This window comes from Phascolarctos cinereus, unplaced genomic scaffold, assembly GCF_003287225.1.
Source record: "Phascolarctos cinereus isolate Bilbo 61053 unplaced genomic scaffold, phaCin_HiC Scaffold_1;HRSCAF=81, whole genome shotgun sequence".
Lineage (NCBI taxonomy): Eukaryota > Metazoa > Chordata > Mammalia > Diprotodontia > Phascolarctidae > Phascolarctos > Phascolarctos cinereus.
This window is the reverse complement of record NW_027555514.1, coordinates 52,490,057-52,549,055: the sequence shown is the minus strand read 5'-3', so window position 1 is coordinate 52,549,055 and position 58,999 is coordinate 52,490,057. Positions and strand designations below refer to the sequence as shown.

Below are 58,999 nucleotides of genomic sequence, written 5' to 3'. Positions count from 1 at the left end.
TCTTTGCATTGTGGAGAAGGGTTAAGTCAATCAAAATTAGTCATTGCACAATGTGGCTGTTACTGTGTACAAAGTTCTCCTGGTTCTGCTCACTTCACTCAGCATCAGTCCCTACAAGTCTTTCTAGGTTTTTCTGAAGTCCACCTGCTCATCATTTTTTTTTTGTTTTTTTAGGCAGTTGGGGTTAAGTGACTTGCCCAGGGTCACACAGCTAGTAAGTGTCAAGTGTTTGGTCTGAGGCTGGATTTGAACTCAGGTCCTCCTGACTTCAGGGCCAGTGCTCTATCCACTCACCTGCTCATCATTTCTTAGGGTATGATAGTATTCTATGATATTCATTTACCACAGCCTATTCAGCCATTCCACAAGTGATGGGCATGCCCTCAGTTTCCAACTCTTGGCCACCAAAAAAGAGCTGCTATAAATATTTCTGTACATGTGGGTCCATTTCCCTTTTTTATGATCTCTTTGGAATATAGCCCTAGAAGTGCTATTGCTGGGTCAAAGGGTATGCACAGTTTTATAGCCCTTTGGGCATAGTTCCAAATTGCTTTCCAAAATGGTTGGATCAATTCACAACTCCACCAATAATGCATTAGTGTTCCAATTTTCCCAAATCTTTCCCAACATTTATCATTTTTTTGTTTTGTCATGTTAGCTAATCTGATAGGTGTGATGTGGTACCTCAGAGTTGTTTTGATTTTCATTTCTCTAATCAATAGTGATTTAGAGCATTTTTTCATATGACTATAGATGTCTTTAATTTCTTCATCTGAAAACTGCCTGTTTCTATCCTTTGACTATTTATCAATTAGAGAATGACTTGTATTCTCATAAATTTGACTTAGTTCTCTATATATTTTGGAAATGAGGCCCTTATCAGAGATACTGGTTGTAAAAATTCTTTCCCAGTTTTCTGCTTCCCTCCTAATCTTGGTTGCATTGGCTTTATGCAAAAACTTCAATTTGATATAATCAAAATTAGCCATTTTACATTTCATAATGTTCTCTATCTCCTGTTTTGTCATAAATTCTTCTGTTCTCCTTAAATCTGACATGTAAACTATTCCTTGCTCTCCTTTGGAGAGTGGCCAAGCATAGCCATTTTTCAGAGATGGTATAGAAGGAATTCCTATATTGGATGGAGCTTGTACTAAATGACCCTGAAAGTTCCTTACTACTCCAGGAGTCTACTTTTTAAGCTTTTCAACAAAAAAATTAAAAACCTTTATACAAGGATGATTATTAAAAGTCTTTGGACTAGTTCTAAGGCTAACGACATTTAAGAAATGGATCACTTTCTTTTTTTAGAATATCTTGAAAGAAGGGGGAAGGGTAATATTTTTTTTTGTCCCACATCTCAATTAAACCTCAAAGTTTAGATATTTTATAAAAATTAATTTATTCACTTATGTAGAATGGTCCTAGGAAAATTGCAGGCTGCCAAGGAGATATTTGTTAATTTGATTATGGGAAATTTTACTGGTTTAGGACATTATAATAATTTCCCCACTTACAACACTTAAAGTTTTGTACTCAGAGTAACCTCATTATTTACAAAGAGTAGCTGATTGTATTGAGGGGCTACAACTTTGTATTGAATGGTCTTCCCTTTTTTTGGTTTCTTGCTTTTAAGACTGCAGCAAAGAGAATTCAAACATTTCTTAGTGTTCTTTTAATAAAACAAACTTTCAAATGAGGGCACCAGAATTTACTTTCAAGAAGATAATAGGACATAGAAGATAAGAGTGAACAATCAGTGCTAAATAAATATGGATCTAATGAAAATAATTTCATTCTATCTCTGTCTTTGTGAAAGAATATATTGTACCAATAACGTATATCTAACTCATAAGCTTGTAAGAGATACCTAAATTCCTTTTGTAAAGGAAATAAGGAAGGGAAAAATTATCTGGGCAATAATTATATATTATATAATATAATAAATGATAAAATAGTAAATTATACTCTAATAATTAAATAGTTATTATCATTTATGTGTGCTTTAAGATTTGCAAAATGCTTTCCTCATAATAACCCTGAATTGCAAGTATTATTATTCTTTTACAGATGAGGAAATGAAGGCTCAGAGAAGATACATGTCTTAGTCAAATAATTAGCCAACTAGTTACTTTTAGAGTCAGGATTCAAGATCAAGTCTCTCCCAATTCCCAGTCAGTCCATTGTTCTTTCCACAACAGACAGAAAGACAGAAAGAGCATTTATTAAGTTCTTACTATGTGCCAGGAATGGTGCACAGTTCTGTTTATGCACAATACAAAGTGCTAGGGATATGAAGACAAGGAAACAAGCTAGGTCCTATCTTCACTCACATTCTAATGGGAGAAGACAACACAGAAAGGGAAGCTAGGAAAAGGAGAGGAAAAGGCTGCTGTTGAGGAGGTAGACAACCGTGCAAGACAGTTGACTCCAAAGTGGAGGGGGGAATGGGAAAGAGGGGTGAAGAAAGGAAGAAGAAGACCAATGCCTATAACTAGGTTTCCTTGAAGGTTACACTTTTTCTTAATTTGGCCCAGCCCTTAGCAGCAGAGGGGCTTAGTATCACTTATCTATTCATTTTTCTGTTTCTATAAGGAATAATAATAATATGCTTTATATGGCACCATAAGGTTTGCAAAGCAGATAGAATCAGTTACATAATTAAGTAGAAATTAGATAAAATATTTCCTTACATTGATACATTAGAGTTTAATTAAAGAGCCAGTTAAGTGTTTGGATCCATTTTCCTCGAGTCCAATGTCTCCTCATAACTCCTTGGCAGTAGGCTCAAGCAAATGATGCCATGCTCTCTGCCTAGAGGGAGAGAATGTACCACTATGTGACTTTCTTCCCCCTCCCTTTTCAGAATGACTTTCATAATGCTGCTGAAGATGTTAGGAAACTAAAAACCAGGCCAAATGATGAAGAGCTCAAAGAACTCTACGGTCTCTACAAACAATCGATTGTTGGAGACATTGACATCGGTATGGTACCTACACATTTCTTTATTGGGAAGTGTTTGAGATTTTAAACAACAGTTATAATGCCATTTAATAAAAATGTAAATTTAAACAAATCTGTGTTTCTTTTGGTAGAGTGTCCAGGAATGCTAGACTTAAAGGGCAAAGCCAAGTGGGAAGCATGGAACCTCCAAAAAGGTGTTTAATTATTAAACTGGATAACACACTTTGTTTGGTATACCAGAAGATTAGCAAAGGTAATCTGTTTTTTTTCCTTTTCAGGTCTGTCAAAGGAAGATGCCATGAGTGCCTATATTTCTAAAGCAAAAGAGCTGATGGAAAAATATGGGATCTAGAACAATGTTTGCTGGAGTTCTTTTTCATTATGAAACTGTCTTATGATGTAAAATAAATTAACACTTAAAGGAAAAGGTAATATTAACTCTTTATGTTTAACCTCACTCCTTAATATGAGTTGAAATATTGAATTGTAGTATGCAGAAGAAACTTAAATTTTTACCTTCTTTAACTATACAGAAATTTGTGGCTTTTTTTAAAGAAAAAATAAAAGATTGGTTTGTTGAATGAGAACATAGCTTCATGCTTATCTGGTCTGAAAACATGACACTGATACTTATATACTCTTATTTTAAAGTAAATCCAGGTGGTGCTTCCACAATAAAAATAATTCATAATAAGACAGTTCTACTAATAAGCAGATGAAATGAAATTTAAGGCTGCAAGTGGAAGAAGGAGCTTTCAGAATAAAGAGGTGATAGTTCCACTGTATTGCACCCCAATTAGATGATATCTGTTCAATTCTGTAAAAGGACATTCAGAAGTGGGGGGTAGCTAAAAAAAGGCAACCAGGGATGGCAAAGGGCCTTGAGTCAGTGACACATGAGGATCTCTTGAAGGAACTGGGAACATTTAGTCTAGAGAGGAAATAATTTGGGGTGGATGCAGAATTACAGATTTAGAGCTACAAGGGGTGATCTTATAAGCCACAAAGCCCAACTTTCTTACTGAGGAAATGAGAACAAGGACAAGAAATGAGGACTAGAAAGATGACATTGTCTCCCCAGGGTCACACAACTACTTAGTGTCTGGGGTGGAATTTCAACCCAGGTATTCCTGACTTTGAGTCTAGTAAATATTTGAATGTCTGCCATAGGGAAAAGGATTAAACTTTTTCTAGTTGGCTCCAGAGGATGGAACTAGCAGCAATGGATAGAAGTTGGAAAAAGAAAAATTTAGACATAATGTGAGAAAATTTTCCTTACAATTAAAGTGATCTAAAAGTAGAAAGGCCAGACTTAGGAGGTTAGAGGTTTACCCTCACTGAAAGTCTTCACACAAAAGTGTTGGATCTATTGTGGGGATTATTTTTTGGGCGGGCATAGGTTGGACTAGATGACTGCTGTTCTGAAATTCTATGATCAGCAATGACCAGGCCTCCCAGGATCCTCTATGACAATAAACTTGGCTTAAATACACACACAAACACACACATATAATTTGTATTGCATTTTGTGTGCTGAATGTTGATATAATTAGTTTCCTTTGCATTATTACATATTTTATTTTATGCATTTAAATGCATTGCTCCGAGGCTTCACCGAACTGTCAAAGGACTCTATAGTATAAAAAAAGATTAAGAACTCTTGCTCTAGGCTGATTTCAGAAAAACTGGGAAAGACTTGTATGAACTGAGGCAAAGTGAAATGAGCAGAACCAGAACAATGTACATGGTAACAGCAATTTTGTATGATAATCAATTGGGAATGACTTAGCTATTTTCAGCAATACAATTATCCAAGACAATTCAAAAAGTCTCAGGATGAAAAATGCTCTCCACCTCTAGAGAAAGAAATGATGGAGTCTGAATGTAGATTAAAGCATGCTATTTTTCACTTTATGTATTTTTTCATGTTTTTTCCCCTCTTTAGGGTCTCTGTCTTCTTTCACAACATGACTAAAATGGTAATACGTTTTGCATGATTGAATATGTATAACATATTAAATTGCTTCCTGTCTCAGGGAGGGGAGAGGTAAAGGAAAGAGAGAAAACTTGGAACTCAAAAACATTTTTAATGAGTGTTAAAAATTGTCTTTACATGTAATTGGTGGGAAAATAAAATATTATTAAAAAAAAGAAGAACAAGAAGAAGAACCCTTGCTCTAGGCCTACCTGTCTAATATCCTTGGAAGGACTGAGATTCAATGAAAAAAGAGTTTGTTTGATCAAGAGGAAGACAGGGTCCATCAAAGAACTTTCTTCATGATATCTGCTACATTGTATTATGGCATGTACTGACTGCAAGATATTAGGCAAAAGATGTTTATCTTTGTTTGGGCTCTATTATTGAGGGAAGTTCTCCAACAACATCAATTTTAATAACACACACTTGAAATTCCACATAATTTGTAGTTTATTTTAGCCCATAGTACCAAAATTCAAAACCAAGCTCAGACTCAAAGCCAAAAAGCATTACAATGAGTTTTGTAACATAGTTGTATAGTATTTGGAAATAGAAATAAAAATCTGACTCATTTTATTTGTATTTTCATTAGTTTTAAGTTAATCCCAGTGAATGTAATAGCAATTCTTTTCAAACAAAAACATCTGATTAAACTACTATAAATCCTCCTCTAATAAGCAAATCAACATTTCAACCTAATTTAATAAATAATTTTCATAATCTCTATGCTGAACAGTGTTCTATAGGCTACATTATACTTAAGTAAGACACTTGAATGTAAATATATTTTCCTTCTTCTCACTTTTACCCTGCTCCACTGTAAAAGAAGGAGAGGGCTATAGAAAAGTTGATCCTGAATATGTTAATGGTTGAAAAGTAGCCTGGTGTGGTATAGATAGTGTTGGACTTCAAGGTAAGAAGACCTGGGTTTTCATTTCACCTCTGACACTAGCCATGTGACCATAGGCAAGTCACTTAACACTATGTGCTTCAGAAAAGCCCCTGGGCCTTAGACATGAACTGTTTTTATCTGTTTGTGGAGAACGTTCTCATACCAAGAATTCCTCGTAGGGATGAAATCATAGATGCTTTGTGAATTTGTGTGTTGATGGAAATATGGATAATTTCTTTTTATTTCTTCAACATTATTTCCACAGCTAAAATAATGGGGAAAGTATGCATATGCTTTATCAATGAAAAACTGAATGATCCTAATATAAACAACACAATTTGACTGTCTAGTACATTATTCACTTGTTTGGAAGGGTCCAGGTTTATTATGGCATATGGCAAGAAGGATATTTAGATTTAACAAGTCACCCTGATAGGTTTTTTTAAGCATAGCTTTTAATCTTTTCATAAGACTAAAATGAACTAAAAATATACAATCACTTTGACTGCCTTAGATTACTATGGAAAGGATATGTAATTTACCCACAACCAACAATCAAAACTCTGAGCCTTAGGCAAAGCATGACATTTCAAGGCATTTGGTTATGTAGTTTATGATGAAAGTCTCATTAGAAGGGTTAGTGAGATAAAAGCGATTTCCAGGAAACTTGTGATTTTCAACACTCCCACTGGTTAGGTCCTTCCAGCCTAAGAAATAAATAAAACAATACAGACTTTTAGCAATACCCCAAAAGGCATTTCTTACTCCCATATATTATTACCCTAAGATCTCTCTGGACAGCCTTGAGTGCTCTTCTGGTATACTTGCAAAGTTGGGGTAATGCAAGGAACCCCACACTCCCTCAGAACATCAGGTAGATGATATGGCAAATTTATTTGAGGACATGCACCAGTGTCCGGGCAGGAGCACATGGACCAAAATGACCTGCATCATTGGAGGGAATGTCCACATAATGAACCGACAGACCTACTGAAGTAAAAGATTCCTCGCTATGGGGTAGGCTTACACGAATTATCTCTTGTTACATGTATCTTGTCCCTTTACCTACTTGAAGACCTATTGATACAATAGGCTCATTTTGCAGGCACCTTGAATCCTCACTATTTAAATTGAACAATATCTGGTTGACTTCTGTCCATGGGCAGATCTGTGAGGCAACATTTAGCTAAATACAAAAGAAGCCATCAAGAATACTTCACCTTCTGTTTTTTTTGCTGTATCTTCAGTCCCAGAAAAACATGTAATATCACAAGAAAGAAGAGTCTTTGATGTTTTTACATAGCTGTGAACAGAAAAAACAGTTTCATTTTCCCTAAATATTCAAGATTTCATAATCTCTCTTTGTTGTTAGAGTCATGATGCTCAAATGAGTTGCCTCCTTTCTTCTCTCCTGCTACATTCTTCCTGTGAAATTAGCAAATATCAATCAACATTTATTAAGTGCCTACTATGTGCCAGGCACTGTGCTAAGTACTTAATGAAAATGTTTTCACTGGGTAGAGGATGAGATTTTACTCATGATAGATTTAGGTAGTACTAGTTTAAAGAGTTCCAGACCCTTGACTGACTATGAATCCACCTTGGTCTTGGTTCTGGGCCTCTTTCATGAATCTGGAAGCTGCAGTAAGGTAACTGTAGTCTGTCCATAAAGTATACAATTCAGAGGTTGGAGGTCAAATGTGAAACTTTCATGGCTGTGACATGCCTCTTTTTTTTATTTTGTTAGAAAGAGGGTTTTTATTAATAGTCTTTTAACAGATTAAAAAACAAATGCAACAATGCAACAAGCCTCCTTCCAATGCTCTTTCTACAGAATCAGGTACCACCATTTGGGGTTACTGGTAGGTACAATTCGAATCAATTGCCATCCGATCCTGAGTTCAGGTAGCACAGTGCACGCTGAACTAAGCTATTCCACAATCTAAGGCACAAGCTCATGAGCACAAGTAGTAAATGCAACACATATTAAGAAACAAAAAATCAGATACAAAAATTCATGCAAACCCATCTACAGATAATGAGTATGATCCAGTTTCCAGAGGTACATGACATGCCTCTTTTTATTAGTCATTGCCACACTGATGTCTCCATATCACCTGCATCCAAAAGAGGTCAGCAGTAGTCCTGAGCCAAAGCTAGATTTAGCTCAACCTGTCTCATTGGCTCTTTGGGGTCCAATCAGTTCAATTCATGACAAGCTTAGTAGATGCTGAGAGGATATAAGTAGTAGATGCTATGGGGGATATAAGAGGAACATAAGGCATCCCCACCTTCAGAGAGCTTAAACTCTTCATTAGGGAGAGAAAAATTCACCCCAACCTGGGAAAAATTACATTATTATGATGATTAAATACCAAAATGTGTTGTTTACACACAACAAACTATAGGAAGTCAGAATAGGGGCTGCCTATTTTAATCGAGGAAGCTTCATGAAGTAGGTGGGACTTCAGTTCACTTAGAAAATAAACATAAAGAATGCTTATTAAGGATATTTTGCAGGACAAATAAATGGCAAGATGCCACTAAGCTATGAGGCAGGTATGTGGGCAAAACACAAAAAGGAGATGAAATCACACTCTCTTGCTGTGGAGAATTTTGCTGTTGGTAACCAGATTAGATAAACATATCCTACTATACCTTGTTACATTTATTTTTTAAAATTTCTTTTTAATGACAAATTTTGTTTTAACACATCATGTAAAAACTCCGAGTATTCACCACTATATCCCTCCCACCAAATAATCTTTGATGCCAGTTCGGTAACACTACCTATGAGTGATTACAACTGATGGTACAGGTAATCAACCCTACACTTTGGTTGTCGACTGTTAAAAGAGTCAGTGTGGTGTAACTGATAGAAGGCCAATCCTGGGCAAGAAAACCTGGCATCAAGCCTGCCTCTGACACATATTAGTGGTGTGACCCTGGGACTGTGAGTTTACCAAGATGATTTACCAAGATGAAATCTAGGGATCTAGGGGAATGAGAAGTCTAGGGGAACAAGAGAAAGCATGCATATGTGCTTTATAAGCACCTACTATGTGCCAGGCACAGAAGAAGCAAATGAAGCAATCCTTGCTCTTGAGAAGCTTTTATTATCCGATTTGATGAGTTTTCTTACTATTCAAAATGGTTTTCATTTATATAGCTTTAATAATTATTTTTTATAAAGAAATGTGCATATGTGTTGTTCTTTTGGCTCTGTTCTATTCACTTACCCTGTTCCATTCGAAGGATAATGGAAAATGGTAGAAACTGAAGTAGCCACATGTTAATTAGGGTAGGCCCAGAACATATTAATTGGAGCTCCTGATTCTCTCTTGGGCAATTGGTTGGAAATAGTAGAGGCTGCATAGGGTAATGGGAAGAAGCTCTGAACTGGAATCCAAAAGGTCTGGTTCTACTCTTACATTTGGTATTGCCTTTGGGAATGTTCCTTAACCTCTGTGCCTCACTTTCCTTGTTTGTAAAAATAAAGGGTTTGGAAGAGATAGTTTTTAAGATGCCTTTTACCAATCAAAGTTTAAGGTAAGCAATGCTAGCTCTTTGTTCTGTGGCTCTTCCTAGGTTCAGGTCTATCAGATAATAGCAGAGTGAGATCCTGATGTCCAAAATGCTGGTCAGCAGAAATCTGGCCCTCCTAAAGCCACCATAGATATACCTTACATACCTCCTAGTTGATAGGATGGATAAACCCTCTCTCTCTCTCTCTCTCTCTTCTCTCTCTCTCTCTCTCTCTCTCTCTCTCCCTCCCTCCCTCCCTCCCTCTTCTTTTTTCTTTTACTTACGTGAAATTGAACATCATGTGAATATCTGCTTTTAAAATAGGAAGAAACATTTCCAAAAGTTCTTTGTTTTCAAGAATGTCTTTGGGAATGCCACCCATAGTCATGATAATATTAAACACTTGCTCTTCTGACATCCCAGAATGATATGGAGCATCCAAACAGATTTCCTTAAAATATTAAACAAAGTTATTATAATATGTCATATAGGTGATTTCATTTCAGAGCTCTAATTATCTACGGAAAAAAATAATTTAATTATATGGGATTCTTTTAACTATAGAGTTTTAGCTCAGCAAGGATTGCTGCAGATCACTGTAAAAAGAGCCAATCTCAGATGACTGTTCTGGGATCAGACGCCACTCCATCCTAGCTCCTCCAGGAGACTGACTCCTTGATAATCCCTATACCAACATCACCCCTATCCTCTAGAAAAAAAAACAAATGCAGTCAAATGACATAATGAAGGGATGGAACAGAGATGGACATCCAGAGGACTCCATTGGTAGCCATATAATATGAAAGGACCTAGGGGAAAGTCTTCAGGGTTGTTGAGTAGGTACATGAAGCAATTGGGAGAGGAGATGGTCAAGCACAGCACAAGATGAGAAAGAGAAGATGGGCTGAAAGCAGTATCTTTGAGAAGAAAGTATCCACATGGAAGAGATTACAGATCCATCAAAGTATAAATATCATACCTCCCCCCCATCTCTGCCCCAACCTTCACTAAAATAAATCACATTACTCACATGTGGAGGATTTGCACTTGACACAAAAAAATGCATTGGCTGTAACTTGTAATTTTCTTTTAAGTGTAGAGCTGTCAGGAAAGCAACATATGATCCCATGCCAAAGTGTGGAAAAGAGAAAAAACGGCCAAATGAATGATGATCTATTCCAACTCAACTTAGAACAAACATACTTTTAATGTACCATAAATGTAGTTTTTCCAAGCTAGGAAAATAATAAGAAGAAATTAGGCTTATCTTATTTCAGCAGGAGACTTAGCAAAGGATTTGGCATCTCATCAACAGAGAGACTCTCTGTGTGGAAATTCCCATAGGTAATTGCAAGGCAAATCCTGGGGAGTTGTTTGAGGCATTTAGAGGTTGAATGACTTGTCCAAAGTCACATACCTAGTAAATATCAGAGAGGAGATGGGGGCCTTGGCATCCTCCTGACTCCAAACCCAGCAAGCTGTCCTTCATGCCATATTCACTGTTCCTACCAGTTACTTTTATAATACAGTTTTACTTTTTGCATAAAAAGGCTATCTGCGATGTTTGTGAAAGGCAGCATAGGAAGGAGTTATGTGGGGGGAAACACCAGCAAGCAATTTAAGGATACTGATTTTGAGAGCTTCTAGAAAGCACTTGAAATCTCCTCTTCTTCCTTAAGAATACATAACAGAACACCATCGACAGTCAATTCTGCTAATCCCTTATTCACTTGCCAAGTCTGGTACCCTGTTCTTCTTGATAGAAAATGAATAGACCAATGCTTGTAGAACACTTTCAAGTCATTATGACAAAATCAATATCAGATAGCTTGGGTATGCCTGATTTTGCCTATTCACAGGGACAAGAGTCACAAGATCACAGGATTCTAGGAGAGCCCTCAGCAGCCATCTAGTCTAATCTACATGTAAAGAATCTTTTTGCTCTAAAACTGCCAACAGGTGATTGGCTGTATTAGAACGGGAGCCAGGAAACTGTCACTCTACTCCTATTTGTCACTGGCTAGTCATGGGACCTAAGGAAAGTCACTTTTCCTCTCTGGCTTCAGTTTCCCCATCTGTAAAATGGGGGGATTGGAGCACATGGTCACTAAGTTACCCCTCTAGATTTAAATCCTGGGATTACTTGCATGGATCTCTAAGGCAGTGGCCCACCTGTCTCACCTACCTGGCAGAAGTGACATGAGGAGAGCACTTTGTAAACTGTTGAGTCATTATTTGGGTCTCTGGATGAATTTTAATGGGGTCAAGCCATTGCATGATCAGCTAAGTAATGGTGCAGCTTAATTGATTGCTCTGAGCATGGCACCACAGGGATAGCATACAAGACAGCTAAATCTAGATGGGGGTAAAAAGTCAGGTAAAGTGAGAGGCAACAATATGAAGGACTGTGTGAAAATATACTGTTAAAAAGAGGGCTAGAAGGACATGGAAAGAAAATGGTCTCTCAACAAGTTTTTCCCACAAGGATGTACCTGATTCTTTACCCTATATTTAGAGAGTACTGCCCTCTGCAAAAACAAGGCTAGCAAGGAGCCACACAGAGAAGGATCAGCATAAAATGTGTAATGTTTATATTTTTGCTGAGTCTAAATGATTTCCATCTATACTGGTCTTCCTCCTAAAAGTGAAGGTAAAGAGGGTCTAGGAACACTTCTCCAGCCTTCAGGAGCAAGAATAGGAAAAATGAATTGTTTCTTTAAAAAAAGATGGGAGTCAATGTGGAGAGAAAGAAGGAAAAAGGAATCTGAAAAAGTATAGTGGGATTTTTATTTATGTAATGAGATTGGAGGATGAAAGAATGACCCACAGAGGATAAAGAGAAGAACCCAAACAAATATGAGGTTCTTCTCAAAGAGAAGAGAGTGAGATGCCCTGAAGAGCAAGTAGCTACACTGGGGACATCAGATGAGAGATTATCCAGTAAGAATCCGAGGAACAAGAAGCAGTCCCGGCGGCTAGTGTTTCCCCGCTGATGGAGTACTGAGGTAGGCATTGGTCAGCTAGAAGACAATAGGAAAATCTACTGTCTTTTGGGGGCGTGTATCCAAGCCAGGAATTGTTAAATCAGAACATCATTGTATGTGTCAATCTTATTTTATGTAGGCATAAATGTTACTGCCAAAAGATATTTTTCATATAATATTTTATTCTCCCCCCCGACTCCTGCCAATTACATGTTTAAACAATTGTCAAAAGGATTCTAAAGAACTCTGGCACCAATTATGAAATCTTGGATCAAAAACTGAAGACCTTAGAAACGTAAGTGGTAATCACTGTTGCCCATTTAAATCAAGGGATTCAGAAGCGAAAGGAAAATTTGAGAAGTGAATAACTAGTTAAAAATATGGTATCTCAGGTCCACTAGGTGGTACAGTGGATAGAGCACCTGCTCTGGAATCAGGAGGACCTAAGTTCAAATCCAGCCTTAGATACTTGACACTTCCTGACTATGTGACTCAGGGCAAGTCACTTAACTCTGCCTCACCAAAATAAATTTTTTAAAAAATGGAAGACGTGGTGGCTCAGAGCTCCTGCCTTGGAATCAGGAGGACCTGAATTGAAATCTGGCCTCAGACACTTGACACTTACTAGCTGTATGACCCTGAGCAAGTCACTTAACCCCAATTGCCTCACAAAAAAAAATAGCAAAGAAAAAAAACATGGAACTTGGGAATACAATTAGGATTTCTGGACCCTTACCTTCCAGGTGTCCAGATGAACAGGCAGTTTGGTACAATGGAAAGAGCACTGGTCCTACTCAGGGGACCTAAGTTCAAATTCCACCTGTGGCATTATCTTTGTGACCTTGGGCAATTCATTTTACCTCCCTGGGCCTCATCTGTAAAGGAAGAGATGGTCTACATGGTCTCTGAGGTTCTTTCCAGCTCTTTATCTACAATCCCTACAAGGTAAAGAGCATGCCATGCTCTTTAGTCCCCATTGGTCTTACAGGGCAAAACCCTTGATGTAACAAAGACCATTTTTTCTTTTCTTTCTTTACCTGTGACCAAAATTGCAAAAGGAATATCCTGGAGTATTGGCAGTAAAGCATTAGAAATTTCAGCAGCTACATGACCCAAGTTTGTTGCAACTGGCTCATTAGATCGACTTTCTCTTCCAGGAAGCCTTATAGAGGAAACTGGAAATTGAGAGAGACAGACCGATACATAGTAATGTTAAATAATGTGTGTCATAAAAAACAACAACAAAAGCAAAAAAAAAATAATAATGTATACTATTATAATAGAGACTCTTACCATTCATTCACTCAACAACCATTTTAATATAGAATCACATGAAAACAATTGCAATGATAATAATCAATTCTGCTCAGAAAAGTCCATATATTTGTCAATAAAATAATAGTGAAATAAATTTCTACATAGTGACTAATTCACATTACCTGCAACACCTACCACATATGGTTATTGTGAGGACCAGATGAGATATGGTCCCCACTTTTGCTCTCTGTGCTGTCTTACTTAACCCCTCAACTTTTCTCCACCCTGACAGAGGTGGGTTTTCCACAAAGGGATCATAACAAGTTTTTCAGGGTCCTATGGATAAACCTGATGTGGGAGGGGGTAAATTTTGACACCACTCATCCCTGTATCTCCTAATCCCCCACCAGTATGCTTTCGGTTTACACAAAAATCAGTCATCACGGGGGCAGAGCCAAGATGGCGGCATGAATGCAGTGACTTCCTTGAACTCTCCCCCAAACCTCTCCAAATACCCATAAAAATGGCTCTAAACAAATTCTAAAGCAGCAGAACCCACAAAAAGACAGAATAAAACAAATTTCCAGCCCAAGACAGCTTGGACAGTTGATTGGAAAGGTATATTACGCCAGGCTGGGAGAAGAGCACAGTTTGGCGTGGGTGCGCAAGCCACAGAGACCCTGGAGCAGGCCTCAGAGGAATGAGTCACAGGCAGCTGTGGCAGTTTCCAGACTCCTCAATCCACGAACACCAAAGACAATTTAGAAGGTCAGTGGGAAAAGTCTGTTTCTGCAGTGCTGAGAGAGGAGTTAGGTCAGAGCCAGCTCCAGAGCACGAGTGCAGAGCATAGGCACTGGGTCAGTGGCTGTGTCCTGAACTTCCGGCCCACAGACTGAGGGGGAATCAAATGGCTGATCAGAGGAGGACTGCAGGGATCTCTTTGCCAGTGCTGAGGCAGGAATCTCTTGCTTTGCCCGTGCTTGGATCTGGGTCACAGTTCTGGGTGGCGGCCCTGGGGTGAAGAGGAGTGCTGGCATGGTGGAACTTGTAGTGGCAGTGGAGAGGAAACCCTCCTCACAGTTCCAAGAGAGAAAAGACTGCTTATGGCCGGTCACTCAAAGACCAAAGCACAGGCCAGGAAAAGAGTAAACACCTTGACCCCTATCATACCACCTTGGAAGAACTGAAAATTTACAGGTCCCTAGAAGTATCTTTGAAAACAGCTATACAAACCCCCAAAGCTTGGGACAGTACATTCTCCACATTGGAAGTAGACTTTTATCTTAACAAAGAGTTTAAAACTCAAGTAGTTGACTGGGATCATGAGCAAACCTCGCAAAAAGAGTCAGACTATATTATCTTACTTTGGTGACAAAGAAGATCAAAACATACAACCAGAAGAAGACAACAAAGTCAAAGCTCCACATCCAAACCTCGAAAAAATATGAATCCGTTCCAGGCCTTGGAAGAGCTCAAAAGGATTTGAGAAGCAAGTAAGAGAAGCAGAGGAAAAACTGGGAAGAGAAATGAGAGTGATGCAAGAAAATCATGAAAAACAAGTCAACAGCTTGCTAAAGGAGACCCAAAAAATACTGAAGAAAATAACACCTTAAAAAATAGCCTAACCCAAATGGCAAAAGAGGTCCAAAAAGCCAATGAGAAGAATGCCCTAAAAAGCAAAATTGGCCAAATGGAAAAGGAAGTCCAAAAGCTTACTGAAGAAAATACTTCCTTAAAAATTAGAATAGAGCAATTGGAAGATAGTGACTTTATGAGAAATCAGACACAGTAGAACAAATCCAAAAGAATGAAAAATTAGAAAACAATGTGAAATATCTCATTGGAAAAACAACTGACCTGGAAAATAGATCCAGGAGAGAGAATTTAAAAATTATTGGACTATCTGAAAGCCATGATCAAAAAAAGAGCCTAGACATCATCTTTCAAGAAATTATCAAGGAAAACTGCCCTGATATTTTAGAACCACAGGGCAAAATAGAAATTGAAAGAGATCGCTGAAAGAGAACCCCAAAGGAAAACTCCTAGGAATATTGTAGCCAAATTCCAGAGTTCCCAGGTCAAGGAGAAAATATTGCAAGCAGCCAGAAAGAAACAATTCAAGTATGGTGGAAACACAATCAGGATAACACAAGATTTAGCAGCTTCTATATTAGGGACCGCAGGGCATGGAATATAATATTCTGGAGGGCAAAGGAGATAGGACTACAACCAAGAATCACCTACCCAGCAAAACTGAGTATAATCCTTCAGGGGAAAAAATGGTCATTCAGTGAAATAGAGGACTTTCAAGCATTCTTGATGAAAAGACCAGAGCTGAATAGAAAAACTAACTTTCAAATACAAGACTCAAGTGGAACATGAAGAGGTAAACAGGAAAGAGAAATCATAAGAGACTTATTAAGCTGAACTGTTTACATTCCTGCATGGAAAGATGATATTTATAACTCATGAGACCTTTGTCAGTATTAGGGTAGTGGGAGGGGAAAAATTATATGTAGTATATAGATAGATAGATAGATAGATAGATAGATAGATAGATAGATAGATAGATAGATGGCACAGGGTGAGTTGAAGATGAAGGGGTGATATCTGGAGAATAAAATTAAGGGTGAGAGAGGATTATACTAGGAGAAGGAGAAAGGGAGAGGTAGAATGGGGTACATTATCTGCACAAAACAGACAAGAAAAGGTTCTTACAGTGGAGGGGAAACAGGGGAAGGTGAGAGGAAATGAGGGAATCTTATTCTCATAGGATTTGGCGTAAGGAGGGAATAACATACACACTCAATTGGGTATGGAAATCTGTCTTACCCTACAGGAAAATAGGGGAGGAAGGGGACAAGAGAGCAGGGGGATGATAGAGAGAAGGGCAGATTGGGAAAGGGGTAATCAGAAGGAAGTACTTCTGAGGAGGGACAGGGTCAAAAGAAAGAATAGAATAAGTGGGGGGCAGGATAGGATTAAGGGAAATAGAGTTAGCTTGTCACAGCATGTCTACTATGGAAGTGTTTTGCATAACTGCACATGTATGGCCTGTATTGACTTGCTTGCCTTTTCAATGAGGGTGGGTGGGGTGGGAAGAAGGGAGAAAATTTGGAACCCAAAGTTTTAAAAACTCATGTTAAAAAAAAATGTTTCCACATACAACTGGGAAATAAGAAATACAGGAAATGAGGTATAGAAATCTATCCTGCCCTACAGTAAAATAGAAGGGGAAGGGGATAAGAGAAGGGGGGAGAGATAGAAGGGAGGGAAGACTAGGGGAAGGGGTATTCAGAATGCATGCCATCTTGGGGTGGGGGGGGGCAAGATGGACTGAAAATTTGGAATTCAAAATCTTGTGGAAGAAAATGTTGAAAACTAAAAATAAAAAAATTTATATCAGTCATCACATCACCATCAGCCATTAAATATGAAATATTCATTTTAAAAATGAGAATAATTATAACACTGTGGGTACTCAATAAGGAAATGCAGTAATAATCAAAACACCCAGTCTGCCCATGAACCTGGGTCACACTTTGTTTCTAATGCATGCAGTATGCATGTAAGAAAATAGGAATGTGTTTGTAGAAACCTGGCAGAGAGGTCCATGAGTGACAAAACCCCGTGTCTACACAGCTCACAACTCTGGAATGGAGGCCTTGATGTCCCTCTGTGGTCCTTTCAGAAACAATCTATGCTGCACAAAGCTGCTTTTCTCCTATTTGTTCCCCTTCTGGTCTTCACTATTCTACTGCTAGGCAAATCCACTGGTGATGAATCAACAATGACAATGTGGCTTAAGTGATTGTCTAGACTCATGAAATCGATGGAGCAAATATTAGTAACATAGATTAAACTTTAAAGTGTCATGTATTCTCTCACACACACACACACACACACACACACACACACACTGAGAGCTGGTTGTTAAACATGTAATATCAGATACTTGCTTAGAAGCTATCTTGTCCAACCCTCTCACTTTATAGGTAAAGAAACTGAGGCTCAGAGGGGTTAAGTGACTTGCCCCAGGACATAGTGGTAGTAAATGAGAGAGGGAGTCACTTATTTAGGCATGCATTCCTTGAACAAACATTTATTTAGCACTTCTTCTCTGGAATGAATTGTGCTGTACTGCTGAGGATACAGAAATGAATTATGCCCGCCTCTCCTCTAACATTGCTTCTTTCTGCTGGGGATATTCAGATATTCAGACTTGTTACAATACTCCTGGGCAAAATAAAGCTCATTAATCATTCATTGGACATTAGAGAGGTTCAATGGAAAGAAATTACTGGGCTACTAGGCAGTAATCTAAGCACAGAGATCAAGTGACTGGAATTACCATACCACAGTACCCGAGGTCCACAAAGATGATCAGATACTGATGTCTTGTCTAATGCCTCTCTTTTATGCTGTATGCAGAAGTAAACATACTTGATGTTACATTTCCTAAGGGAATAGATTCTCTCCCCACCCCACCCCATTTTTGTATCATTTTCCCTGGCAAGCTACCCTTGCTAGCAGCAGTTTGGAACTTAGGTTTAATTCCCCTCTCAGAAGAAATGACCTCATATTTGTTCATTCTTCTTCTCTGTGGGGCAGCCAGGTAGTGCAGTGGATAGAGCGCTGGCCTTGGACTCAGGAGGAGGACTCACCTTCCCGAGTTCAAATCTGACTTCAGATACTTCCTAGCTATGTGACCCTGAGCCAGTCACTTAACCCTCTTGGCCTCAGTTTCCTTATCTGTAAATAAGCTGGAGAAGGCAATGGCAAACCACTCCAGTATCTTTGCCAGGAAAACCCCAAATGGGGTCACAAAGAGTCAGACAAGACTGAAATGACTGAACAACAACAAAATACTAATGGAAATGGTCGAAGCAATCATTAAAAGGATCCCACAGCCACTGGAAAGCTAGAACATTTTCCTTGACGGAGAGAAGATCTATGGCTTTATATGCAGGGTGGCATGAGGCATAGCATAGATCATGCTGACTATAGTCAGGATCCATGGCTCTTACTCAAGAGCAGGTCAGTAGGAGCTTTAGAAAAGGGGGCCTAGGGGCCAGCTAGGTGGTGCAGTGGATAGAGCACCAGCCCTGAAGTCAGGAGGACCTGAATTCACAGCCAGCCTCAGACTAGAAACTTGACACTTACTAGCTGTGTGACCCTGGGCAAGTCACTTAACCCCAACTGTCAAAAAGGAAAAAAAAGAAAAGGGGGCCCATTTCTCTCTGAGGAAAATACATAGCCTCTGATTTTCTGTCCCTTATTGTTAAAGAAGTGCTAATAGATGACATTCAGTGGAGAAAATGCCTTTTTTCTAGAGTCCTTCTGCAAGGGAAGAGGAGGCCAGAGAATTGTAATATGTCAGTTCCTTGAGGGTAATCACCGGATTATTCCCTGTGCACAGTGCCTGGCACCGAGTAAGGGCTTCATAAATGCTTGTCGACAGCCTGTTATTAGTGTTGAATCATTGCTATGAAAAGTTCTTTGGAAAACTAAGCTGTGAGGGATTTCAAGAGCAGCTTTGGGCTATCGCTTTGGTGGCACCCTGAGCATAAAAAGGTTTGATAAATCCCAAGATGATAACACCAATTCTCAGTCCTAACAGGCATCATCCGGCATGAGAATTATGCTTTCATAAAGCTCCTTCATACACATAGTTTTATTTTATCATTCCAAAGAAGTCTGGAACTTTGAGGCTGTGCCACACATTTCTAGCCACCTTTCGTGAGTGGGCAAATGTGGGGACAAACCATGAGGCTGAGGAACTTTGGTGCCCTTCTAGTTAGACGAGATCAGGGCTGCAATGAGAATGGGGGTCTCCTGTCAGTTGGTCTTTGAATTCATCCCCCTAAAACTTACTGTTATCAGAGGCAGCTAGGTGGTGCAGTGGATGGAGCTCTGGACTTGGAGTCAGAAGGACCTGAGTTCAAATCTGACCTCAGACACATAATACTCACTAGCTGTGTGGCCCTGGGCAAGTCACTTAACCCTACTGCCCCATTAAAAAAAATACAAAAAAAACCCCAACTTACTGTTATCAAATGAACTTCAGGCACCTGCATTTGCTCATGGCTGCCTATGTGTGTCTTCATGTGGCAAAGGGCGGTTTTTGGAGGTGAGCTACAGGAATGATTATTTTTCTATTCTATTTTCATTTTATCTTGGTTATAATTAGTCTCAGGATCCCAAATGCAAAAGTAATTTCAAGGAATTAGCTAGTGTAGACCTTTGCCCCAGCCAAAAACCTCTTAATCATCTATGATCTTTTTTCTAATCTGAAAGACAATCAAAGATTGGGCTAAAACAAAGCTATTTTGGCAGTATGTATAGATTGCAATCATTTTTATCATCAAGAAGTTATTCTAATCTCTAATAAAAACTCCCTTTATAAATGTACACAATGAATATACTCCTTACTCATTAGCAGTATTTTTGAACCTTATCACCTCATTACCTGCTAATTGGTTTTCCTGCCTCAAATCTCTCACCTCTTCCATCCATCCTCTACATAGCTGCCAGAGTGATTTTCCTATAGCAATTTGATCATGTTGCTTTCTTACTCAATAAACTCCAGTGGCTTCCTATTTCATCTAAGATCAGTCAGTCCAATACAAAATATTGCTTGGCATTTGAAGTCTTTCACAACCTGGCCCCAACCTATCTTTCCAGACTCATTGTACACTGTTTTCCTTCAATCGATCTACAATCCAGTCAAATGCTTAGCCTTCTTGCTTTTCCTCTCATATGCCAGACACCCTTCCATCTATTTCTGTGACTACTCAGATTGATCTCTATTCATTTACATCCAACCTGACTCTTGGAAACTCTGGTTTCCTTCAAAACCCAACTCATCCATCACTTCCTACATGAAGCCTTTCCTGATTCCCCTAGAAGGCAGGGCCTTCACCTAAAGCATCCATCACCTCCACCCTCATTACCTTGTATTATTTATTTTGCTCATTGATCATACATATACACATATGTGTGTATATATATATTCATCTATACATACATAAAGGTGAATATAAACACACATTTCCCTTGTGTCAGTGTGAACATGTCAGAGAGCTGTTTTTGTCATTAGAAAGATCTCAGTTCAATTTCTACTTCTGCCATATACATACTGGCAGTATGATTCCAGCAAGACACTTAACCTCTCAGGACCCTCAGAAATTCTTTAAGACTGTAAGTTGTAAAGAAAGTGCCCATTTGCATTGGAAGAAGTTCCTCATTGGGAGCTCCCTACACTGATGAAATCATATAGCCAGTAAAAATACACACATGTGTATGTGATACATTTATAGAACATAAGCTCCTTGAGGGCAGAGATGGTTTCATATTTGTCTTTGTTTCCCTAGCACTTAGCCCAGTGTGTGTATATTTACATATGTGTGTATGTGGGGCATATGGGGTGCCCAGGGAGAAATAGCACCTCTGGTGTGAGGGCTTGCTAAAACCTTTTCAGGACTGCTCATCCGCCTTTGGTGTCCATCTATCACCCAACTCTAACCGTGGTTCTAAGAAGCTAAAGCATGAGCAGTGGTCACATGCTGGTAAACCATCTTAGCGGGAGGACTAAACCAGGTTGAGGGTAACCGAAGGGCCTCAAACATGTCAGTGAGGTAAGGGGTGTCTATCCCAGGTATGTGGAGACTTTCCCTGGTGGAATGGGAGGATGAAAACAATTTGTTCCAATGGCCATGAAGGCGGCTGAAGCAGGTCCTGTGAAGCACGTAGAGGTTGATTAAGCTCAGGAGATGCCAAGGTCATCCACTGCATCCCAGACCTTTGCCAGTTGTCTTGACTTTTGTCCTATCACTAGCCTTCAATGACTCAGGAAGAGATGGTAAAGGTGACTTCAAAACTCTGCCTCACTTAAATCCAACTCATGAACAAGTCAAGACATCACCCATGATGTCATTAGTCCTCTTTGATAACTAAGGATGAACAACAATATATGTATGTAGGTATATGTATATACATGTGCATCCACAAATATTCATATATATACATAAATATATGTATTTTGCCTATGTTTTATATATTATATATGTACATTCTTATTAAGTAACTGAATATTTCTCATTGCTAACAAGCACAGAAAATAATGGAAAGTGATAATGAGATTCACATTCTAACTAAACACTCATTTGTTTCTAAACGTCTAACGTTTAAATAAATAATTTCAATCTCATGTTTTTAACCTCACTTTTTTTTCTAACTTTTAGATGTAAGGACCTAGTAAAGAAAGGAAGAAAGATCAAGCTGTTTTTTAATCACCTAATTTTGGGGGGATATATCTTCCTTCAGAAAATTCCACAACTGATTAGAAAATAACAAAACAGCCCTTTTCCTTCTAGTCTTACTGCCAAATTCTAATGAAAAGAGAGCTCAATTGTCTGCCCTCCTCCTTCTCTAATGATCACCAGTAACTTCTAGAAGAATTGCAGTTGACCTGAGGCGTATCCAGCAAAATGTTCGTGACTTGCATCTTAATTCACTCAGGGGCATCAACTGGTGGGGGGGGGTAGCCTCTGAGAGGGTCTTTTGTTTTCCCAGTGCTAATGACCACATTTCTTGCTAGTTGATTTGTTTTCCTCTGTAAAACTTTTGGAAAGTACTATAATGCCACATCTCTCCTTTCAAAGGGGTTCCTTTGAATGCCAGACATTTTTCTGCTCTGACATAATTTGATAACAATGAAAACATCAATTACTTCAATTGGTAACACTCCATAAAGTGGATTAAAAAAAACCTCCAACTCTTCCTTCCTGAATATGTGTGTATATATGTATGTGTGTGTGTGTATACATATACATACATACACATATGCATATATATATATATATTTTTTTTTAATTGGCTTGCATCTTAGATTGTCTCTGTTATCTTAAGTGAGTGAATCACAGAGAGGTTTTGGGTACATGATGGGTCCTAGATGTACACTCTTTGGAGAAGGCTTCTATAATGTATAAATATACCTCTTTTACTACTTGACCTATTCTGTTTTTAAGGTATTTTTTTCTACAGTATTTTTTGTGCCTCCTTTAACTGAGGTATTGACTCGTTTTTCATGATTTTTTTGCATCACTCTCATTTCTCTTCCCAATTTTTCTTCTACCTCCCTTACTTCATTTTAAAATCCTTTTTGAGCTCTTCCATGATCTGAGACCAATTCATATTTTTCTTGGAGACTTTGGATGTAGGAGTTTTGACTTTGCTATCTTCTTCTAAGTATGTGTTTTGATCTTCCTTGTCACCACAGTAACTTTCTATAGTCAGAATTTTTTTCTGTTTGCTTATTTTCCAGCCTATTTCTTGACTTTTCACTCTTTGCTAAAATGGGGCTCTGCTTCTAGGGTGGAGTGTACTCTGTCCCAAGCTTCAGCTGTTTTCAGAGATACTTCTAGGGACCTGTAAATTGTCAGTTCTTCCAAGGTGGTATGCTCTAAGGAGAGGTGTTTACTCCTCTCCTGGCCCGAGCTCTGGTCTGTGAGGGACCACAAGCACTATTTTCTGCCTTGGAACTGTGAGGAGGGTCCCACCTCCACTGTGGCTGCAAGATCTAGTGTGTTCCTCCTCACCCTGGGATTGCCACCCAGGACTGGGACCTAGATCTGAGTATGGGTAAAGCAACAGAGTCCTGTCCCCAGTGCCATCAAAGAGATCTCTGTAATCTCTTTTTGACCAGTTATTCCACCCCCTTACTGTCTGTGGTGCGAGAGCTCCAGAAGCAGCCATTGCCACAGCCACTGCTGATTCAGTCACTCCCAAGGCTTGCTCCTGGTTTGCCCGGCTCTGCCTTCACTGCACTCTCACCCAGGGCAACAGACCTTTCCTGCTGAACTTAGCTGTCTCTCCTCCATCTTAGCTCCACCCCCAATAGATAATTTTTAAGAAATGTTTGTGATTCCTGAAATAAACCTTCTTGATCTTCATACTACTTCTTTCCCTTGAGAGTCAGAGTTTCAAAATCACCTGATCTCTGACCTTTAAGGGAAAGAATTATTTTGATTAAACAAAACAAATATTAAATACACAAAGAATGTTTCCTCTACCTCCCTCCCTCTTTGCAGTCTGGCTTCTACCTCCCCCACTTTTCTTAAGGAGCACTGCAAAATATCACCATTGATCTCCTTATTGCCAAATCCTCTGACTTTTGGTCAGGTCTCATCTTCCTGACCCCTCTACAGCATTGGACTGAGTCACTCCCACGTCTGTGCTGCAAAATCTGCTCTGTTCCCAGATCAGTTCACTCGGGTGAACTCAAGCAAATTCCTTTATCTGTTAAATAAAGTTGCTAAACCAGGATGTCCTCTAAGGCTGATTCAAGTTCTAAATAATTTCTAATTCTATGATGTTGCTAGAGGAAGATTTGGATTCTGACACACATTTGCTACAAATAGGCTGACCTTGGAACTCTTAGCACTTAAGGAAGCCCTCTAAGACCGAAAAGGAGGTGTTTATTCCCCAACCTAGCGTTCCCAGTATCAAATACTTACAGCTCCAGTCCCTGTCCTGTCCCTAAGATGAAACAACTGATGATCCTACTCCTATTCTTCTGGCTAATCTCCTACTCTTCTGCTTCCTTTTTCTTGTTCCTCTTTCCAACCCCCTAAGAGAACTATTTCCCAAGGTTTTGTCCTTGACCCTATTTCCTTTCCTCTCTACACACACTTTCTCCCTTGACTATCTCATTCACCCCCATGGCTTCCACCATCACCTCAGTACAGATGACTGCACATGTCTAGCTCTGACCTTGGCTTTGAGTTCAACGTCTGTCGGGAGCTGAATCCTTATGGAAAATCTCTAAGTCCCTAGTGACTTAAGGGATCAGTACAGACAGAGGTTTGTCTCGGGACAAACGCTCCCTTGACTTTTACCCCACTTTCTGCTTGTTACAATTCTTTGGTTCCAAGTCCTTACTCTTGACTGAATTATTTGTAGACATGACTTTTACCCTACCAGCTCTGGAGGCAGGAGATTGACTCGAGGCAGACAATACTAAGAACTGAGAAGGAAAATAACAATAGCTATGGCATTTGGCACTGAAACTACTTTCCCTTGAGAAAAAGATGATCTTTAGCTGCTTAGTTTGTTTATGTTATTGAGAGGGCTTTGCAGAACTTGTAAATCATTTCTCATGATACCAAGTTGTTTTTCTATGAGTACATAATGAGAAAACTCCTGAAATAAACCAGTCTTAAGCATTAACCTCTAAGACTCGCCTAGCCCGGCTTTCCTTTCTTCTTTCGTTTCTCCACCGTCTCGCCCAGCATCCATGCCAGCTGCTGGCAAACGTCCACTTCTCCAACTGCATGAGGACATTTCCACCTGAATGTCTCCCTGGCACTGGCAAAATTCAAAATGTCTAACATTGAGCTTTGTTCTCTTCCCCTAAGCCTGCTCCTTCCTCTTTCTGACTCCATTATTTAGGTCAGTAGCAGCAATGTTCATTCAGATTCCCAAACCAAGGGTTATCTCTGCCCCTTTCCCTTCCCATGGCCCTCCTATGCAACTGGTTACCAAACCTTGCTGGTTCTATCTTCACAAATCCTGCCTTTTACCTGCTGCAAATGCATCCTCTTCCCTGAAGCTTTCCCAAACTCTTACTCCCCCTTGCCTTAGTCAGTAATAATCTTTTCCCTCTTGAACTTCCATAAATCTCTTTATTGTACACCTTTCTAATACACATATAGAACCAGAGTATTTAGAGTTAAAAGGGATCTTAGAGATAATCTAGTTCAACTTAATCCTTTTGCAGATAGGGAATCTGAGGCTCAGAGATAGGAAGGGATTTTTTTTTCCACTATGAAAAATGCCTTAATGGTGTTATCTGTACAGCATTTGACATCAAAGAACAGAAAAACAGCAAGTGCAGAACCTAGCGAGAAGTGAACATTGGAAAAACAAGTTTGTGAGTGAATGAAGAGTTCATACAGCTTTCAGCACAATATACAGAGTAATTCACAGCTTTATACCACCTCCTCTTCAGCCTCCTCCTCTGCGGTAGCATCCTGATACTGCTGATACTTAGAAACCAAATCATTCATGTTGCTTTCTGCTTCAGTGAATTCCATTTCATCCATGCCCTCACCAGCATACCAGTGTAAGAAAGCCTTTCTGGGAAACATGGCCGTAAACTGCTCACAAATGCGCTTAAAGACTTCTTAGATGGTGGTACTGTTACCAATGAAGGTGGCAGACATTTTTAGGCCCCACGGTGGGATGCCACAAATGGCTGTTTTCACATTATTGGGAATCCATTCAACAAAGAAACTGCTGTTCTTGTTTTGAACATTAAGCATTTGCTCATCTGTCTCCTTCATGGACATATGGCTTCTAAACATGGCTGCCACATATGACAGTACCCATACTGTGGGTCACAAGCAGCCATCATGTTCTTTGCATAAACATCTGCTGGGTGAGCTCTGGCATAGTTAAAGCACTGCACTGCTGGCTGCCACAGCTAGTCGGTGGAACGAAGCCAGGCATAAAGAAGTACAGACAGGAAAAAGGTACCGTGTTTGCTGCCAGTTTATGCAAGTCAGTGTTAAGCTGCCCTGGGAGACATAAGCAGGTGATGACTCCACTCACGGTTGCTGACACCAGGTGTTCAGATCACCATCCGTGGGAGTGGTCAGTTTCAGCAAAACCTATTGTATTGAGAATGAAGCCCTCTATGATATCATAGAGGGCTTCATTCTCAATACAATAGGTTTCATCTGCATTTTCTACAAGCTGGTGTACTGAGAGGGTCACATTGTAGTGTTCTACTACAGTGTATATTTTGTGTGTGTGTGTGTGTGTGTGTGTATACTACATATATACATACACACATATCTGTCTATCTATCTATCTATCTATCTATCTATCTATATTTGTGAATTGAACTGTCACTGGACAGAAATAGGAAGCTTCATCACAAGGAAGGAAAGTAACCCTGTACTCTATGTCATCTTTTTAAAGTCGAAACTCTACAATTTGACCCCCGTTTTGAGGAAGTGCCCAGACCAGCCAGCGTTCATTCCTCTCCTGGCTTCACTGGCCAACTCTGCCAGTCTTCATGACAATGCCTTAGATGCCTCCTCACCCTGGAAGAGCCTTCTAGCCCTGAAACCTCCTGCTCCTAGTGGTCAGTTCTTCCTGAAAGAAGGAGCTTCCATTTAGAGGAAGTAAGCTCACCATGAGCAGGGCACTTTGCTAAGTATTTAGTGACAGCTTATTGACTTAGCAATTGATATTGAAAAATTATCTAACTGGCAGGGGGATTTTTACCACCTTTCACGTTAGTATACTGCAGGTGATATCAGTTCTATAAGCCATAGATAATACAATGATAAATTACTAACCTTCTATGGAATGGTGAAAACTTTTGGCCCATTTTGCAAAGTGGGAAGATCCGCTTCCCGCCCAGGGGAAGCAAATCAGCTTAAAAGCTGCTCCAGGGTGTCGGTATAAGCAGTTCACAACATTTTCTGTCCTAGGGGAAATCATTAAAAATACATTAATTATCAAAGAAATCAAGATATTCACTTGTTTGTTGAACAAATCATCTCCTATCGATCCGATTTCCCAATAGAGGGTCTTATAAAGCGCAAAGTGTCCTCTTGCATCCTGACCCAGGTGCTGTTCCCTACAGAAGCCAGTTCAGCCCCTTCTCCTGCATTATGTCGGCTTTCGTCCCTCATGCCTAGAATGTTGCTCCTTCCCCATCTTCTTAGGCTCCCTACTTCCCTTCAAAGCTTAGTGCACAGGACACCTCTTACAAGAGGCTGTTTCTGATCTCCCCCAGCAACTAGGGCCTCTTTCCAAATTACCCCACATTTATTCTGTATTTACTTATGCTGCAAACTCTGAAAGGGCAAGGAGTGGTTCAGTTTTTGTCTTTGTCTCTCCAGCAAGTGGCGGCTAGGTGGCGCCATAGTGCTCGGCATACTGGACCTAGAGTCAGGAAGACATGAGCCTTAGCCAGCCATTAGATGTGTGACCCCCGGCAAGTCATTTAATCTTTGTCTCTCTCAGTTTCCTCATCTGTAAAATGGGGATGATAATAGCAACTATCGCCCAGAGTTGTGAGGATCAAATGAAATATATGTGAACTACTTACTACAGTGCCTCACACGTAGTGAGCGCTATATAAATGCTAGCTATTCTTATTTATGCTGTAGGTACTTAATTCTAGTTAAAAAAAAGAATCATCATCACAATTTCAAACTTTCCTTTTAAAGCAGAAGGCATCCTTGGGCATTTACCTTATCTTCCCCACCCCAAAATTAATTTGAGACCAATAAATGAATCAGACCATATGTACATTTTTAAGACTATCTTTTTTTTTTCAATGAAATCATTACTAGAATCTAGCGGACTGATTTCCAAACTTAAAAGGCAGTGAAGAATACTAGATTGGAAGTCAGGAGAGAGCTGGGTTGACTCCTGCCTCCAACATCTACTAGTTAATTGTGTGATGATGGCTTTCCGCGTACTTCAGCCTGTTCATCTGTAACATGGGGGCAGCACCTGCAGTCCCTACCTCATGGTTGTTGTAAGGCTAAAATGAGACGTATAAATGTTACTTATTATTGATAGTAATCATTACTAGTTATTATTTTCTTATTATTATCTCTCAATGCTGAATGAACTTAGATGGGGTTTTGTCCATTTCCAATTGAATCTATATCAAAGTTCAACACAAATTACTAAACTAAATATTTGAAGTTTCAGAATTGTGGCCTTTAGATCATGGAATAATATTCCTAGAAAACAATATACTGTTGTTTTCTCTTTAAACCAGGAAATCCTACTTTTAATCTGTTAATGGCATTTGAGCTCTTCCACCAGTGATTTAAAGAAAACCAGAGCTGTTGGTTTCTGGGACTCTTGGTTGTTGGCTCTTCACAGTATTAGGACATGTTGGGTATCAATGCAATTCAATTCTGTAGATTGCTTCATTCATCCTATTTGCACCCCTAGAGCCTAACATGGTGTCTGGCACCTCGCCTGTCCAACGAGAAAGAGCTTAACAAAAAACCAGTAGACTGATTGATTGACTCAATTCAATTCTGTGCAGCAAATATTTATTAAATGCCTACTGTGTACCAGGAACTGTGCTAGATGCTGGGCATATAAAGAAAAAAAAAAGCAATCCCTGCCTTCAAGGATCTTACATTCTACTAGAATAATATAAATTTGTTCAACAAGCATTTTGGCCACTTAGCTAGGATCAAATACAAACTCCTCTTCTGGCATTTAAAGACCTTTATAACCTGGCCCCAACCTACCTTTCTAGGACCTACAGATGACTCCTCTTCACATATTTTAAGATTCAGTCAAACTTGCCTCATTGTTTCTCATACACAGCATGCCATTTGCCATCCCACTGCATTTGTATTCCTGGACTATGCTCTCTCCTCATCTCTGACTCTTGGAACACTTAATTTCCTCCAAGGTTGGGCTCAAGTACCACCTTCTACATGGGGCCTTTGCTGATTCCACCCAATTATTAGTGCATTTTCCTGAAAAATCAATAATTTTGCTAAAAGCTGGAAAAAAAAAGAAATTGAAGAATAGGGTGCCCTCCTCCCTCCACTAACCATTCCTCTCCCCAATACACACACACACATACTCTGTGATCCAATGATACTGACTTCTTTGCTGGGCTTTGCACAACGGAACTCTATCTCCTGACTCTAGGCATTTTTACTTGCTTTTCCCCAGGCCTGGAAGGCTCTCCCTTCCCAGCTTGACCTCCCAACTTTTTTGGCTTCCATCAAATCTTAGGTAAAATCCCACTTTCTGCAAGAGGCCTTTCCTGATCCTTTTTAATACTAATGCCTTCCTTTTGTTGATTATTTCCAGCTTATCTTGCATAGACCTTATTTGTACAGATCTGTATATCTTATTCATACATATCTGTATATATCTTATTTGTTTACATGTTGTCATCCCCATTAGACTATAAACTCCCAGGGAGAAGAAATTAACTTTTATCTTTCTTGGTATCTGCAGAGCTTAGCAAAGGGCCTAGTACATAGTAATAAGTTAATAAATGATTGTTGACCATCTGACTCTACCTATCTCTGGACATATGTTTTCGCCAGCAGAATGTCAATTCTCTTAGAGCAGACTCTGGTATTTGTTTTATCTTTGTATACTCTGCGTCAGTGCAGTACCTTGCGTGTTGCTATTGAGTCTTTTCAGTCGTGTCTGACTTTTTGTGACCCCATTTGGGGTTTTCTAGGCAACTGGAGTGGTTTGTCATTTCCTTCTCCAGCTCATTGTACAGATGAGGCAAACAGGGTTAAGTGACTTGCCCAGGGTCACACAGCCAGTAAGTGTCTGAGGCCAGATTTAAACTCATGAAGATGAGTGTTCTCTCCACTGTGCCGCCTAGCTGCCCCACCTTCCACATAGCAGGGGCTTAATAAATGCTTGTTGGACTGGCTAGGATTGGATTAAACATGTTGAGTATTACCCTATCCCTGGTTTCTTCATGAAGCACTTTGATCATCTTTGAAACTGTTTAACAATTTACTTTCAAAATCAATTCAAGTGATAACATTCCACATAAAGCAAATACATTTTGGGTCATTGGATAATATTCTGATCTGCTCAGCCTGACTCCTTAGCACAGAACGTTGTGCTGAGACAATTTACACCTGTCTTTGCCATCTAGAAGAAACAGTGTCCTTGGAGTAACTGGAGTAGAAGTGCTTTGTTACATCTCAAGAAAAGAACAAGCGATAGTGCTGCGTGTAAAGAGATCTTCATTCACAATGGTCACCGACCCCATTTTCTCAACTGATTTGTTGCTCGCCATACTGTGCAGAATTGGTGGTCAGGGCAATGCCTACTTGGCACAGCAAACAGTGCACTCTGTCCCTCTTGCTTAACACCTTAGACACCACTGAAGAGACGGAATACTGTTCTGGATGCTCTTCCCATGGCTTCAACACCTACAAAAATAAGAAGTAGATTAGAAACCACATTAAAATAATTTTTTTTTCATAGCTATCCTCTGTTTTGACATCACCTTCATTTCCAGTTATATCCCTTTGCCCTCCCCCAGACAGCTATCCCCTGTAACAGAAAAAAAAAGGTGGCATTTCAGCTAAACTAACATAACCAACTATCAAGTCTGACAATATACGTAATATTTCTTTTTTTATTTTTTTGGTTAGGCAATGGGGTTAAGTGACTTGCCCAAGGTCACACAGCTAGTGTTATGTGTCTGAGGCTGCATTTGAACTCAGGTCCTCCTGACTTCAGGGCCGGTACTCTATCCACTGCGCCACCTAGCTGCCCCCAATATATGTAATATTTCACACCTGTAGTCCTCTACATCTTTATTTCCTCCTCTCTGCTTCAGGGCCAAGCTTGAACGTTATAATTATACATCATTCCGTTTCTTTTTTTTTTGTTTTGTCAAATAAAAAAAATAGAAAATTGGGGTGATATTGTGGATAAAGAGGTAGCCTCAGTCAGGAAGACCTGCTTTCAAGCGTGGCTTCTTAATCATGCCTAGGCTGCACCATCCTGGGCAAGTCACTAAAACTTCCACTGATTTAGTGCAACTATTTAAGATTGTAAATTGCAGAGTACTTGACAATATGCACTTCTTTACACAATCCTAGGTTCCCCTCCCTGCCCTCAACATACACATACACATAAAAAGGAATAAAATAAACTGTTCTACACAATAGATTATCACACTTGCAAAGTCCATAATTAATTTAAAATCTTTTGACAATTGATGAGGATCTCGAACAGGGTGGGAAACCTGTGGCCATAAGGCCATAAGGCCTCTAGGTCCTCAAGTATGGCCCTTTGACTGAATCCAAACTTTTATTAAGGGGATTTGTTCTGTGAAATTTGGAATCAGTCAAAGGGCTATACTTGAAGACCTAGAGGACCACATGTGGCCTAGAGGTCACAGGTTCCCCACCCTTGATCTAAAACCTACCCAATGTCTTCTCCTGGCAATATTCCTTATTCAGTTAAGGACACACAGAGACTGGTGAAGCTTCCAGGGTATTGGAAGACTGACAGAGGTGCTGTAGGTCAAGTCAAGGGTACATGTGGTGATGCTCTTTTTTATATTTAAAAAGCTAGCTGCTAAGTAATATTAGGTTATCCCCTCTAGCCCTTCCTCTTTATGTTATTATTTTTATTTGAAAATCTTCCATAATTAATGTTATTGCAACTAGATACCATTTTCCCCCAAGGCTCAACCCTATGCAACTAAGATGACTAGCTGAACAGCTCAACAACTACTCAAAGGTCACTCTCCAATAGTGTATAAAATGAGTGAGCCTGGAACTTCAGATGAATGAGAGAGCAGCCATAATCCTGCTCCTGCCTTAGTCAAGCTTGCCATTCTTTGTGAGGAAAACTCCAGGGCCCCTCCAGTGACTCAATTCATTTCAGATCATTCTGGTAGAATATCCTTTCCTAAACTGCAAGCCTCTGTTAATTGGCCTCTCTGCATACCTCTGCTGTTTTTTTTGTTTGTTTGTTTTTACTGCACGCCTCTGTGAAATTGTGACTGTGTGCCGCTTGGCCCTCTGTGTGCCTCTGTTGTTTTTTAAACTGCATGCCTCTGTAGAGCTGAAACTGCATGCTTCAGTAACCATGAGCCTCTCTATGGAGATTGTAACTGCCCTATCTGTGTCTGTTTGTATCTGCCTTTCATTTTGTCTGTGTTTGTGTCTTTGTAAAATGTAAAATGTCTGTGTTGTGTTTTTGTTGTAAGCTAGATTCTGTTACTCAGAAAGATTTAAAATGCAGCCAGCCAGAAAAAAACTTCTAAGGGCTATAGCCAGAGAGTTTAGAACACTGGGAGAAATTAATAAACTTTCATAGTTGAAGCAATTGTCCCAGGAAGCAGGATTAACTCCCACTTTACGCTTTCCAAGGGAGATTAGGTTATAAGAAAAGAAAAAGAAAAAATCTGCAAGACACTTTTTTTTCCTGTCATTTCAGCTTTGGCTATGTTGGTATTACAGAAATAAAGTCAGAAAATCAAAGTTTGTGGAACTACTAAAAAAATTTTAACAGATTAAAGAGCTTGAAGATTAATCATTTGAAGATTGCAAAGGAAAACTACTGGGACCTTGGGGTAATTCCAGGTACTCATTTCCTTCTGAAATATTTTAGTAAGTTTTGGGGTGCCATTCTGCAGACTTTGTTTTAAGGAAAACTAAGGATTAGATTTTATAAAAGTTTTAAAACTAAATGGCAAGATTAATAGTTTCATTATTCTAGGGCAATGAAGGAAGGCAGCTAGTGTGAAAGCAATCCTAGAGTGAATAAAGAAAAATATTGATAAACGGTTTGTACCTTATAGCAGATTCTTGATAACCTTTCCTTGAATTTCTGACCATGAAAAGAGAAAAGATTGTTGAAACCAAAGATCTCTTGTAACTCCCTCAGGTCAGAGATCCATTCTCTCTCCCTGTTAACCCCTCTCATCCCTGATCAGATCCTGAAATACAGATGTTGAAAAAATACGCTGGAAAAATGTAGGGAAGCATGAATTACATTCCAGTTGCAGAAATTTATTAGATGTATAATCTTAGGCAAGTTATCTTATCTCTATTTGCTCCAGTTTCTTGATCTGTAAAGAGAAAAATGATAATGGTAGCCACCTCCCAGGGTTGTTGTAACATCAAAATAATATAATGATTGTAAAGTGCTTAACACAGTGACTGGCATATGCTAAGTACTGCATTATTTATTTAATTGAATGTAATTGTTCCACACCTGACGAGTCAAAAGCGGTTTTAAAATGCCAGAGGTAATAAGATCAATGATTTTTATATGGGATAATTTGGAAATGCAATTGCTATCATTTGAAGTTTTGTTTCATATTCTAAATACATGATGTTGTTTATGTTATTATTGTAATTCTAAATTCTTTTATATTGTGAAAATTAAGAACCATTGCAACAGAAATGCTGTTAGGCAAAACAACTTTTTAATCTGGTTGCTGTTACACATGAATTGGGTTTCAAGAGGATGTCATAAATGTAGATATTTGAAAACTATTAAATATTTGATGAAGTATAATTTATTGTAAAGCAGATAATAGTAATACATAATAGCAAATTTTTATTTTAAAATCTTGGCTATTATGAAAGTGTATAGGATGGTTTAAAGATGTAGTTCAACATATTAATGATGAGTCACTAACAGGTAGTGGCTGTATGTCTGAAGCCCCAGAATATGAGTAGTTTTAATTTATAAGTAAAGGATAGATGAAATATTAACTGTTAAGGAAACATCAGGAAAGATACTCAAGCTCTAAATTGTGGTTAGTGAAATTTTGCTACTTATGGTAAAAATTTTGGGGACTGTAATATACTATTGTTTCGAGCTTTAATTACAGGGATAGTTGTCTGAATTTTCATAAAACCAATAGCAGAAAATGACATGTGCTGCAGTCTGGGAACTGCTAAAGGTGGATGTCTGTGCCTGGGAAAAGTTTTGGGGATGACTTTGGTATGGCCCAAGGTAGGATCCTCCTGACTCTATTTCCCTATTGTGTTATTTCATTTCTGAAAAGGAAATTTCCTCACCTGGCTAATCTTGAGCCTTGCTTTTGATACCCCATGACCATATAATTGGCTGTCATATATGACTCATGTCTGGAATCAAACAGAGCTAAGGGAGTTTTTCCTTCTATTACATTGTTGTAACTATGTCCTTCCTTTTCCTTTTATAGCAAATTTCTACAATTAAGAAGTTTTGTAAGCACAATACTAAATCTATTAAATAATAGATTGATACTGGAACATCTCTGAGTTACTATAATAGGATGCAAGTATGAACATCTTACAATTTTAACCAGTATTTGTGGTCAAATTATAATAGAGGAATGATATCCTCCTAATGGGGAAATTATTAGACAAAGTAATAAGACAAAGATGAATGTAAAAGTTTTCTAAATAAATGGAATGATAAATTTTGAGAAAGCAAGAGGATTATATGGTTGGCTTCCAAATTTATCTATCATAGAAATTCAGGCTTTGAGTACATTTTAGTAATAAGTTCTCAACATTGGATTAAGATTTTACACTATGATAATGGTGAAGAGAATGAAATTATTTTTTCTATTATTAAAGCATCTGTCTGATAATTTTAAAAGGCAGAAGACCTCATTTTATGGTTGGACCCTCATAATTAAAAAAAAATTCTTATATCAGGTACAGGATTTAGGTAAGGATAGAAACAGCAAATGATATATAAACTGAAATTCTCTGAAGTTTAAAAATTGGAGAACCAAATTTAAATGATATTACTAGCAGAATTATATAGGAACCTCTAGATTTGGAACCAGAAAAGCAGAGCCTCTTTTAGAGTGGTCCTGAGAATAAGCATATTGTCAAAGAAAAGATACAGAGGGACCAGATGACATGAGACACCTGGGACTCAAAATGTGCTGGTTAAATGGATATTGAGAATGGATCAGTAGAATATGAGACTTGATTTTAGTTGTGTTTATTTTTTCTTGGTTACCTTGGTGACATGTAACTCTCCCTTCTCAGAACTAGTCCATTGTGAGACCTCTAATGAGCTAGATCTGTATTTGACTTAATGTACTTATGCAGTTATGGTAATTGTGAGGAAAACTTTATTGCACTGTTTGAATCTAGCCCTGTGTTGCTGGGAAACTGGATCATTTCTATGTGCTGTTTAGAGCCTTACCTAAGGACCTATGTTATGCTGACTAGAAACTCAGATTCAAAGACTGATGCAAGGAATTCTCTCGAAGGGCTCCTACCAAGTCCTTCTGAATACTCCCCCAGCTGCCAAACTTGGCGCCAGGAGGCTCTTGGATCATCTGAAGAAAGGCCCTCCCCTAAGGGGATGGCAGAACCCTCCAGGGACCTTGAGGTTACTCTAGTATGGACCCAGAAGTAGCTAACATCTAGATGAGATAGCTGTCCCAAGATTCCAGATGAGGGTTGAATATAGTGTCCTACTTTTTTCCCCCCTCTTCCCTTTCGTTATGTGCCCAATCACCAAGGCCTTGATTCAAGCATGTATTGGCATTTCCCCCCTCTATATTCTTGGCCTCCCTCTCTTTTCTGCTTTCAAGCAAACAATGACTAGGCAAGACCTAATCAACTCAACATCTTGTCCTGACCCAAATGGCCCCTTGTTGCATCTTGGCTTATACCTGCCTCTCCTTTATTGGCTGGAAGAGTAAGGGTTCTTTCAGACCTCCTTTCTTTGGCCAAAAGAGGGAAATGTTAAGATACTATTAGGAGACACCCTGTTTTCAAGAACTAAGGCCCAGCAGGCAAGCTGTGCCCTGAGCTTGGTGTAACAACAATCCTTTGTGCTCATCTTCTGGAACCAATAGTCCCTGAGCTCTGGCAAGCACCAGTAGGCTGGGACATGAAGCCCTGCTATGAACAGACTTTTTGTCACTAGAAAGCCTTGCCTCACTGTTGCTGTTGTGCCTCACTATGGCTACTATACTACACTATCTGACACTTTGTCTAGTCACAAGTACATAAATCATGGTTCAGCCTCACTAGAGTGGGTCCCCCTACTAGGAGTGGGACCCTGGCACATGTGTGTGTCCAATCTGCCTCCTTGCTTGCAAGCTGTTTCCCTCTCTTTGAAATTAAACTTCTGTTTGATTCCTGCCTCTCCTGTCTCTACCCTGCTCTGTTTGGCTCCAGCTACCCACAGGTAAGAGGCTGGTTCAATCTGGTTGACAATCCTCACAACACCCCCGGGAAGTACTCATTTTACTGCTGAGGAAATAGACTGAATGCAAAAGCAGATATGAGAAACATAAAAAGCAACTGTTTTCTAGTAACCAGATATTAATGAGATATTTCATAAACCAGAGATTAAAGAGATAAAAATATAAAACAATCCTACTCTTGTCATTATTTTTTGAAAATAGTTTTTAATTAAAAATGTTATTTATCTTAACATGCTTGTTATTATTTTAAATGTTATAAAAGTTATAGATCTTAATTTTAATATAACAAATATTAACATATAAAGCCCTCATAGACAAAAGCTCTTTAGAGTTCTCAATAATTTTTAAAATATTTTATATTTATTTATTTATTGCATATTTTATTGATTTATTTTGACTTATCAACAATCACTTCTATACGCTTTTGAGTTTAAAATTTTTCTCCCCCTTCCTCTCCACCACCCTTTTCTAAAAGGACCAAGCTTCCCCGAAGAAGCCCAGACAGCCCAGGAAAACAGGGAAGGAATTTAAGCTGAGAAACAATAAAACTTCTGAACAGGAAAATTTCTAACATTTTGATGGTCATAGCATATACAGTTACCTATGTGTGGGACAGCGACCCTAACCCAAACTAAACTCAGAGACTTCTCAAGGTAGAAAGCAAAGGTTGCCTTTATTGCAATCTTGCTAGATGGCTGTGTGCTCCTTCGATACACAGGGAGAGAGAGACTGCGTAACAGGCGCCACCTTATAAAAGCAAATCTCTACCCACCATGCAAAGTCTCCACCCACCACTATCCCTTACACCCTTAACTGGGGGTGGGCTTACATTCTAACTGGGAGGTGGGGCTTACATTCTAAGCTCGAAAGTTTCTTCCTACCCCCTTAACTGGGAGGTGAGGCTTACATTCCAGGCCCAATATTCAAAGACAAGGAAAGAGGCAGGAAGTCAAGGCCAAATGGCTCAGGCTGGGGGTGGGGCAGGGCTTATTCTTTCTGTTGCATGTTTAAAAACAGGGTCTAAGCAGGGGGAGGATTTTGAAAATAATAATCAAAAATTATTGGCCTTTTGAGGAGGCTTCACCTCTGAGAGTTCATCTCTCACACCTACCTGTGGATATAAGGATTATATATGTGTGTGTGTGTGTACATATATATACACATATACAAATACACAGATACACACATATGCACATACATGCATACACACACACACATATATGACCTATATATATGCCGAGTACAATTCTTAAATGAAGTACATAATGATAGGATGGCAATCTAACAAAGAATATTGTGAACTGTGGAAGAAACACATTGGTTAGTATTGTGCCATTATATCTGATTTTCCGTCAAATTGGAATGTAGTGCTGAAAAATGCTGCATCTTCTCAGAAGAATGAGAGCTCCTTGACTACAGCGACTATGTTAATCTTTGTATCTTCAATGACTAGTCTAGTGTCTCATACACAGTAGGTGTTTGATAAATGTTTATTGAATTGAATTTTAAAAGCAGATGTTCTACAAGAGAAGTTTGGGGTACAATAGTCAACTCTGAAATATCTGGCATATGGATTCAGATGAATCCAACTCAATTCAATTCAACAAATATTTAGTAAGCATAAAATGTGAGCAGAGCAGTGTGCAGTGTTAAGGGGGGTATAATGTTTAGATAAGAGAAAGTACCTGCCTTTATGGAACATCCAGTAGAGTAGAAAAATATGACACATTCATTTTTAAAAAAAGACCATAAAAAATGAAATGAGAGGTAGTAGAAAGCAAACTGGACTTGGAGGCAATTCAAGTTAGCATATTTGTTAAGTCTCTACCACAGGCCTCCATAGCATATGGCCTGTGGTCTGCTTGCAGCCCAGCAAAGTGGCCTGTGGGCCATAGGTTGTATAAGCTTGCCCTACTATATGCAAGACATTGTTAGAAGGTTTGGATCTTGCCTCTGTTACATACTACCTTTCTAACCTTGGATAAATTACTTTGGCTGTCATGCTCCATTTCGTTATGCTTAAAATGAGAGTGTTAGCTTGTACTTTGGGGCAGGAATCTGCTACCTGCCTGGGAAATGCAGATGAACAAGCTAGCCTCACCTCAATGAAAGGCAGGAAATCTGCTATAAATAAATATTGCCTTGCTCAGGAGTCCCTTGAATGATAAACAGAAGTAATAATGGACAGATTGTCACAAGGGTTACCAATGAGAATGACATAGGACTGAGATCTTGACTTCCAGAATAGAGAGAACACCTGCTCTGGTACTGGAAGATGTGGGTTCTAATCCTTCCTGTGCCACCTGGGTCAACTCATTCCCTGGGCCTCAGTTTCCTCATTTGTAAAATGATTGGGTGAGATAGCTTCTGACATTCCAGTTCTAGATGTGTGATCTTATTAATTAATTTAAATATAGAGGGCACAGCGAGTTTTGCAGCACTATAATACACATGGTGCTTACCTTTCTGCCATCCCATTTACTATTTTATTTATTCAACTTACTATTATATGGTCTCCTAGATACAAAGATAAAAATGCTAAATGAATGCCTCACCACTTTCTAGGCTTTAAAGGAAAATGAAGTGTTCCTTGAAAAAATAGAAGGACATCAAGAAAAAAACAAAGGGAAAAAAGAACTGGATAGGTGAAAGGAATCTTTACCTCTGTTAAGAAGTTAGAAGATAGAACAAAATGACACAGAGTAAAGAAAGGAAAGAAGGAACATTAAACCTTGAGTGCCAAGTAATTGATATATACTCTTGTTAAAGAGGGGGAGACATGGATTTTTTTCAGGAAGAAGCAGCTGCTTGTTTTCCAGGTTTAAGTAAATCATTTTTTTTAAAAGAATGACCCTTAATAGTTCATTTGTCTGTGACATAAGTCTATTTCTGAGAAAAGTAGTTGCTGAGTAAAGTATGCTTTGATAAGTTCACTTATCTGGAGTCATAGATCTGCTTAGAATTCTAAGAGAAGCAGCTTTTGAAGTTAAATCTGACTCAGAGATCTGAAATAACATATTCATTTGAATGTGATAAGCTGTAGAACTCTGGAGGGAAACAAAAACACAGTATGATTTGGTGATGTGTAGATGAAGAATTGAAGAATTTCTAGGTTGATAAATCTTTTATATTATATTATTTTATATATTTATTTCTATTTTATATTAATTTTATTATATATTTATATTATATTATTTATTTATACCATAACTGTCCTATCATTATGGGACAAATGTAACTTACCTGATCACAGACAGAAGATAAGATTCAGTTACTAATCCTAAGGATGGGGTCATTTGCAGAATGTAACTAGAGTTTGAACTTAGAAAGATAAGAGAAGTGAAAGGACAGATTTCATAATTATTTTAAAGAAACTATAACTCTCTTTCTGCAAAATGCATTGCCACCTGTTTTTGCTGACATGTAGGAGAGAAGAAAAATCCTGAAAAGGAGTATGTTTTAGAGAGAATTTTGCTAACTTTAACATAGAGATTATCATTTCTTCCTAAAAGAATATAACACTACTTCAACTAAATTAATAGAAAAAATTTATTACATGCTTACCATATGCCAGGCACTATGCTAAGCTGAAGTATGGCATTAGCAAAACATGAAGATGGAAATGATGGATATAACAATTGCTGTTCAGGAATAAGTCCAGTGGAGCAGAGGAACAACTTTAAAGCACAGACTCAGAAAAGTAACTCAGAGGATCACTTAGCTTGGCTGAGACATTGTGTCCAATGAGGTGTTAAGCACATCATGGGTCAATTCACTGTATAACTGGAATTATCTGTTCAACACAAGTAGCTATGTTAATAAAGGAATGTTGATGAACATGTCCTGAGATAGAAAGAAGCCACCAAGTTCACAATTCCAGAGCTGTGAGTTATGCTGAGCAAATAGATTTGCCTCACCTAGGTGTCTCTTTGGTAAGCTTTTGTAAGTATATATCCACTCTCCCTGCAAGATACTAACTGCATTGGTGGAAGAACATGACCCAAGCTTACATATGGAGTGTCACGTATTTATTATTCCTGCATCTGCCTTAAATTAATACCTGGAGTGTTATTATTATTGCTTTCTCCTTGTTAAGTAAGTGGCTATGTTTAAGATTGAACATGTCATCACTGTGAATAGCTATGTTTGCATAAATAGAAACACATCAGCAGGAGCTGGAGAGTTACAGTTGAATAGGAGGAATGTATCATCCACAATAGAATCGTGCTATGGCTCTGAGAAAATCTGAGTATACCACATGGTAGTCCTTCTCTGGGAACCCAGACTTGTTAGTGTAAGGGCAAGTTGGGGTGAGTGATCTTGTCCAGAAAGGAAATTTGGGATCTTTGCTAGAGGCGTGCCACCCATGAGTTATTTAAGAAATAAAGATATGGATACATATCATCCACGAAGTATCAGAGGAAGAAGAATTGAGTAGTGGTTACAAAAGTAGCTACTTAACATTAACACAAGAAAGATGTTGTCTTGCCAGTGCATGTGTCCAAGATAAACCAGGGAGCCTTCTAGGACCTGTTGCATTTGATTGTGAGTGTGGACACCTATAATAATTCACAAAGAGACAAATAAAACTATGGAAGGAGCCTAGAAAACCTTATGAAGGAGGATGAAGCACAGGGAAAGAAAATAAAAGTTTAGGGCAGGGCCTCTTAAGACTTTGTGTTAGGGACACCCCTCTGGCAGGCTGGTGAATCTGGGATTGTGATGCCTATGAATAATGTTTTTAAATGCTTTAAATAAAATACACAAGATTACAAAGGAAACCACTTGTATCAAAATACAATTACCAGAGCTCATATTCAGTTTCATGAGAAGTGGCTCAGTCCAGTAAACTCTGATTCCCCCTAATAACTCCTAATAGATATACACAAGGGCCTGTATACAAGATAAATTTTTTTTAAAAAAAGTATAAGAGGTTCAAATACTCTTTGTGTTGGTTCAGTGGAGGGAGCAATTATTTTCAATAATACTTTAGATATGTGTATACTCAAAAATAGTGATCTGGGGGCAGCTAAGTGGCATAGTGGATAGAGTAACAGCCCTGAAATCAGAAGGACCTGAGTTCAAATTCAGCCTCAGACCAAACACTTGACACTTACTAGCTGTGTGACCCTTGGCAAGTCACTTAACCCCAATTGCCTTTTAAAAAAATGGTGATCTGTCCAAGATATTGTCTTTATTACTAAGTCATTTTTCCCCCAAGAAATATTTAATGAGCAAGTAAATGACGCTTATATGGAAAGCCACTCGAAGACATGGTAAATAACCTGTACTTCATTCGAGTCCTCACAGGGCCTAACACAGTGTACTGTATATAGGTTCATTAATTGGTAAATATTTGTCAATGGATTGATTGTAGCCTGCAGATTTAGGAGAGATCTATGAACACTTACTCTGAGGCCAAGTCCTAGGCCCTTTGTTGTCATTGCAAACAGCTTCCTAGAACGGATTAAATAGGCCTAATCCTATTACAAAGTTCTGTTTCACTCCAGTGCGGGTTAGACAAAGTACCATCTGTTCTGATGCCTATCAAGGAACAGATCACCTTAAGGCATTTAAACTTGCTGGACTGCCAGGGGCCCAGGCCTGCTAAGGGGGTAGGACAGTCATGGGAAATGTGGTTATATAAAGGAGAGATCTGAATGTGATTTTACTACACTTTTCTTTTCTCAAACCTCAAGTAAGAAGATGCATCTTTTTAGAATATGCTGCATTGGCTCTGATTTCAATCTCATCACCAGTTAAGCTCCATTTAGATAAAACACAGAAAACCATCCCTGTGGTTTGGGGTGAAATATTACAATATTGGCAGTCCACTTGGAATAGCTAATTCTTTCTGGGGAGGTTGGGGTAGGAGGAAAAGAATGGGTTTTAATCAATATTAAATGATGATGAAGAAATAAAACCTATGAGTGAGTTTTCCAAAGTTACTATTCACCAGGTTTTGATCAGTTCATAAAAAGCTATTATTATGTGCCTAAAATATTTTCAGTATTCAGGGGTAGGTACCCCCCCCAAAAAAAAGTATGATCCTCACCTAAAATTAACTTGGACTCTAGTTGGGAAGAAAGGAAATAAATGATTTGATAAAAAGCTTTTCTGGGTAGTACATTTTCTCTCTTTTTAGAAAAGTTTTATGTACTAGGAATTTAATGGGACACAAATATATCTTTATGTACATACACATATATGCACAATGTAAGAGATATACATATACACACACACACACATACACTGTACTATAGGAAGCTGGCCTCAGAGTCAAGAATGACCTAGGTTCGAATTCTTGTACCTACAGTAAAGTTACTTAAAATTTTTTGTGTCTTAGGGCAGTTCTCTAATTCAGAAGGGAAGGAGCTCCTCACACCCATGAACTCACAGGTTTGGACTTTTTAAAATGTAGATATATTGGATTTTAACAATGCCTCTGAAACCCACACCTTCTTTTCCATTTTCACTGTTTCATCATTATCTTAGGCCAGGGATTCTGGACCTGGGAATCTATAAACATTTAAAATAATTTTTTTATTAGATGTACTTCATAATTGGTTTCCTTGTAATCACATGCATTTTATTTTAAGTTTTAAGAACATCATCATAAGAAGGACTTCATAGACTTCACCAAACTGCCCCAGTGGTCTATGACATGAAAACAGGCTAAGATCTCCTGATTTAGGTCCTTATTATCCCAGGTATAAATGTTTATCATAATATTACTTGATTTTAAATAACAATAAATCTATTAGATACAAGTACACTCAGTTTTGGTACAAAACTTAAAAAACCCCACAAATTTGTTCTGACTTGATTGATATATTGGGGAACAAATGAACAAATTGAGCATAACATGAATTTCATGTTTGCTTATGCATGATTTCTTTCACAAATAACATGGGATGAATATAGAAAATTGTACCCAGCTAAACAGAGCCAGGACCAGCTGAACAGAGTTGCATAGGAATACATATAATATACACATGCATAGAGCTCAAATATCTATCAGCTACTTCAGTTCACCTTGCATGTGACCGTACAAAGTTGTGTTTTGCTATTTTGTTGCATTTGTGTGTGTATATACGTGTGTGTATAAATACATACATGTATGTATAGCACTTCTAATTCAACATCCCAAACATGTCTAAACATACTTATTCAAAGTTGCCCAGCAGTGCACGCAAAAGGGAGGTTATAAGTGTTGAGGAGAAGCTTGAAATAATAAAGCATTTTGAAAGAATGATAGAACATGTGATATCTCATGAGCAACAGGCACAAAGGAATCTACGTTATGGAACATGAGATACTATTGCTGAAAGTGTAGTGTCCTTAACCCATTTCCCCCAGAAGACCTGGCTTCTATTGCGCAATTTTGAATTAGTGTAGTGATTTTAGAACTGATATGTCTCATTATAGCAGAAGTGAATATATACTTTTAAAATAATATCTATCATTCACATAGCACTTTAAAGCATACAAAGTATTTTATGTCTATGATCTCATTTGAGCAATCATCACTCATAATTTAATATCATAGTAATGCCCTCTAAATTAGCACTGATGATCTCATTACATGCACAAGCATATCCTTTTAAAAATTCTAGAGAGGAAGTCAACATATGTACTAGCCTAGCTCTGCTTTCTCTGCTTTGCATTATTTTGTATATTTTTTTCATGTTTTCTTAGCTTTCCCATACTTATCACTATTAATAGTCATAAAAAGTCATTAATAATGACTGTTTAGCAACTCCATTACATTGGCTTATATTTCAGTGCTTCAATGGACCTGCTATTTCATCCATGGGAGTGGGATATCACAACTACAGTTCAGTTTGTAATCCATTTGAACCCTTCATCCTTTTCTCTTCTTATACTCCAATCTATAAAAAAAAGTGGTCTTTCTCTGAAAATAAACTCAGATTGAGTACATGGCCTAGACATGAAGGATGATGGCATAAATAGGTTGGAAGAGCAAGTTAAATATTACCTGTTAAGTTTATAGCCAAGGGAAGAGTTAGAGATAGAAAGGATCACAGAATTTAAAATGGACAATTTTGATTATCTAAAATTAAAGTGGTTTTTCCCAAACAAAATAATTCAGCTTAAATTACTAGATAAGCAGGCAAATGGGGAAAAAATCTTGGCAGCAGGTTTTTCTAAGATCTTTTTTCTAAGATATAAGGGCAAGTTATTAAAATTTATAAGAGTAAGGTCCATTCTCCAATTGATAAGTGGTCAAAGGGTATGAACAGGCAGTCTTCAGAGGAATAAGCACAAGTTATCAATAACCATATGAAATCTATATCACTAAAAATTAGAGAAATCCAAATTAAAATAACTTGGAGGTTTTGTCTTACACCCATCAGATTGAAAAAGCTGACAAAAAGTGGAAAATTATGAATGCTGGAAGAGTTGTGGGGAAATAGGTGTATTAATGCATTATTGATGGAATTGTGAACTGCTGTAGCCATTTTGGAAAGCAACCTGGAACTGTGATCAAAAAGCTCTTAAACTTGGCACATCCTTTAATTCAGTGATACTACTACTAGTACTCTACTCCCAAAAGATCAAAGATACAGGAAAAGAACATTAACATACAAAAACATAGGGGCAGGTAGGTGGCACAGTGCATAGAGCCCTGGCCCTGGAGTCAAGAGGACATGAGTTCAAATGTGACCTCAGACACACAAGACTTACTAGCTGTGTGACTCTGGGCAAGTCACTTTACCCCAACTGCCTCACCAAAAAAACAAAACAAACAAATATACAAAAATATTGATGCCAGCTCTTTTTGTGGTAGCAAAGAATTGGAAACTGAGGGGATGCCAATCAGTTAGGGAAAGGCTGACCAAGTTATGGTATATGAATGTGATAGGATACTACTGTGCTATAAGAAATGATGAAGGGAGTGCTTTCAGAGAAAGTTGGGAAGGTTTCTGGGAGCTGATGCAGAGCAAAATTAATAGGACTGGGAGAACAATTTATATAATAACAACAATACTGTAAAGATAAACAGGCAGCTAGATGGTAGTAGTGGATAGAGCAAGAAGACCTGAGTTCAAATCCAGCCTAAGATATTTCCTGACTGTATGAACTTGGGAAAGTCATTTAACCTTATTTGCCTCAATTTCCTCATCTATAAAATGAGCTAGAGAAGGAAATGGCAAATCACTCCAGTATCTTTGCAAAGAAAACTCCAAAGGGGGTCACAAAGAGTTGGACATAACTCAGACAATTCAACAAGAAGACAAACAATTTAAATTTAGGAACTCTCATCAACATAATGACCAACCAGAATTCCAGAGGGCTACCAACCTCCTGACAGAAGTGATGAACTTAGAGAGCAAGTTGACTTTTTTTTTTTGAAATATGGAAAATGTGAGAATCTGTTTTGCTTGACTATACAAGTCTATAATAGGCATTTTGTTTTTCTTGCTTTCTCAATGGTGAAAAGGAGGATAGAGGTGGAAGAGAAAGAAAATGTACATTTATGAAAACAAAATAAAATTTAATTAAATTTTAAAAAATCTTCACTTGGACAAAAAATTCATAAAATATGTGTGACTCAATATATCAAAATACAATCAAGACATATAGATAAAATTATAAAATGTTCTTTGAAAGAAATAATGATTTAGACCAAGGTATCAAATATACATGTAGTTCACAACACTCCCATGGCCCAAGCCAGATTAAAATGTAATTGAGAAACATTTAACAAAATAAGTAAAAATACAATAAAATGTAAATAATGTTAATATATGAATTTCTAAGCCAATGTGCACTTGAAGAGATCCTTATGTATGGTTTAGTGGTCTTTGTCTCTATTAGAGTTTGATAACACTGATTTAGAAAACTGGAGGTACATTCAGTGGTTATAGTTAGGCCTTATCAATGTAACAAAAATGATGATGACTTAAATTAATTTTCAGATTCAGGGCTACTATGCAAATCAAAGTACCAAAAAGGTACTTTATGGAGCTAAAAACAAATGATAATAAAATTAATTTAGAGGAATAAAAGGTCTCATGAGAAATATTTTTTTAAAAGCAGGAAGGAGGAGGGAATAGCACTGCCAGACATCAAACTATTATTCATCAAAAATATATTAGGGGGTGGGGCAACTACGTGGTGCAGTGGATAGAGCACCGGCCCTGGAGTCAGGAGGACCTGAGTTCAAATCTGGCCTCAGACACATAACACTTACTAGCTGTGTGACTCCTGGGCAAGTCACTTAATCCCATTGCTAGCAAAAAATTTAAAAAAAATTGGCACCAGATTAAAAAAAATAGAAAAATAAGAATCAGCAGAATAGACTATGTAAGGATGAATTAGAATCAACTGAATTCAAGAAGCCAGTTTTCCATAAAACTGAGATCCCACATTTTCTGGGGGAAGAACTGCCCCTTTGACAAGAACTTCCAGAAAAGCTATAAAGCCTTTTGGCAGGAATTAGATTTAGAAGATCTGAAACTCAGCACACTGAGGTAAAAACTGACATGCCATATGAATTTTAAAGTTTGTACTATTAAAGAAATAGAAGGGAACTGGATCACGTAGCTTTCATAGTAATGGTTAGGGGGTGAATTCTTAACTAAACAAGAGGTAAAGGCAGACACAAAAATAAAAAAGATTATTTTGACTATAATAAATTGAAAAGCTTTTGCATGAACAAAATCAAAACAATTTGGAAAAGAAAGGAAATGGCCACATAGTATTATGCTTGCCTGAACATGAATCTCCTTTTCAACATTCCTAATAAAGCATTCATTCAGCCTATGTCTGGAGACCTCCAATGAAAGGATACCCCATTACCTACTGTGACAGCCATTCCACTTTTGGATAGTTCTAATTGTTCAAAAAGTTCTTCCTTCCATCGAGTCTAAATCTGCCCCTTTATCATTTCTACCTATTCTCCTCATTCTGCCCTTTGAGGCCAAGTGGAAAAAGTCAAATTTGCACACATCAGCCATTCAAAAACTTTAAGACTCGTATGTTCATCTTAGATCTTCTCTTCACCAGGCTAAATATCTTATGTGGTACACGTTGCTTCTCCATATATAACGTAAGCGTCTGAAATTTGGGACTATTTTCTTTGTATCTCTGCAACCCCAATACCCCACATGGCGCGTGACATGTAAAAGGCAATCAATAAATCCTTATTGAGTGATTGAAATGATATGATCAAAGAGCTCTTCACTATCCTAGTAACCTGCCTCTGGATGTTCTACAACTTAGTAGATATCATTCCTAAAATGTGGAGACCAGAAAACAAATTAAAAATAAATACTCCAGACACTGGATTTTGTGTTATCATCTCCCTCTTTTACTATACTAAGCTTCTCTGAATACAATCTAAAGTCATCTTTATTTTTTGGCTGCCATATCACAGTATTGACTCATATTGAGCCTTCAGTCCACTAAAATCCCCAGATATTTTTTCAAATGAATTGTTATTTGGCCGTACCTCTACAACTGATTTTTTGAACCTATATATAACAATCTACATTTATCCCTATTAACTTCCATCTTTCTTAGATTCCAGCCTATCAAGATATTTTTGAATACTAATTCTCATCTAATCTTTCATCTGTTTCTCTCTATTGGTAGCATCTGCAAATCTTATAAGCTTCCCACCTACTCCTTTATGCAAGTCATTCATAAAAATGTTAAAAGGTTGAAATTGACTCATTAATGATTACTTTGGGGTTCCAGTCATTTAACAAATTTCAAATCTACTCAATTGCATTGTCTAGCCCACTTTTTGTCTTTAAGTATAACATAAGAAAAATAACCACTAACATTTACTTAGTACTTTAAAGTTAGCAAAGCACTTTACATACATTATCTCACTAATCACTGAGTTCCCTATGCATTCACATTTTACTCTCTAGACAATTCCCTCTTTTCCTCTTATTCTGAATTGTTTATGTCTTTTTTATTTCATTCTTGAGTGCTTCTCATCCTTCTTGGGCTGACATCCCCTGTGAAAAATAAGTCAAAGAATCTTACTTATTCTTTTTATGAAACCTCTGAAATCTGATGTTCTCAAATCTAGGATATGTTAGACAATATCTGGCTTTCTTCTCTTCTATTATTAAATCTTTTTTTAAAACTTTTTTTGTCTTTTCATCACAATAATTTCAATCCATCACCAATCTTCCCTTCACACCAAACTGAAAATTTCTTTGGGACAAAGCCAAACAACTAAGGAAAAACATTTACAGATTCTAAGATGTAACAGTCACTGTCTCCAAGGTTCACATCATCTTCACTTTAGCAACCAGTTCTTTTTTGTTTGTAAGATTCAAGTCTAGAATATCACTTCATCACTTTTTCCCCTTTTTGAAGGATAAAGTGATCATTAAGGTAAACCAAGAACTTACTGCTTTTAATAGTGAGAGAACTCCAGCAAATGTCCACATAATTGAAGTCCTCTATCATTTCTCTATTGTACCTTTGTTCTGACTATTGTGATCTATTTCCTACGTTTCTTATCTATTCCCTCCTGTCCAGGTAGTGTTTCTATAAACAACATTGAGTGTTTCTCTCCCTACTGATTTTTACCCAAATGTTCTCTAACTATTTCCCCTCCCTGATTTTTAGATTTCCTCACTCTGGTATATCTTACTCTCATACAATTAAATTCTGCCTCCTTTTGCCAATTCTACCCCTTTTGAATAAAGCATAGCTTGGAGTGAAAGGGCCTCGGTTCACATTTTTCCTGTCACTTGTTACTTGTGTGACTTTGAACAAGACACTTATTCTCTCTGGGCCTCAGTTTCTTTTACTGTAAAATGAGGTCTTTGGAGACTAGATGACCTCTTAGCCCTTTTCAACTCTAGATCCATCATACTATAATCCTTGGGTAATGAGACACAACCCACCAAGTCTCAGTGATACCTTTGAGGTCAAATTGATCTCCTTGTGTTTACATCTCAAGTTCACTTTGCTTACTCCCCATATTTTATGTACTCGGGAATAGCCATCCAAAGTCATATGAGTTTTATTGCTTACTCTTTTCTTGGACTTTGCTTCCTATCAATCACTAGGCATCTCTATTACTCTTCTTTTGATATTGTATTTGTTATTTTTGTGTTTATTAGCTTAGTCTATATAGATTTCTCTCCTTTTTTCAATTTAAAGCTCTTTAAATTAGACTTGCAAGATTATAGGTAGGATGGGAAGGCCTGACTCAGGTAAACCCTGATGGTTTAAGTTCAGTGTCAGAATGAAATAAGATATTTGTAGGTATTTCAACAGCTAACCAAAGGAGGTTTACATAGCTATGGTATAGAAGGGAGACACCAGCTTGAGTACAAGGTCCCCCTTATCTCCATATCTGGTCATGAAAATCTTGAGACATCTGGACCTTGACTCCATAGGGTGGGCCTGGTTGCTGTCCTTTGTTCTCAAAGAGGGCCAAAATGACATCACTATGTTAGAGTCAAGTTATAGTGCGCCCAACTGTGGCTGATCAGACCAATGTGAACTCAGAATGTTCTACCATAGGTCAGGCACAAATAGTCTAGGTAAACATTTGGGGAAGATTCTCTAAATTTGCACATCTCATATTTCTTTTGAGCTATTTCAATCCTGCTTTGTTCACAGAGGACGGCACCTTCTCTGATGAGGCATGCCATGCTGGGCTGTGGCTATCCTGGTCTCCCATGTCACACAATCAACTCCAAGCTACTTTAGGGAGACCTTGAGAACGTCCTTGTATCACTTCTTCTGACTACCATGTGAGCGCCTGCCTTGGGTGAATTCTCTGTAAAATAGTATCTTAGGCAAGCATACAGTTGGCACTTAAACAACGTGGTCAGCCCATTGCACTTGCGCTCTCTGCCCCAGTTTGAGGGCTGGGCAGTTTAGTGCAGTGACAGGTAATCCTTAGAATCTTCCTAAAACAATTCAAATGGAAGCCATTCAATTTCCTGGCATGGTGCTGGTAGAGTGTCCAGGTTTCCCAGGCACACAGCAAGGAGGTCAGCACAATAGCTCTATAGCCCTTCAGTTTGGTAGGCAATCTAATACCTCTTCTTTCCCACACTTTCCTTTGAGCTAGCTCTGGCAATGCGTGCATCAAACTCATTATCAATGTGTACATCCCTGGAAAGTGTACTACCAAGGCAAGTGAACCTATCCACAGAATTCAAAACTTCTCCATTTGCTGTAACTGATGGTCCCACATAGGGATGGTGCGGTGCTGGTTGATGGAGCATTTTTGTTTTCTTGGTGTTGTTAGGGCAAAATTAGCACAAGCAGTAGAGAGTCAACCCACACTTTGTTTCATCTCAGCCTCAGAGGCTGCACTGAGTGCACAATCATCTGCAAACAAAAAAATCATGCATGAACACTTATTCCACTTTATTCTTGGCTGGTAGACTATTAAATTGAATAATTTACCATCAGTGCAGTAGCTGACCTTGATACTGTGTTTGTCCTCATTGAAGGCATTTGACAACATTGTTGAAAACATCATGCTAAAAAGCATGAAAGCAAGCACACAGCCGTGTTTCACTCCATTGGTTACTGGGAAAGCTCAAGCAACATCGATTGTCCAGAACCTGGGCAAGCATGCCATCATGAAACTGATGTACAATACTGATAAACTTCTCCAGGCAACCAAATTTTGACATCATTTTCCATAAGCCCTCATTGACTGACAGTATATCAATGAATGTTGTGTAAAGACTTCTCTCCTGCTCCTGGCATTTCTCCTGGAGTTGTTGGGCAGCAAACACCATCTCAACCATCCTTCAGCCCTTTCTGAAGCCACGCTGGCTTTCAGGTGGATGACCATCAGGTGAAGGATCAGCCTACTGCCAGCAATGACTAAAAGAGAGACCTCTATGCGATTATCATAGGACAATCTATTTCCTTCACCTTTATAGAGATGGACAATGGAGGTCTCCTTGAACTCCTGGGGAATAACCTCCTCTTGCTATATAACTCAGAAAATTTCAGTCAGCTTTTATATGAGCAATGGACCCCCCATCTTGTAAATCTCAGCTGGAATAGAATTAGCACCAGGTGCTTTGTCACAAAAAAGGAGTCTAATGGCATTCAAAAGCTCTTCTTCAGTTGGAAATCTGGCTAGAGGGGGATTGATTTCAACCTGAAGTCAATGGCTTCAGCATTGATTGATGATGGTCTATTAAGAACACTTAGGTCTTTGGCCCATAAATAGCCTTCAGGACACCATAAAAGCACTTTGGATTGTTACTATCAGTATAAAACATCTGCCTGCTTACTGAGCCAAGAATCTTGCATCTCTCTAAGCTTGGCTTGTACTTTACTTTTGATGGAGTTAAATGCTACCTTCTTAGAGATGGATGAACTATCCTGCTAGAAAACCCTGTGGAGTTCTCATTTTTCATTTAGCATCTTCTGAATTTCCCCATCATTTTTGTCAAAACAGTCTTGATGTTTGTGAGTGTTTGGATTCAGATGAGTAAAACAGTGCTGTGCATCAAATCTCTGAAAGCTGACCACTCCTTTTCTGCTCCATGTTGCCAACCGTGTGTTGGCTCAACTTTCCCTCCAAGTTAACAATGAACTGCTCCTGCTTAGAGATGCACTCAAATCTGTTGACATCAATTCTTCTGGTAGTCATCTTGCCTTGGGGCCACTGATTTTGTTGAATGTGAATATTTAGCTTGAGAGGACAAGTCTTTGAGCATTCCAGCACTCTGCATCCCACACTGCCTTTGGCACACTTGCATCCTCTCTGTCTCTCCTTACAAAGACATAGTCTATTAAAAGCCAATGTTTGCTGTGAGGGTGTATGCATGACGTTTCATTGTGTTTAGGTAAAGAGAAAACAGTGCCGATGATGAGAGGGTCATGAGATACACAAGTCTTCAGTAGTAACCATTGCTGTTTCCAACTCCATTCCTCCCAAGGATTCCCTACCATGTCTGGTAGTCTATGCCTATTCTAGCATTAAAGTCATACAGAATAATAAGTTTGTCCTCTTTTTGGAACATTGATGATGAGGGTCTTCATAAAACTTTTCTTTGACCACATCAGGATTCATCATGGTGGGAGCATAGGCCCTGATGATGGTGGTGTGGCATTTCCCTGCAGGTGGCAATCACATTGTCAGGAGCCTGTCGTTCACTCCTCTTGGTAGGCATACAAATTTGTTGACTAGATTAGCAGGGTTTTTTTGTTTGTTTTTTTTGGTGAGGCAAGTGGAGTTAAATGACTTGCCTAGGGTCACACAGCCAGTGTTAAGTATCTGAGGCTGGATTTGAACTCAGGTCCTCCTGACTCCAGGGACTAGATTAGTTTTGATTGCAAAACCTACTCCATCTTCACAGCCCTCCCCTTCATGCAGCCAGTCCAGAAAAATGTGTATTCAGCTCCAATTTCAGTAAGCTGGCCTTCATTTACCAGCCTTGTTTAACTCCGGCCTACTGTTTGGATGTGATACTTGCTGAGTTCTTTCACAAGAATTGTTTGTCTTTCAGATCAACTGGATTTTGTGTTGTCTGTAAGTGTGTGCACATTCCATGTGATGATGGTAAGTGGAATCATCTTTGCATAAGTTTCTTTATTTGTGTGTGTGTGTGTGTGTGTGTGTGTGCGTGTGTGTGTGTGTGTGTGTGTTGACTGCAGGTTAGTATCCCCACCTGCTACAGTAAACAGGCCAGGGTTGGATAAACAGACAATTATTAGGGCACCTTTTCTAGCCCCTTCCTCACACCAAGAGGTGAGCAATGTGAACCTTAAAAGGCTGCTCAGACAACCAGGGGGCTGCTGAATTCCACTGGCATTTCCAATGAGAAGACAACCCTATGGCCTGGGCTGCCTGTGTGCAGGGTTGTGACTGTAACTCCCAGTGTATCTGCACCTGCTGCTTTGTCACTGCCTGTTGCCACAGGACTTGGGAGATAGGTAAAAATCATACGATGATATGGGTGATGTCTTTTGATTCATGCATAAATTGGATTTAAGTGAGGCAGAGTTGTGTGAAGTTGTTGGCCTCACTCTCTCTTCCAGAGTCATCACAGTCCAGTGGCAGGACAGAGTCAAGACCACTGGTGATGGCTCAAGATACGGTGGATGACCTTGATGTCTTCTATGTCTCACCAAGTTCTAAGCACTCCACAGCACCTGCTTCAGCTGCCTTCCAGGCCATTGGAACAAATTGTTCACATCTGCCCCTTTCCCCAGAGGAAGTCTTCACCCTCCTAGACACCTCCTTAACTCACGTATGGGTTTGAGATCCCTCGATTACCCTCGACCTATTTTAGTCCGGGTTAACTGGGGTGTTGCTGCTGCATATGCAATAGCTTCTTAGAGCCACAGGGGAGATCAGGAAGACAGCAAGGGTAGACATCAGCCCAGAAAAGAAGAGCTTGGCAGCCCTCCCACCAGAGGTACTAGTCTTCTCTAAACACACCCTACACCCCAAGAGTGGGCTTATTATACTAGTAGAGGACCTGGAATCCCACATAAATGTCATTAGTGGTCATCAGGAAGCTGCTTCCAGGGCTTAAGCTTTAGTCTTCTGGGCCAATGAAGTTCTGGAAACAGCTTTGTCACCTTTGGCAGGAAACTAATTTAGCTTTCATGGAGGAATGGGTTAGGATCGTTATGCTAAAATTAATTATCTGAAATAAAAAGAAACTGAAGACTGAGGGAGCATTTGATTTAATTTGCAAAGCTAGCATTTGCATATCAAACCAGGTCATCTGATTCCTCTGATATCAGAGACAAGGAGTGATTTACAGAGCTGATTTTTATAACAGAAGAGAGAAATTTTTAAAAAAAATTTATAGAAACTTGTTTTGAGCATAATTAAATTGGACAAGACAGGTCATCTGACTAGTGAGCTTCTACCAGGCTTGCTTCTGTTATATTTTGCAACCAGAAAAATTCCTTTAAAGGGATCCACAGATTAACTGACATGCTTTGTCAGCTTCAGGGAGTCCAGGAGAAAAGGGAGCAATGACTGGGAAAAAGGAACTTGCCAGTGGTGTAGCAGTCGACCCCCATCTTCCCAGCTGCCAGAACGGGAAACTGAATCTTTGGCTAAACCCCCCTTTCCTCAAATGCTAGAAAGGGGCACTTAGCCTTTAAAAAAGAATCTTATAATTGTTATGATTGTTTTTATTCCTAAAAAATATATGTCTTATTCTAAGTAATCTGCTACTAAATGATAAAGTTTTATCAATCTATCTATTCACTAAATCTACAGGTAACCCAGACTTGAGAGGCTACCTATGCTAGTCTGGTTTAGCGCTAGGGCTAACTTTTCCTAAAGAAAGGAGCTTAATCCTATACCCAAACTAAAAATAAATCAAAGTAATCAGCATTAATTGATTTCCATTTCAATTCCCCTCTTTGATCCAAAGAAAATCATTTCCTTATGGATCACTTGAGCAGAGAATCAAACTTCTTCAGGTGGTCTATGGTTTTAACAACGAGTCTCTCTAAAAGGTCTGAGTGTGACTGCAAAGTCAGGGTAATTTGCTCCATTTCCACTAACAAATCTTTAGAAGTCTGCATAGCTGTGGAAAGGGAAGCAGTAGCTTCTACCTTAAGTAAAGGGGATTCTTTAATCCAGATATCAATTGGCAGTCCTATTCTGACCCCTTTCACTACATCCATTCCTACTATGAGATTTTTTTAGGATATATGAGGGACAATTTCTCCTATTACCTTTGGTGATAACACATTAATCGTTATTATTTTTTTTTACCACCAAAGTATGTGGACAGGAACAGGCACCCATAATTTAGGGTATTTAGGTGGACTTGGTGACAGACCCAACATCTGTGGGTCCCAACAAGTAGCTTATGTCATATCTGAATATGCAGCCTGGGTGTAGCATTCTTACCCAGTTCATATGAGAGGGCTGCGTATGGGCAATAAGTGCTACAATTTTAAAAAGTAAGCAGGCTGTCATTATAGTCTTATTATCTACAGCCCGCTCATTGGCAAAATTTGGGGGGGGGGTCAGTTCCTTTTGGTACAGAAGTTATGACACATAGGAAAAAGAGAACAAAGTCCTTCGTTGAGTTCCACTGGTTACTAGAAATCCTTGATATAAATGAAAAAGCTCAAAGATCTTTTCTGCACTGCAGCCCCACGCTGTGGAGCTCTTTCAGCCTGCTTTGTAAGAGATACATGTTTCTGGAACAAGCCATGTTCTTAGGACAGCTCTGAAGAAGCTTCTTCCAGATTTTTTTTCTCAGGTTCCATGAGCATGTAGGAAAACTTAATAAAAACTGAATATAAAATAGAGCTATAAGAAGAATCATCAAATTAAGAACACATAACACTGAAATTTTGGAGAATTTCAATTATTACATCATAAGGGCCTGAATTGGCTTCAAATAGGGAAACAATTTCACCCTCTTCACAATTATCAATACAATTTTACATGTAAAATTCTTAATCAAATTTTGAAAATTGTGTCACATCTCTCACTAATCACATCTCCAACTAATTCCCCCTTTATGAGGATATTATTATCATATTAATATAATGAAAAGATGTTGTAGTATGATCTCCTATAAACTAAATACTCCATAAATTATAAAGCTTAATGGTCTGTATTATTTATAATTCAAATAACAATTAAAAATGATCTCCCACTATAGCAGTACTATACTAACATATATTACTTAGTCAAAAGTGACCAATAGGATTTATCTCTTATGTTTATTACAATGAAAAAAAGACTCATCATTTTACACTTGCCCTTATCAATGGACTTGTCTATGTGAGGAAGAAGGCAGGGACATAGCAGTATTAATTCTAATTGATTTCAGGTATGAGTCATAGGCAGCCCATTGTATATGATGTCACAGTAGGGGTCAGAATTAACCAGGGTGGAAAATGTCTTGAAACATGAATCTTATTACTAGTCAGATGACAATAATTCAGCGGAATGCATTTTAAAATTATGTTACAGGGAAAAATCATCTATTGTACCTCCTTCAGTATTGTATTAATCACATTCAATAACATCTAAAACCCAGTACAGAGTTACCCAGTATGGAGTAATTATAAGCAATTAAAGAGGTAGCAATATGTTGAGGGTCAGCCCTAAAGAGTCTGATCCAGGTTGAAGATCCAGGACAGAGCTTGACTCTTGCCCAGTCTTGACCCCTAAGGCTTAATCTTTAGGAAGGTTGATCTCCGATCTCCCATGCTAGGGGGGTCCTAGAAACATCCCTCCCTACTCTTTGAACCCTTAGATTTATACACCACTCCTCTATGCCAGGGTGCCAGGGAAGGTCTGGGAAAAACTTGCCCTATCTAGAAACCCTGATAACTAGGAAATATATGTTGTCATGTACACAGCAGATGTTTGGGGAGTGTCTCATGGGGAGGACTTTTTGAAATTATGTTAGATTGTTTCTATATATGCTGTACCCTCATATGAATAAACTGGCTCAGTTCTTCACTGACCCGCCTGGCCCACATCTTTATTTCAAGCTCTCCCAACGGGTGCCCGGCTTGGTTGCTGGCACCAGCAATAGTTCATTTATATATTGTTTACCACATGTCAGGGTTGTTTTTTCTAGTTCTTATGGTTTACTCTAAAGAATTTCAGAGGCCTGCTTTTAGAATGCAGTTTTTTACTTTCTTGGTTATTAGTTGAATCACTTGCTAACTTACATTATAGGTTAGTTATAAATAATAAGACTTAAGTCTTTCCCTTTAGGAGGCTAGCTTAGAGTAAAATATAACTCACTGAATATTTAATAGGTTTTTTTTCTTAACAATCTTGCTACATTAATTTAGTGATTCAGTTCATAAGATACTGAACTTACTTTAGCCAAATGACATGCATTTAGTGCATTTCAAACTAACTTTACCCAAGCACAGTTACAAATTCAGATCACAACTGTGTGTGTGAGGGGGTGGGGGGGGGACCTCAAACCTCTTCATAAATCATAAGAATTTAAGGCAAAAGGTACTTCACTAATACAATTCCCCCCCCCCAAGACTGTTATCATATTCACTTTAATAATTCAACAGGGAAGTGGCCTCTCTAACAGCATTTTAAATATCTTAGAAAAATTTCACGTAATAGTAAGCTTTTTTTAAAAGCATATTTTCCTAATTAAAAGAGAATTCACATTTCTAATCATATATCTAATATTCTTCCAAATTCTACAAGAAAACTAAGTCTAAACATCATTCAATTAGATAAAATCTTAACTTATCCTTAGAAAAAATACATGATACATTATTTACTCCAAAACGCAATAACAATAGTCAATATTTATATATCGCACATTCTATTAAGTACTTTAGGTTCGTTTAATTCCTCCTGGGAGGAAGGCACTATTATTTTTATCCCTTGCACATCAAAGACTGATTAGATTCTCTAGTACACTACAATCACAATGTAGCTTCAGAACAAAATTTTCAATCCAATCATTTTTTGATTTTTAATTATTAGTGGCAATAGTTAAACCTCATTTTTCATAAGAGTCCATTATTTTTAGATGATTCATATTAAAAAAAACCTTATGGTGATGCACTCAGCTCCCATAACTGCTTCTTTATTTCTTTTCAATCACTCAAAGAGCCAAATCAATTCCTCTTATTTTTCTTACTTAACCCTACCAGTGTACCTTAAGGCATTTCTTTAAAAAAAAAAGTTATCTAAATCTTTTGTTTTCTTTAGTGAGATCAAAACCATTCCTCAAATTTCCTTTTTCAAACTTCAACCCCCTTTTTTTCAAGCACTGCATTCATACTATGTCAATACAGATTCAAATTTTCCTTAAATTCTCTACTTACCCTTCTCTCATCCCTACTTGCTTGAACTGTCTTTTCTTTCATTTTATAAAAACCCCAGGCCTTTCTTGTTACCTTATCCAACACTTCTCTTTTTTTCTCCTACTTGCTTAATTCCAATAGCCTATTTTTCAATCAAAAGCTCATCAAAATACTTCACAAAATTTTTTGAATCATAATTTAGAAGTTTCTAGTAAAGAATAACACAGTTTGCTTCTTCTTATTATTCATATTCATATTCATATTCATATTCATATTATTATTATTATTATTATCATCTGTCTTTCATCTCTGCAACCTCCAACATGTCCAGTGTTGGAAACAGAGGGAAAAAAGAGAGACTTGTCTTTCCCAAAGATATTTTGGAAAAGTTTTACTTTTTACAGTGTTTTGCCCCTGGTTAATTACACCACAGGAAAATGCACAGGAGAAAACAAATGCTTAGAAGCACCTGCCCACATGGATTAGCACAAAGCACAGATAAGACAGCACCCATTTCTCATTCTCTTAAAGATTTTCCTAACTGTATACAGTCCCTTTCTATCTGAAGCAAGGAACCCACTGTTTCTAAATTTAGTGCTATCATTCACAAAATGGACGAACAAGAACATAACAAGACTTGGCACAACATTAAATCAGGCCTGAACTTCTCCTAAGTTTTCTCCAGGAGATTTTGAAGTCAAGATCTTACGAGTCTCTTCTATTAAGTATACAACTCACAACAGTCCCGTAGCAAGGATCCTGCTGCCAGCCTAAGATTAATTCTTCTGTTTACTATCTGTGTTAATGTTTTTATAGTCTTACCAATAAGAAAATGTAATTTGGTAAAAATATCAAATTGCTTCCAGTCTAATTTGTCAAGTGGGTTCACCCATTTA

General features: G+C 38.4%; 2 protein-coding genes and 1 pseudogene across 2 annotated transcripts in view; 1 reads left to right on the top strand and 2 right to left on the bottom strand.

Moving 5' to 3' along the window:
• The window catches only part of ACBD7 (acyl-CoA binding domain containing 7), a 17,300-nt gene extending 13,749 nt beyond the window's left edge, over window positions 1-3,551 (top strand). The window contains exons 2-4 of the mRNA XM_020987512.1: window positions 2,867-2,984; window positions 3,096-3,158; window positions 3,243-3,551. Of these exons, the coding sequence (XP_020843171.1) occupies window positions 2,867-2,984; window positions 3,096-3,158; window positions 3,243-3,316 (255 nt within the window). The 3' untranslated portion in view covers window positions 3,317-3,551. The remainder of the gene's footprint in view (window positions 1-2,866; window positions 2,985-3,095; window positions 3,159-3,242) is intronic.
• A 2,853-nt stretch (window positions 3,552-6,404) lies between these two features.
• Window positions 6,405-30,556, bottom strand: OLAH (oleoyl-ACP hydrolase). Its single transcript, XM_078149672.1, has 8 exons — window positions 30,403-30,556; window positions 26,968-27,098; window positions 13,388-13,518; window positions 12,975-12,981; window positions 10,368-10,490; window positions 9,644-9,791; window positions 7,055-7,137; window positions 6,405-6,541 (listed from the first exon to the last, which is right to left on the bottom strand). Exons 1-8 carry the CDS (start codon window positions 30,432-30,434, stop codon window positions 6,405-6,407), a joined length of 792 nt encoding a protein of 263 aa, XP_078005798.1. The 5' UTR covers window positions 30,435-30,556.
• On the bottom strand, window positions 25,591-26,395 carry LOC110208986 (tubulin beta chain pseudogene; annotated as a pseudogene).
• Window positions 30,557-58,999: the final 28,443 nt, after the last annotated feature.

Bases quoted from the DNA above. Each gene is read 5' to 3' on its own strand.
- OLAH (XM_078149672.1), bottom strand. From the start codon at position 30,434: ATGGCGAGCAACAAATCAGTTGAGAAAATGGG. The intron at 9,792-10,367 runs GTGAAGGTTGGG...GTTTGGATGCTC, and splicing joins GAGTAATGTGATTTATTTTA to CATATCATTCTGGGATGTCA. The intron at 7,138-9,643 runs GTAAGTAAAAGA...TTCTGTTCACAG, and splicing joins CACATGATGTTCAATTTCAC to CTATGTAAAAACATCAAAGA.